Here is a 59965-nt window from a genome sequence, read left to right as displayed (position 1 = left end):
TTAGGATTTGGCCGGCGTGAGGAAGTTTTTTGAAACAAATAGAATCACAAACCCCAGTCAAACTTATCAACTTTCGGCTCAAAATGTTATGACTCATGTATATTTAATAAAATGATACCGGGGAGCTCTTTATCTGTGGATGTCGAAAATCTGCTTAAAGGGGCTATACTCCGTATGATAAAATAGCTGGAAAAAAAGAGAAAATTTTCGAAAACTGACATAAACTTGGCATCGATGTGTACAATGCATTGAAACTTACTAACTGAAGAACCCGGTCTCCGACACAGTTTTTTTTTACATTTTGGTACTTTTTTTACAATTATGATAAAGCGTAACACAGTCCATTAGATAATTGTCCTGAGATTCGTTACAGAAGAAAACTTTTTTGGTGCGAATCTGGTGTACAGTCCCTTTAAGGGTTCATTGTACTTTGCGCTCATTATAAATAGATAAATGAAGGGTCTTTGCATTGATACAAACAGCTTAGTTCCTTCATTCACAGCAACATATAATTGATTAACGCAAGATTAGCAGCATCAGTAGAAGTTATATGATAGTTAGTAGAAGGAATAGTAGTAGCTGTTGTTGTAGAAGTGGCAACAACAACAACAATTCAGCAGGAGCGGCAGTAGTTTTAGGGGTATCATCATCATCATCATTATCATCATCATTATCATCATCATCATCATCATCATCATCATCATCATCATCATCATCATCGGTGGTGGTGGTTGTGGTGGTGCTGACGGTGGTGTTGTGGCGGTGGTGTTGACATTGGCAATAGCAGAAGCAGTAGTGGCAGTATCAACAACAATAGCTGCAGCATTACCACCTGTAATACTAAGACTTAAGAGCACACATATTAAATGACCAACATAGTCGACACCATGATGAAAAAGTATAATGAAATATCATTTATAACATTACGTGGTATATACATGCATTTACAGCTCAAAATGATATCAGATTTTGGTTTAGAATTGATGATTAAACATACCGCTTACGAAAAAAGGATTAAATTTGGTTAACCGACCAAACCACGAAAACTAAACAAAGCTATGAGGTGTACTTTTAAATATAAGCTAATGAGACAAAATAGATGAAAAAAAATTCACAAATATTAATATCGACGAGAATGTCCTTGAATATTCAAAGGTTTTTTTATTGTAAAACAAAAATCTTTCGAATATGGTTGGTAATTATTTCCACAAAGTGATCCCAAAGAGAAACATAATAATTTTGATATTAGAATAAGCTATATGGACAATATCATTATTATTAACACTATATTCTCGAAATATATTACATGTCACTGTTGGTTTTGCTCTTTCTGCCGTTTCTCCATTATAAACCAAAAGTAGAATAGGTTATTAAGATATCCACTATTTATACGTATATGTTACTATCGGGTGGAGGGCAGTGTGTGTGTCCGCCAAATATTGACCCGATTAACTTTTCATTTCAATATGGTAGAAAAACATACATACATTATAGCCAAAATGAGCAATTATGGACTAAACTGAACTCAAGTTTTACCACGTTTTATTGTGTGTGTTGTTTTTTTTTCGCTTAAGTGAACAGCACACACAATACACACGATCTCTTACAACTTATTGAGCCACATGGTTTACCTATAATTGCGTGCAGTCTATTTTTAGATTTTAAAACGCATATAATTATACATGTATAGGAATCCCAATACGTGGAAAATCTCCAATTTGAAGTCATTCGTATATTATTAAATTAAAACATTCTAAAGGAGTGATATCTGAAGTGGAATATGCTTCGACAAGGTAAGAATTATTTGATATTTTCTTCTATGTTCGTTCCCTGCGAGAAAAGTTCAAGATCTAAAATTCGGTTTTAAAACTACTTTAAGTGCCTTCCATAGTGCATCCTCGTTTGAAGGACCAAAACAAAAAAAAATCATATTTGATTAAGTTTTGAGTTTCAATATTTAGCAAGCATAATACATATATCCGTTGCAACATGTGTAGCTATAATAAGGCGTTGAGCAAATTTTACAAAAGAAGATTTTATCAGATTTCCAATAAAACAAACGTTTAAGATTTTCTGGAAATGTCTTTATATAAAATGAATATGATTTGTGTCAAATTAGTCAGCGTTACCCAAAAAACAAAGTTTTAGGGCTTTGTGATCATTGCAGCTATATTAAAAACATATATTTGCACTTTTGAAACCAGGAAATGAATTAAAGTTTGCATTATTTTATTGTATATCTTTCTTATATCAAAGATGTCATCAAACAAACGCAAGAGTGTCTGGGTTAGGAAGTCTGTGGCATTTTGACACAAACAACGAGGTTATATTGACGGCAGACATTTTCGAAAAAAGTGCAAATGCCTCTGATCCAAAACCTAAAATCTTATTTCTTAAAATCATGTCAACTCCTTACTACCCAAGAACATGTAACAACGGAAGTATGATTTACACCTGAAAAAGATCGTTCCTCAAAACTAAATAAAATATGAACTTTTAAAACTTTTTAACTTTTGGCCTTCCCCACCCACTTTTGCCCTTAAGACTAAAGAACACTCATGTTCCGGAATAAATCTGGATTCAAGAATTTGAGCTGTTATTGAACAATGGTTTAAGAAAAATAATCTTGAACAAGGATTATTTTGTGCTTGCAATGTTTTAAATAACTGGTTAAGCTGAAGAACCTTGGTTCAAGAACTTCTATAAAAAAAACAATGTACAAGAGTTAGTCTGCGGACTGAAGAATTGAGAATTTCAATTAAAGCAATTATTTAGAATGTGAACACTTTATTCAATCAATTAAAGACAAGGGAAAATATCATAGCAATTACAATCACTATAGAAGGCACACAATTCACAAATATTTTCCTTAATGAACTTGTACTAAGTCTTATAAATTCAATACCAAGAAAACAAAGTATAGGACGTTAACAAAAAATCTATTAATAATATCTATGCAATCTTTGTACTTCCACTAATTCTTATTAATTCAATACCAAGAAAATTAAGTATCGGAAGTTACACAATTCCCAAATAATTTTCTTCTTAAACTTTGATAGGAAGTCAATACAAAAAAGGAGTACAGGAAGTCTGTTCTTCAAACGTTAATTGTCATCCATCGTTAATTACCTCAATTAGAATCACACACTTATCGAGGGGTGAATGTGAAAAGGTTCTAAGTGACATTAAATAAAGAAGAAGATAAAACCTTTTCGCTTTCACCCCTCGATATGGATGTATTGTGGTTTTAAAGTAGCACTTTCACAAATTGTCAGTTTTGACTCTTTGAAAAGTATTGGTCTCAGAATGGGCTGATTTGGGAATCAATGCCTTCAAATCAGTCATAAAAGGTCTGATCTGTTTGGTATACTGCCGAAAATGTCATTTTTCTTAAAGCGTTAGTAACGCTTTTAGCATAAAACATCTATTTCCGAGTGTACATATGATTAACTGAGATCTGATATTTTGTAAGAATTTATATATAACTGATTTCCAGACATTTACGCAAAAATTGGCTCATTAAAAGACACAAAAAATATAAAAAAAAGTTTTCAAAACGATCAATCTTTGAGACTGCAGCTTTAAACATTATCGATTTGTTTAATTTATTATTTATTGTTAGTTCGCTTAGTGTACAGGATCAGGCTATAGCCAATGGGGTCGCCGGACGGATTTAGATTTAATCATTTAGAAGAGCTCTATGAACCAACAATCCAAAAAGAAGACTATAACCGCCAAATGTCCATTTATTAACGAAAACAACCGCGCAAATTTATTGGTTTTATTAATAGATTGAGTCAGAAACTCGCGCATGCGCATCGGCTAGAATAAAGGTAACTCTTACTGAACACAAAGAAATGAATTTTCTTCTAGACGATAAATTGGCGCCCGGCTATGAAAAATAAGCACTTTCTTTTACTTATTTTCTTCCTGTTTCATTTAAATGAGAATCATTATTTATTTAGAAAAGAGCTTTAATTTAACGTTTTGGTACTTATTTTATTGATTTACGATATATATCTTTGAGAACCCGGGGCTGATATATTTTGCAATGTTATCAGCAAAGCTATTGCGATTTTAATTCTTAAGTAATTTGCATAGTACACGGGTTTACTGTAATTTCTTTGGCATGCGCATTTCTTGTATTAGTTTTCATTCTTGTAGATTCGGCCAGTAGTAATGTTCAAATGGTGTAATGGTTTATCCAGACTATTATGTTTAACTCGGTTGACTTTAGTGATTAAAAAAAGAGTTTGTGGCCACGTAGCTATTAATTTAAACCATATATCCAGACTATTAGGTTTTACTCGGTTGACTTCAGTGATTAAAAAAAAAGAGATTGTGGCCACGTAGCTATTAATTTAAACCCCCATTTATAATGGCTTAAATCAATTTAACTGTACATACATCATATTCTTTTGTTTGTTTTGATCAAAACAGTCAAATGCGCAGTCACGTCCTTATGGTCATCACCTACTCGTGATCAGGCGTGACGAGCAGGGAATGTTTCTGAGACCTTGTACGGATATAGCTGGATTTCAAATGTTTTTTGTGTACACGTTTACACTAAACATTATATTTAGTAATAATTAAATAACGTTGTTTTCAAATAAAAGAAAAAAAATGTAATGACGTCACATTAGTTTCATCATCATCATTACCTGATTTGTGTGACGACAGTAAACACTGCCCGGAAATGGAATGTAACCACTGTGGAGTTTGTACCTAGGGATAATAAGCATTATTTTGAGATTGTGCGTGCTTAATGACGCTTATTTAAATATGTTTATCAGATAAGCTTATGGGATCCCCTTTTTCATATGATGACAGAATCACTAAATTTTGACCTTTGGAAGCAAAAATTTGTTAATGTGTATCTTACATTATATGAAACGCGTATTTTATAAAGTCTTCTACGTACTGTAAAAAAACGTCTATATTCCTAGACTAGGCATTATTCGAACTGTTTGGATATCATCTACTTAAAATTGAAAAATGTGCAAATAATTCAAGGAATGTATTTTTAATTTTGCAGATCAACCCAAACTCGATTTAACGTTATCGGTTTATTGAAGAAAAAGTTTAATGGATAATGTTTTCTGGAAAAACACATTCGCCAGAGCATCTGACAGCAGCATCGTCGTCCTATTCAAGCAGCAGTAGATCTACGTCACACAATGGTAGATTTGACCATACAGCAAAACCCACCAGTCTCGTGCCACAAGGAGGATTCGCATACCAGGCTCATGAGGCGGGCCAGTACAAATCATTGCCCGTAACCTCAGCTCAGATCAAGAACATCCAATATACAACATTCTCTGCCCCTCTTTCGGGGCCTAAGCAAACTGGCTTATCTGTTCAACTTAAACATATCAGAAGTATTGTGACAGGTATCAACACACTCGCGGTGCAGCCTACGGAAGACCCTCATAATCAGTCTTGGGAACAGCTAGGTACGTTATTGAACAGCGGTGGTATTCAATATGCGACTTTAGCCATTATCATGGTCATTGACTCCATTCACTCTATTGGTCAGTAATTAATAACAAGTAATCCGATTAGCTTAATCGTTCTTAGATCCAATTAAGACCAATATTGAATTCCAGCCCAGGCCGGAATTCGACACTAAACTGAATGGAATTTACCCATGCATTTAAATAAGTAAATCTCTTCCAATATTTCTTCTGTAAACATACATCGTTCGTGCCACAAGTATATACCATTGCTAGATATAATTTGATAATGATAAATGTAATACATGTGAAACTAGATATGCTTAGAATGTATTCTGGTTGGTTTCTACATGGCAATTGATTAAATTGACTCGTTTTATTCATTAACTTAAGCTTATGTGACTTTACATAATATTTCAGCATCTGTAGTAGCAAACGGCAGGCGTGCAGTTCCAAAAACGCACAGTCGAATTCATAAACCTTCATCAACTGCAACAAACAGTGCTACAGCACAAAGTTCTTCCTCGAACTCCCCCGTGAACTCAATAAATGGTCCAAAATATCCAAAATACACGACAAAATCTTCTCGACTGGACAGTTTTAAGGGATGTCAAAGCATCGCTGTTTCTACAATCGTCTTATCGGAAGCAGGATTATTTTACACGGGGGTAGAGGACTGTACGCGTTGTTTTCAATGTGGAATTGGTGAGTATATATATATAGTCCGGGTTCCAAGGCTTAAACTATGAAAAATAAGGAAATTAACTGCACCCCTATGCTATACAATTATTTGATATCATATTGAAGGTTAAAGTTTGTAGATTAGAAAAAGTGAGTTTGACCTCTTAGCGGCTCTTGCGTAAAGGAGATATCCAAGATAGCGCCCAAGAAGGCCGCCTTAAATGGCCATTTCAGTAAAAGTTCAATGCTCGGATTAGCTATCATTGATTCTAGGATCGAAAATTCAAAAGAGCTTCCAAATAAGATTATTGTGGTATATGATATACACTTCTTGTTAAGATTAACTCAAACGGAATTTAACAAAAAAAAAAAAACGGTTTTAGAGTTAAAATACGACCTATATGATATACATCATTCCAATCGGTGAAAATTCTTTTGTAGAAGATATTTGAAGATTATAAGAATAGGCTGGAAAGCACTATAAACCACAACATTCATAATGCATGTCTTTGGTAAAAGTCTTATTATAAAACGACAAATTATTTACTTTAAAATTAGCTGTGATGAATGAATATTGTGCCTACATGAGATAATGAACGAATGTTTATTTCACAGTGTTAATACATGTTTATCATTGGTTAGTTTATGAATCACGCTGTTTTAATGAAAACATACACAAGTAAATTGGATCTGCTCGAAATTACTCACGATTATTTTCAACTGAAACCACCGTTCACACACTGGTTAACATACGTCACAACGTTGCGATTTCATATGATCCTTATTCCTAGTGGCACTTCATCAATCGCAAAATGGAAAAGCCATAATGCACCAGTCAATTGTAACCACGCCCCCCCCCCCCACCCTAAGGTTCGGGGTTATAGCGGGGATAGCGGGGGAAATGGGCCATGTTTTTATCTTCCAGGTGGCCCCATAGTACCGGGTGAATGCGTTGGTTTTGTCTTCGTGCCAACTATAACGGGGAATGGGCCATTTCTAGGGTCACCGGGATGCGAGGGCATTTGGCGGGGATTTTACCATCAGTTCGTGCCCGCAGGGTGGGAGTTTTACCCGGGCTTGGCTGGACCGTAAGTCAAAGTCCCCGATATTTCCCGGCCCGAGGAGGGGGGGGGGGGCGTGGTTACAATTGACTGGTGCAAAAAGACATATAAAACACGTTTTTGGTCTGATGTGATTAAAGATTTTGTTACATTTACGTCGAAACTTTTGCATCTGTAGATTACATTATAAATATTTGCATTTTAAATATATCAGTATAATTATGTTTTGTTTTATTTACAGGATTACGACATTGGTCAAAGAACGACGATCCTTGGACCGAGCATGCGCGGTTTTCGCTTGATTGTGATCACGTGGTGTCTGTTAAAGGGAGGGAATTCATTAACCTGGTCAAACTTGCTCTTGAACTGACTACAGAGGTAACTATAGGTTAAAGATCACTAAATGAATAACATTTTTACTCTGTAACGAATTGACCAACGTGCACGCGAAATAACACAGGTCTCTAGGTTTTTACTAGAACTGTATATTGTAAGAAGGCTCCACATGTGTACTAAATGTTAAACATGACAGAGAATGTAACGCTTTTTATAAGACAATTAAAATGGTTGAGCGTAACCAATATATGTTTGATAAAGTGCTGCAGATATGAAGAGTTGGTATACCCATTTCGAGAAAAATGTTTGGAAATAAAAGTATACGGTATTACCGTGCTTTGGTTTATATACTGAATTGATGTCATAGAAGAAAAAAGAACATACATACAGTCAAAACTCGCTATAATGAACTATTTTTTCTCGATGTTCCGGTTATGTCGAACTTCTTTCAGATATTTTAGGTTGAGTTAGAGTTAGAGATATTTTATATTTTGGTTATATCGAATTCTCGTTATCTCGAATATTTCCCGAGGTCCCTGAGACTTCGGCATAGCGAGTTTTGACTGTATACACATGAGTATTTACTTCGATACGGAGAAATAAGTATTTTTTTCATCATTGCTTCTGGAGATTTTTCCATAAAGAATGTTTATGATTGCGAAACAATGTTCATGGTTGAAGACACTACAGTATGTATTCAATGATGATCAATCTTGATTTCTTTAGTTATTAATTAGAAATTAACCACCCGCTTTGGCATGATGTCTTTTCGAACCTAACATTACTGGAGCTGTTATAGAATAGAACAAAATTATTCCTTCCTATCATTTTAAAAATACAGTCCAACCTCGTTGGCTCGATCTCGCTTGGCTCGAAATCCTCGTTTGCTCGAACTAGATGTAAAGGAACGATTCTTAATACTGAGGGTAAACAATACCGCTTGGCTCGAATTTTCGAGGCTCGAGGTATTTTAGCCTGTCCCTCGGAGTTCGAGCCAACGGGGTTCGACTGTATGTGTATTTAGTCATTTTATCTATATTTTATGTTGTTAAATAAGCTGTTCATGCATTTTCTGCATCTTCTACACAGTTACATTGATACACCGCAACATGTCGAAATCGTATTACAGAAATATTTAAAGAAACATATACTTATAATTGAGTCATATATACGTAACCATATATATAGACAATGACATTTGTTATATGACGTATTTTATTCGCATTTGTTCTCAATGCTGTCTTTCTTTCAGAAAATAACAGGGGCAGGAAATACGTCCGACACATTTGCATCACCTACCAATAACGGTAATAACATTACATGGCTATATAAAGCATTTATTCCTAAGTATAAAGTAATACTTACGTAGATTGTGCCGTATATTACAATTACAATCGAAACCCTTTGGCTCGATATCCCAGGGACCGGCCAAAATACTTAGAGCCTCGCGTATATTGAGCCAAGCGAAAATGCTCACAATGAGTAGATAAAAAACCGGTCCGTTACATCCACCTCGAGCCAACGAGGTAATCGAGCCAAGCGATATCGAGTCAAGGGGGTTCTGACTATATATCCTCTTTTTTTATCTAGCTAGCCAAGAAGATTCAACAAACGAAATTGACAAATTGATGAAAACAGAAGCAGCTCAAAGTGTGTTGGAAAATGATTATAGTGAAGATTTGGTTAAAACGGCCATTGAAAATGTCCTGAGGTCCAAAGGTATTCACTTTTATTATTATTTGTGCATGCATTACTTACACATGCGATCAACGTTCTTTGTTTTAATGTCACTCTTAACTATTAAAGATACGTTGCAAAACTCAATAAGTGTACAATGAAACAAGTGTTGCATCACAACAGTGTGTAATTTGTCGAAGGCGTAGTTTTGTAGCAGTGTGTGATTCATTGAAAGCGTGGTCTTGCAACAGTAGCGAGATCTTGCAATAGTAGCGTAGTCTTGCAATAGTGTGTTATACAAAAAGGGTGACGTATTGTAACAGTAGCGAAATATTGCAACAGTAGCGTGGTCTTGCAATAGTGTGGTATACAAAGAGGGTAAAGTCTTGTAACATTACCCAAATCTTGCAACAGTAGCGTGGTCTTGCAACAGTATGTGATACTTAGAAGGCGAAGTCTTGCAACAGTAGCGAAATCTTGCAACAGTAACGTCGTCTTGCAAAAGTGTGTTATACAAAAAAGGGTGAGGTCTTGTAACAGTACCGAAATCTTGCAACAGTAGCGTGGTCTTGCAACAGTGTGTGATACTTAGAAGGCGAAGTCTTGCAACAGTAGCGAAATCTTGCAACATTAGCGAAATCTTGCAACAGCGTGTGATTCATCGAATGCGTAGTTTTCCAACAGTGTCATCCATTAGTAACGTGATCTTGCAACAGCGGGTGACCCATTGAAATAATTATCTAGCAACAGTATGTTATTCATTGAGAGCGTGGTCTTGTAACAGTGTGAACTACATAGAAGGCGAAATCTTGCAACAGTAACGAAATCTTGCAGCAGTAACGTCTTCTTGCAAAAGTGTGTTATACAAAAAAGGGTGAGGTCTTGTAACAGTACCGAAATCTTGCAACAGTAGCGTGGTCTTGCAACAGTGTGTGATATTTAGAAGGCGAAGTCTTGCAACAGTAGCGAAATCTTGCAACATTAGCGAAATCTTGCAACAGCGTGTGATTCATCGAATGCGTAGTTTTCCAACAGTGTGATCCATTAGTAACGTGATCTTGCAACAGCGGATGACCCATTGAAATAATTATCTAGCAACAGTATGTTATTCATTGAGAGCGTGGTCTTGTAACAGTGTGAACTACATAGAAGGCGAAATCTTGCAACAGTAGCGTGGTCTTACAGCATTGTGTGACCCATTCAAAGCGTTGTGTAGCAAAATTATATGATCCATTGAAAGCGTTGTCTAGCATAATTGTGTGATCCATTGAAACCGTTGTCTAACATAATTGTGTGATCCATTGAAAGCGTTGCCTAGCAAAATTGTGTGATCCATTGAAATCGTTGTCTAACATAATTGTGTGATCCATTGAAAGCGTTGTCTAACATAATTGTGTGATCCATTCAAAGCGTTGTGTAGCAAAATATATGATCCATTGAAAGCGTTGTCTAACATAATTGTGTGATCCATTGAAAGCGTTGTCTAGCATAATTGTGTGATCCATTGAAAGCGTTGTCTAACATAATTGTGTGATCCATTGAAAGCGTTGTCTAGCATAATTGTGTGATCCATTTAAAGCGTTGTCTAACATTTTTGTGTGATCCATTGAAAGCGTTATGTAGCATAATTGTGTGATCCATTGAAAGCGTTGTCTAACATAATTGTGTGATCCATTGAAAGCGTTGTCTAACATAATTGTGTGATAGATTCAAAGCGTTGCCTAGCAAAATTGTGTTATCCATTTAAAGCGTTGTCTAACATTATTGTGTGATCCATTCAAAGCGTTGCCTAGCAAAATTGTGTTATCCATTTAAAGCGTTGTCTAACATTATTGTGTGATCCATTCAAAGCGTTGCCTAGCAAAATTGTGTTATCCATTTAAAGCGTTGTCTTACATTATTGTGTGATCCATTGAAAGCGTTGTCTAGCATAATTGTGTGATCCATTCAAAGCGTTGTCTAGCATAATTGTGTGATCCATTCAAAGCGTTGTCTAGCATAATTGTGTGATCCATTCAAAGCGTTGTCTAGCATAATTGTGTGATCCATTCAAAGCGTTGTCTAGCAACATTGTGTGATCCATTTAAAGCGTTGTCTAGCAACATTGTGTGATCCATTGAAATCGTTGTCTAGCAACATTGTGTGATCCATTGAGAGCGTTGTCTAGCAACATTGTGTGATCCATTGAAAGCGTTGTCTAGCAACATTGTGTGATCCATTGAAAGCGTTGTCTAGCAACATTGTGTGATCCATTGAAAGCGTTGTCTAGCAACATTGTGGAATCCATTGAAAGCGTTGTCTAGCAACATTGTGGAATCCATTGAAAGCGTTGTCTAGCAACATTGTGGAATCCATTGAAAGCGTTGTCTAGCAACATTGTGGAATCCATTGAAAGCGTTGTCTAGCAACATTGTGGAATCCATTGAAAGCGTAGCAACATTGTGGAATCCATTGAAAGCGTTGTCTAGCAACATTGTGGAATCCATTGAAAGCGTTGTCTAGCAACATTGTGGAATCCATTGAGAGCGTTGTCTAGCAACATTGTGGAATCCATTGAGAGCGTTGTCTAGCAACATTGTGGAATCCATTGAGAGCGTTGTCTAGCAACATTGTGGAATCCATTGAGAGCGTTGTCTAGCAACATTGTGAGATCCATTGAGAGCGTTGTCTAGCAACATTGTGGAATCCATTGAGAGCGTTGTCTAGCAACATTGTGGAATCCATTGAGAGCGTTGTCTAGCAACATTGTGGAATCCATTGAGAGCGTTGTCTAGCAACATTGTGGAATCCATTGAGAGCGTTGTCTAGCAACATTGTGAGATCCATTGAGAGCGTTGTCTAGCAACATTGTGAGATCCATTGAGAGCGTTGTCTAGCAACATTGTGGAATCCATTGAAAGCTTTGTCTAGCAACATTGTGGAATCCATTGAAAGCGTTGTCTAGCAACATTGTGGAATCCATTGAAAGCGTTGTCTAGCAACATTGTGGAATCCATTGAAAGCGTTGTCTAGCAGCATTGTGTTATCCATTGAAAGCGTTGTCTAGCAACATTGTGTTATCCATTGAAAGCGTTGTCTAGCAACATTGTGTGATCCATTGAGAGCGTTGTCTAGCAACATTGTGTGATCCATTGAGAGCGTTGTCTAGCAACATTGTGGAATCCATTGAAAGCGTTGCCTAGCAACGTTGTGTGATCCATTGAAAACGTAGTCTCGCAGCAGTGTTTGATTCATTGAGAGCGTTGCCTAGCAACAGTGAGTCAATCATTTAACGCGTGGTCTTGCAACAGAGAGAGATTCATTGAAAGCGTGGTTTTGCAACAGTTTGTGTTTCATTTAGGCGTAGAGTTGCAACAGTGTGTGAATTAGTGAAAGCTTTATTTTTTCTTTAGGAGACATAGACTGCCCTTTGTTTCATTTAAAATGGTGTAGACAAAAATATCTTTGTTTTTATTTTAAGCAAATTATTGCCTTTCGACGTAGCATTTATTACGTAATTTATCACGTGGTATACACACACTGACTAAACCACTTCCACCCTGGTGGGGATCGAAAAGGCAACCTCTTTGGTAAGAGACGAACACTTTTACCATTAAACCACCCCACCCTGGTGGGGATCGAACTGACAACCTCTTTGGTGAAAGGCGAACATGTATAACACTAAATCAATCTCACCCTCTATGAATAAGTTGAAGCGATCGGTTGTTTTAGTATTGATTTCTATCATCAAAACTGACTGCAAATATGCTAGCTTTGCCTCTTTGGTAAATGCTGAGGTACATTCCTAAGCGTTTGCCAGTCAGTCAAGCGGACTTTTTTTTATTTGAGTTACATTCAACGCGTTAGGATGGGCATTCAACTTGAGTCTAACTTGTGCTATTTATTAATGGAACGCGTATAAGAAGCGTAATTATTGTATAAAGAGTTGGACATGAACTGCAATCCATTAATTGCTTATTTTCAGGAGCAAACGCCATTACGGGGATGGATCTGATGCAGGAAATATTGACAATTGAAGAAGAAAGAGACTGTTTTGACGAAAAATCCGTGGGTAAGTTCGTTGGTGTAAAATATGTATTAGTTCGAAACATATTTGACGGCACTATCTGTGAAATTATATAGTCATTATAAGTATTGGTATGTTAAAGATGATTGTTTTCTCTCGGCATTGGTCGGTCATACCTATTATAATTATGTTCCTAAATTTAGAACTGGTGTTCACGGTATCCGCGTTTTTTAAAGTGTGTTTCATATATTCTTGCTAGCGCCTCGCAAGTTGAGCGAGTGCCCTCTAGTAAGCATCCTGTTCGTCCGCCCGTCCGTCCATTTTTAAAAAATATTTTATTAATAACTTATCAGAAGTTCACGATATCATATTATTACTTTCATAACTTTCTCAAATTAACAAAATGCGCTTTTGTGACAAGTAATGTCACTGACGCTTAAATATTGTCAGAGTTATGGCCCTTTGCATGCTTAGAAATTATGATATTTCTGGTTTGCTTAATATTTTGAAACCTGTTCATGATGTAAGGTTCAAGCCTTCGTAACTTGCGCACAGTAAAAATAAGTTATTTTATGACAAATTATGTAATTTATGCTTAAATATTATTAGAGTTAAGGCCCTTTGTATGTTTAAAATAATGACAAGTTTTATGGTTTTGATTATTACTTAAAACCCGTTCATGATATAAGGTTCAAACCTTCCTCATTTGCGCACAGTGAAATACGTATTTTTATGACAAGTTATGTCACTAATGCTAAAATATTGACAGAGTTATAGCCCTTTGCAGGCTTAAAAATTATGTTTATGGTTTTGTTATTTACTTAAAACCCGTTCATGATAAAAGATTCAAACCTTCTTTACTTGCTTACAACAATGCTGCAATTTTTTTATGGAAAGTTATGTTAAAAATGCTTAAATGTTGTCAGAGTTATGGCCCTTTGCACGCTTAGAAATTATTTCTATGGTTTTGTTATTTACCTGAAACCAGTTCATGATATAAGGTTCAAACTTTCTTTACTTGTTCACAGTTATAGTACGTTCTTTTATAACAAGTTATGTAACTTATGCTTAAATATTGCCACATTATATAAATTTATGGCCCTTTGTATACTTTGCGAATTATAATGGGCATTCAGAGTTGTCAATTTCTGCCTATGCAATTAAGTGTACGGATGTTCACATCAGCGTTTACTCATGTGTATTCTTCTTCAGCAGATAGACAAAATATGGTGGCAGAACTTTCCCGCGAAAACCAACACCTGCGGGCCAAAACTCTATGTTCCTATTGTAAGCGGCTTGAAGTCTCCCTCGTGTTTCTGCCATGTGGCCACCTCGTGTCCTGTAACACATGTGGGAACAGGCAGAGGTCATGTGTTACGTGTGGTTCAAATGTTAAGGGGACAGTTAGGACGTACAATGCTTGAACTATTCAGAATTCACATTTCATATATGTGCGCTATGGAAAATTGACGCTTTAAAGTGTTAATGTGGTCAGACGCCTTCCGTATTGTTGATGTACAAAGCTTATATATAGAGTAAAAGCGTTTCATTGTCATTATTTCATGAATTGAAAACAAGGATTGATTTATTTTGCTCCGTGTGTAAAACATCTAAGTCGAGGTTCCACTGGATGTTACGTTTTTATTATAGACATAATATAGTATTTGTGTTGCATTTTGTGTCACTTATCTGACTTTTTGTGTTGAATCATCGCCAAATATGCCATTATGAAAATGTATTATATATTGTAAATTCTGCCAACAATTCCGTTTAATGTTACTTTTGTAAAAAGCTAGTGTTTCTATTCTACAAACTTGTCAACGCCGCAATGCTAAACAATAAAGATGTGTTTAATGTTACAGTATTTATTTTTCGTTTATCATCTACAACCAAAACTATGAAGCATGGCCGTTAAAAATATGGCTCAGTATGTGTGCGTTATACTTAATGCGGTATATGAATATGGTACTCCGTGAATGAGTGACCATGACTTGCGGTAAAAGAGTAACCATGGCCTGCGTTAAATGAATGACATGGGTATGCGGTAAACGAGTAACCATGGCCTGCGTTAAATGAATGACATGGGTATGCGGTAAACGAGTAACCATGGCCTGCGTTAAATGAATGACATGGGTATGCGGTAAACGAGTAACCATGGCCTGCGTTAAATGAATGACATGGGTATGCGGTAAACGAGTAACCATGGCCTGCGTTAAATGAATGACATGGGTATGCGGTAAATGAGTGACCATGGCATGAGGTATATGCATGACCTGGGCATGCGTTAAATGAGAGATCATGACACGCGGTAATTGGGTGACCAGGGCACGCGGTAAATAAGTGTCAAGAGCAAGTGGTAAATGAGTGACCATGGCCTTAGGTAAATGAGTGCGTAGGGCATGCGGTGAATAGGTGACCAGGGCCTGAGGCGAATAAATGACCAGGGCATGCGGTGAATAGGAGACCAAGGCCTGCGGTAAATTAATGCCCAGGGCACATGGTAAATAGGTGACCAGGGCCTGCGGTAAATCAGTGACCAGGGCATGCGGTTAATTAGTGACCAGGGCCTGCGGTTAATCAGTGACCAGGGCAGGTGGTAAATAAGTGACAAGGGCACGCAAAAAAATGAGTGACCAGGGCACGTGATAATTGAGTGACCTGGGCACCCGGTATATAAGTGACCAGAGCATGCGGTAAATGAGTGACCAGGGCCTGTGGTAAATGAGTGAACAGGGCTTGCGGTGAAGGAATGACCAGGGCATGCCGTTACTGATTGACCATGGCGAGTGATAAATGAGTGACTAGAGCATGCGGTAAATATGTGACCAGGGCATGCGGTAAGGGAATGACCAGGGCACGCGGTTTATGAGTTACCAGGGCTCGCGGTTAATAGGTGACCAGAGCTTGCGGTAAATAGGTGGCCATGAGGTTTGGTTAATGAGTGAACTAGGCACGCGGTAGATGGGTGAACAGGGCACGCGGTAAATAAGTGATCAGGGCAGGTGGTAAATTAGTGAGCAAGAGGTTTGGTAATAAGTGAAAAGGGCACGCGAAAAAAAAGTGACCTGGACACGAAATAAATGAGTGTCTAGGGCATGCGGAAAATGAGTGACAGGGACACGTGGTAAATTAGTGTCCATGACGTGTGGAAGATTAGTGACCATGGCACGCGGTAAATGGTTGAACATGATGTTAGGTAAATGAGTGACCATGGCGTGTGGTAAATGAGAGACCAGGTCACGTGGTAAATTAGTGTTCATGACGTGTGGTAGATTAGTGTGCATGGCACGCGGTAAATGGTTGAACATGACGTTAGGTAAATGAGTGACCGTGACGTGTGGTAAATGAGTGACCACAGTACGCGGAAAATAAGTGGTCAGGGCTTGCGGTAAATGAGTGACCAGGTCACGTGGTAAATTAGTGTCCATGGCACGCGGTAAATGGTTGAACATGATGTTAGGTAAATGAGTGACAAAGACGTGTGTTAAATGAGAGACCAGGTCCTTTGGTAAGTATGTGACCAGGGCATGCGGTAACGAAGTGACCAGGGCCTGCGGTAAATAAGAGACCAGGGCATGCGGTAAATGAATGACAAGGGCACGCGGTAAATGAGTGACCAGGGCACGCGGTAAATGAGGGACCAGGGCACGCGGTAAATGAGTGACAGGGGCACGCGGTAAATGAGTTACCAGGGCATGCGTGAAATGATTGACCAGGGCACGCGGTAAATGAGTGGCCAGGGCATGCGGTATAAGAGTGACCAGGACATGCGGTAAATGAGTGACCATGCCCTGCTGTAAATGAGTGACCAGGGCATGTGGTAACTGATTGACCATGACATGCGATAAATGAGTGACCACAGTGACCAAAGCTAGCGGAAAATGAGTGACCAGAGCACGCGGTTAATGAGTGACCAGGGCCTGCGATAAATGAGTAGCCAGGGCATGCGGTAAATAGGTGACCGATTTGTAAATGAGTGACCAGGAAACGCTGTATATAATTAACCAGGGTATATGGAAAATGAGTGACCAGGGCATGTGATAAATGAGTGACCTTGGTATGCGGTTAATGATTGACCATGGCATGTGGTAAATGAGTAACCATGGCATGTGGTAAATGATTGACCATGGCATGTGTTAAATGAGTGACCATGGCATGTGGTAAATGAGTGCCTATGAATTGTGGTAAATAAGTGATCAGGGCCTGCGGTAATTAGGTGACCAAGGCATGCGTAAATTAGGTGACCAAGGTATGCGGTAATAAGTGACCAGGGCATGCGGTAAATAGTTGACCAGAGCAAGCGGAAATAAGTGACCAGGGCATGCAGTAAATGAGTGACCAGGGGATGTGGTAAATTATTGACCATGACGTGTGGTAAATGAGTGACTAGGACATGTGGTAAACAAGTGATCATGACGTGTGGTTAATGAGTGACCAGATCACGCGGAAAATAAGTGGCCAGGGCATGCGGTAAACGAGTGACCAGGTCACGTGGTAAATTAGTGTCCATGACGTGTGGTGGATTAGTGACCATGGCACGCGGTAAATGGTTGAACATGATGTTAGGTAAATGACTGGCTAGGGCGTGCTGTAAATGAGTGACAAAGACGTGTGGTAAATGAGTGACCAGGGCCTGCGACATCGATTTTGGACAACCACTATCGATTGTCGCCGACATAGCATTGTCAGCGACGATTTATCGATTGTACTCGATAATCGTTTCATCACTAGTGACTAGTCCCTTTAAAGGCCTAGTTTAAGGAATGTTTGCCATGACAATCCCTTGCAGGGCATCTCCTGCTAATTGCACTGATGTTACAGTAGGTGGCAATTTCCTGTTTATTTGTTTATTGGCTCAGGGCCATTTGGGGTCCATTTCTATAATAAAACCTCCAAAACTGCACAGCAGGATATTCAGATCAGAGATCTGATAGGACAATTAGCCATTTAGATTAAGATCAATACACAGAGATTGTGTGCAATACACGGTTTTTGGGGGTGGGGGTCACTTATAGTAGGATTAAACCAGGCCTTTAACAAGAGTATGCGCTTGTCTTCTCTCCATATAGAATTAGGTAAATTAACCACGTGATAAATTGTGTCATAAATGCTTCGTCGGAAGGCAATATTTTAAGTGTTTGATGAAACTAATCACCTTACTAAACTTCGGTTATAAAACGAAGGCGTGACTCTTTAAGCGGCATAGACTGCCCTTTGTTTTATTTAAAATGGTGTAGTAAAAGAAAAGTTATCTTTGATTTAAGTCTTTATTTTAATCCAAATGTTACCTTCTGACGTGCATATATGACGTAATTTAACACGTGGTATACACACACTGAAGATGGAATAACAGAATTACAACATGATGAATACTCTATTGAAATAAATATCAATACATGTAAATCAACATAGGTGTGAGGACAAATCAAGTATGATTTCCATTTTCTCTTCTCAACATCATACGCGTTGTCTTCAGCGATTCTGCTCCTTTAAACGACAGATAGATAATCCCGCAGTCCGGCCCCACCCCCGATATGGTTCCAGGCTTCAGGTATCGGCCGTTCAGGTTGATGTGGGTACAAAAGGCAAACCACCAGCCTCCCCAATCCAGGTCACCGCAGACGCTCTCGCGGGCGGCGAACGAGGAACCATTGTTGCTTTGCTCAAAGTATCGGTCGTTTTTGAATATTTCAGACTGGTTTACTGAAAAGTGAAATAAAGCATGAATCAGCATTTATCCTTGAGTGTATAGTATTAAATGCATCGCCATCTAAACCTATAGTCATAATGAATAACAGTGAAGGTTGCTTAAGCAAGTAAGAGGGTTTTACGTCCTTACACATAGTTGGTGACGTTAATATGCGTATCTTGGAATTACATTTGTACAAGAATACGGATTCCATGTAAATTTAATGCACCAGTCAATTGTAACCACGGCCCTCCCAGGTCCGGGGGTATACCGGGGATAGCCGGGGAAATGGGCCGTGTTTTTACCTTCCAGGTGGCCCCGCAGTGCCGGGTGACTGCGGTGGTTTTGTCTTCACGCCTAATATAGCGGGAAATTGGCATTATCTAGGGTTCCTTAGGTGCGGGGGCATTTGGCGGGGATTTACCAGCAGACCGTCCCCGCAGGGCGGAGATTTTGCCCGGGCTTGGCTGGACCGAAAGTCAAAGTCCCCGCTATTCCCCGGACCTAGGGGCCGTGGTTACAAATGACTGGTGCATAACAGAGTAATTGTTTTTAGTGTATCATTTCCTTTAAGCATTATCATTTTTCATGAAAATGCATTGAAACAATACATATTAAACCATCCTCGGCACTCCAGCGTATCATAATCTATATGATAACCTGTACAAATTGGCTAGGGAATCTTCATAAATCTTTAACAATATCCTGCCTTAAACGATTTGTAAGCCGTGATCTCATTGGAGGTGTTTCATGCGGCCAATCAAGCGGCTGGATTTCACCTTATTAATTATTCATGCGTACGAGATTTTTACAGCTGATTTGCCCAGGGTATCATATAGATTAAGATTCACTGGGGTGCCGAGGATGATATTAAACGTGTATAATTGCAAGGATAGAGGAGATAGCTCATAGCTGGTATAATTACATCTTATATCAAGTATAAGGTTTCGACTCAAGTGGGTGGAGGTCTCGAGTCCCTTTAATTTTTAATACCTTTCAGTTATCAGCGACATTAATTTGAAACACCCAGTGATTTTTTTGGAATTATTTTTACCGCCTGTACCTTGCAAATTGGGAAAAATGTTGCCTTTGGGAAAAATACAAAATCAGACTAAAATAGCTAATATAATGCAAATATACATGTTTTAAGAGTAAATATTGTCAAGAATTTTGTTTATATTTCAAGGAATTCATTTCTTTTTTATTCATTAACGTAATGTACATTTATCAAATTGGCAAAATATTATTAAATTTTGGGAAAAATGGACAGTTTTTCGCAGAGGGAAACAGCCTTTAGAAGGCAGTAAATTGCACCAAAAAATCACTGACACCTTACCGTCGTTATACCTTTGTTTGATACCTGGGGTCATATTCAATTAGCAACTTAAATTAAACTTAAATTTAATATTAGAAACTAAGTGTTTTGATTGGCCTGTATATTTAGCTGGCCAATAGACTGAATGGAATCACTGAGACATGTCTAAGGATAAGATCAATATTGAATACTGGCCCTGGGGTCATATTCAATAAGCAATATAAATTGAACTTAAATTTAAGATTAGAAACTAAGTGTTTTGATTGGTCCGTATATTTAGCTGACCAATAGAACGAATGGAATCACTGAGGCATGTCTAAGGATAAGGATATGATCAATATTGAATACTGGCCCTGGTTTCTTACCATAACATGTTCCCTTAATTCCTCTTTTTATTTTCATTCAAAACAAATTATGTTATACTAGCTTCTCATGTGTCATTTTTACTCTTGCTATTACTAGGATAATTTGTTTGCACTTTAATTCGTATCATACTCAATTTAGCTATGACAACTACTACCTTTGAATATTCACCTCATGGAGAGGAATTTACATAAGTTTAAACTAAATAGAAGGTCTACGGAGATATAAGTGTCACACAAATACATACATAAATGTGTAACGCTAGGTTTTGAAAATGGTTTCTTATCTAAATGATAAAATGCTACTTAAGAATATTTGCAGAAATGCTTCAGATACAGACGTGCACTCCCGGTCCCGTTGCCTCCGACAAACAGCTGATATCCAGGTGGGCCTGCTAACCGGAAGCCCTTCCACTCCTCATATCCGGTGGTCCCATCTGCAGCTGACACGTCAAACCGAAGAGTCATTTCGCCTTGGTCAGCCAATTCTTTGATGAACTTTAGGCCTGTTTGCAAATAAATGTTCTCTAATTGCTTAATTATTCAAGAACGAGTTTTTTAGCATTCATTTTTATTTGGACCCAGTGGCGGTTCTACCGGGGGATATAGGGCCCGTGCCCCTCCCCTCAGCGGGCCGGCAAGTAATATTTTTGGAGGCACATCTTTATTGATTTAACTGTATAAATAAGTTGTTTTGTCACAATTTAAATTTTATATAAGCATTTGAGCAAATAAACAACCTAATTATCGAGTATTATATAGTATACGAAACGAAAAAGTCTTTTGAAAAATGACATCGGGGCCCGAACATTCGATAAAAAAAATCGGCGCCGCATTTTACACAGACAGCTGAACAAAAGTAGACAAATATGGCTGCAGTTATACGCGTAAGTTTACTGTTTTCAGAATATATCATATACCTGAAATATAAATTGTTTTAAACTGTTAACATGTGCACATTATATGTTCGTCATTGCTTTTAATAATGTCATTGTGTGCCGACAAGATATGTGTGTGCATGACGTGCATTTAACAAAAGTTTAAATTCAAAACGTTGCCGCTTTGAAACTTTCCATTTCGGCCTTTATTATCGTCTAGTTCTCTGAATTATGCTAGAGCCTTTGTAAATTAATACATAATAATTTATTTGAAACCCTTTTTGGAATTTGTTGTCAAGTTTTTTTTACTTCAGTTAACTTAAATTTATAACAATGACATCCGAAGTACCTACAGTATCATTGAGTGCAATCAATATACGGTAGCACTAATTATAAAGCATAATGTGTGTCTCAGGTGGACGAGTGGTTGACGACTTAGCCTGTTAATCGTCGACCCTGGTTCGATTCTCCTAAACGGCTAGATATCTTTGTTGTTTTTTGAAAGGTTTATCTCAGTAAATGATATCTTTTTAATTCAATTTATCTGCCAAACATTAATGACAGTGAAGACAAATTTTAATTCCATGTCATTATATGATTAAAATAATGCATCCAAAAAAAGTTTGACATGTTTATAATTTGTTGTGCCCCTCCCCCCATTTAGAAAGTCCTGGAACCGCCCCTGGGACCGATTGTTCATTGTTGTTTTTTGAAAGGTTTATCTAAGTAAATGATATCTTTTTAATTCAATTTATCTGCCAAACATTATTTACAGTGAAGACATTTGTTAATTCCATGTCATTATATGATAAAAATAATGCATTCAAAAAAAGTTTGACATGTTTATAATTAGTTGTGCCCCCCCCCCCCCTTAGAAAGTCCTGAAACCGCCCCTGGGACCGATTGTTCAGAACATCGCAAAGATAACCACATTGTTAACATTATTGTTGTAAACGTTCAAGTCTTCACAAGTCTGAAAGTTTGACCTTCTTTGTCTCAGCAACAGCTGATTTTGGCATCAGTGCCTTCAATTCAGTCATAAAAGATAACTCACAATAGAATAGATATCGTTTGTTTGGTAAACTGCCTAATTTTTCATTTTACTTATAGCGTTAGTAACGCTTTTAGTCATAAAACATCACTTTTTAAACGTTAATTTATATGAAAAATGCGATCTGCTTTTTTGTCAGCAATCTTATACCACTGGTTTCCAGACATTCATGCAAAAAATGCTCATTCCAAGGCAAAAAATAAAAAAAGGTGTCAAACATTCAATCTGTGAGAGCAAAGCTTTTAAGTTAACAAATATAAAGTTACCATCGTTGCTAATACTTCTAGAAAGTTTTGAACAATGGGTCTATTAAATGGTTTACTTTAGCCACAGGTAGCTGCAATATATAATTCGATATTGATATTATCAAAATTTGATATCCGAATATATTCATTGCACTTAAAAGCAAACAACATGCGTAAATATCTATTACGAAATTGCATAATTGTTCGATGGGTACATTTTACAAAAATAACGGCGACGTACGTACCGAGCCAAAATTCGGAGTTTATGTTACCAAACATGTTTGTGTAAGCGTCAAGATCATTGAAGAAATCAACTGAGCCATTAAAACGGTTCTGGAACACCTGTAAATCCCATTTAAGCTATACACATGTTTTCAAACGATATAACCATCTATTTTATCAAATATATTCAATTCCATTTTACGTATTATCAGTCGAACCCCGTTGGCTCGAACTCCCTGGGACCGGAGAAAGTACCTCGAGCCTCAGGAAATTCTAGCCAAGCGGGGATGCTTACCTTGTCAATGAGTAAATGAGCAGAGAGAAATCGGTCCTTTACATCCAGTTAAAGGCAACGAGGAAATCGAGTCAAGCGAGCTCGAGCCAAAGGGGTTTGACTGTATACATATGTTTTTAAATAAAAACTTATAAAAACGTGTTCCAATATTTTTTAATGTCGCATGTAGTTTATGAAGAAAAGCTTTTAAGATATTGACAAAATATGCATGTGTACGCACATAAAATAATCGCGTTGACATTAACATAAATAACTCTCTCAACGCCACATGCGTTTTTAAATAAACAGAATTAATCATAGTAGTAATACAATGCAAACATCAGGAACAATGCCAGAAGCCAAAAACGTACTGTGACTTCGTAGAAACTGACATATAGATCAAAATGCAAAGCCAAATCAATTAAAAAGGTCATAGGGCTATGGGAGATACTTATAATCAATGAATCTGGAGATCGCTTGTATCAGCGCAAACACAGAAGTTTGACAGTGAGTTACCGCGGTTCTACTTAACTTATGATCATACTTGTTCCAGATCTCATTATGCACCAGTCAATTGTAACCACGCCCTCCAGGTCCTGGGAATAGCGGGGACTTTGACTTTCGGTCCAGTCAAGCCCGAGTAAAATCCCCAACCTGCGGGGACGAACTGCTGGTAAAATTTCCGCCAAATGCCTCCACTCACTAATACACGGCCCATTTCCCCGACTATCCCCAGTATACCCCACGGCCCTTGGGGGCGTGGTTACAATTGACTGGTGCATCATTAAACCTCATCAAGACCATTATCAACCTGAAGCCGATTGCCATACCGACGAGTTGCCCTGAACGTAAAACTAACGTTATTAAAAAAAATATCACATAACATGTATGTAGAAACACAGTTACATACCGTCCACCCGCCCCCAGCAGTGTCCATGTCACAATACACCTCGATTGACACCTTACTCCACCATAACGTTACGTTGTACACTCCACTGGTGGCGTCGGGGTTCTGTTGTTTGATATCGTAGCAGTCCGAGAAGCACACTGGATGATACGAAAGCCACTACTTCCATTTAAGTCATTACATAAAGGCCTAGTTTAAGGAATGTTTGGCATGATAATCCCCTGCTGTGCATCTCCTGCTAATTGCACTGGTGTCACGGTTGGGGCCAATTTCCTGTTTATTCGTTTATTGGCTCAGGGCCGTTTAGGGTCCATTTCTATAATAATCTTCTAAAACTGCACAGCTGGATACTCAGATCGGAGATCTGATAAGAGGGATCGATGCAAGTAGAATAAGATCAATTAACAGAGGTTTTTTGTTGTTGTTGTTTGTTTTTTTTGGGGGGGGGTAGGGGGGGGGGGTCACTTATAGAAAGCTCAAGTAATTTCAGTCATTTTTGGTTTACGTATATTTCACTGGCCATAAGGTATAACGGCTTGATATTGTCTGAAGAAATTGTTTGCTTTGACTTTATTTATAGAAAGGAATCTTATTAATTTGTCAATATATATTCCAAAACTTTTTGTATGATATCTTATAAATAACCATTTTACCAGTGCATATTAGAGGAAAATCCAAACGAGACAGCAATGTTAAGGATTGATGATTTCTCTTAAAGGCCTAGTTTAAGGAATTTTTGGGATGATAATCCCCTGCTGTGCATCTCCTGTTTAATGCACTGGTGTCACAGTATGGGCTATTTCCTGTGTATTTGTTTATTGGCTCAGGGCCATTTAGGGTTGATACTTTTCGAGTTTTATTTCAAAACGGTTTCCCTTGACCGTTCAAAATCGGTACTCCAGTATTTATGAATAAACAACCTGTTTCATTAATGATGATCGGATGTTTCCTGTTTAAAAGGTAATTGTTTGATTCCAAATGTTTTTTATGTGTTATCTCTCTCTCTGTCTGTCTCTCTGTCTCTCTCTCTCTCTCTCTCTCTCTCTCTCTCTCTCTCTCTCTCTCTCTCTCTCTCTCTCTCTCTCTCTCTCTCTCTCTCTCTCTCTCTCCCCCCCTCTCTATCTTCCCCTCTCTCCCTCTCCCTCCCTCTCCCTCTCTCCCTCTCTTTCCCTCTCCCTCTCCCTCCCCCTCTCCCTCTCCCTCTGTCTCCCTCTCCCTCTCCCTCCGCCTCCCCCTCCCCCTCCCCTCCCCCTCCCCCTCTCCCTCTCTCCCTCGTCCTCTCTCTCCCTCTCCCTCTCCCTCTCCCTCTCTTTCCCTCTCCCTCTCCCTCTCCATCTCTCTCTCTCTCTCACACAAATCTGTTTATAAACACGCATTTGATAACATTAAATAATGTTGGAGCTATTAAAACTTAAAAGTAAATGATAAGTTTGAATATGCATCTATAACAATGGTATTTATTAACAGTCCGCAGAAAATTAAAAACAAATAAGATAAACCTTACTTGCTCCATTGACTGATAACAGCACAGTCAGTAACCCTTAAATATAAAACATGGTCAAAGCGTTACACAGTACGAAGTTAAGTTTTAACTGATTAATATTTTAACGAATGTGAAACAAGTTAATTCAACACTATATCACGTATAATCGATCTCATTGGTGCGATAGTATGAGAGACTGTGGTCTTTTGCAAACCAATATCACGTGCGTTCAGGGCGGGAATCGACCCATGTTGCCTATGCGAGCAGCAAGTGCGCAAACCACTGCGCTAACCGGAAAACAAAAAATACGCAATAGGAGACATGACAGTCGATAAAACCAAAAAAATCTGAAAGTATTCGGCATGTCCATTTTAGTTTATTATAATGATCGATAACAAATCAATGTCTCGCATGATCCTCTAAAATGATTCCATCGCAAAGATTAATTTTATTTATTTCAACCTAATAGCTAAATAATACTTACTTATAATCATTGTCTCACGGTCCACAAGGAAAGTATTACACTCTTGTTTAAATGTCGTACATATACTGACCTATATTCCGTTGCTTATCAACAGTGCATTTTGGGATCATTAGCAACCAAAATTAGAAATAAAATGAGTGGACGTAAATAAAACGAAAACAGTCACATGCTTATCTCGTATATATTAGTGGGCGACACATCCAGTGAATATCGTATGAAACAGTGGGTGACACATCAAATGAATATCGTGTATACCATTGGGAAACAAGCCCAGTGAATCTCGTGTATATAACAGTGGGTGACACATCAAATGAATATCGTGTATACCATTGGGAAACAAGCCCAGTGAATCTCGTGTATATATCAGTGGGTGACACATCAAATGAATATCGTGTATATCATTGGGAAACAAGCCCAGTGAATCTCGTGTATATATCAGTGGGTGACACACCAAATGGATATTGTGTATATCATTGGGAAACAAGCCCAATGAATCTCGTGTATATAACAGTGGGTGACACATCAAATGAATATCGTGTATACCATTGGGAAACAAGCCCAGTGAATCTCGTGTATATATCAGTGGGTGACACATCAAATGAATATCGTGTATACCATTGGGAAACAAGCCCAGTGAATCTCGTGTATATAACAGTGGGTGACACATCAAATGAATATCGTGTATACCATTGGGAAACAAGCCCAGTGAATCTCGTGTATATATCAGTGGGTGACACATCAAATGAATATCGTGTATATCATTGGGAAACAAGCCCAATGAATCTCGTGTATATATCAGTGGGTGACACACCAAATGGATATTGTGTATATCATTGGGAAACAAGCCCAATGAATCTCGTGTATATATCAGTGGGTGACACATCAAATGAATATCGTGTATATCATTGGGAAACAAGCCCAGTGAATCTCGTGTATATATCAGTGGGTGACACACCAAATGAATATCGTGTATATCATTGGGAAACAAGCCCAATGAATCTCGTGTATATATCAGTGGGTGACACATCAAATGGGTATTGTGTATATCATTGGGAAACAAGCCCAGTGAATCTCGTGTATATATCAGTGGGTGACACATCAAATGGGTATTGTGTATATCATTGGGAAACAAGCCCAGTGAATCTCGTGTATATAACAGTGGGTGACACACCAAATGGATATTGTGTATATCATTGGGAAACAAGCCCAGTGAATCTCGTGTATATATCAGTGGGTGACACATCAAATGAATATCGTGTATATCATTGGGAAACAAGCCCAATGAATCTCGTGTATATATCAGTGGGTGACACATCAAATGGGTATCGTGTATATCATTGGGAAACAAGCCCAATGAATCTCGTGTATATATCAGTGGGTGACACACCAAATGGATATTGTGTATATCATTGGGAAACAAGCCCAGTGAATCTCGTGTATATATCAGTCGGTGACACATCAAATGGATATTGTGTATATCATTGGGAAACAAGCCCAGTGAATCTCGTGTATATATCAGTGGGTGACACACCAAATGAATATCGTGTATATCATTGGGAAACAAGCCCAGTGAATCTCGTGTATATATCAGTGGGTGACACATCAAATGAATATCGTGTATATCATTGGGAAACAAGCCCAGTGAATCTCGTGTATATATCAGTGGGTGACATATCAAATGAATATCGTGTATATCATTGGGAAACAAGCCCAATGAATCTCGTGTATATAACAGTGGGTGACACATCAAATGAATATCGTGTATATCATTGGGAAACAAGCCCAGTGAATCTCGTGTATATTTCAGTGGGTGACACATCAAATGAATATTGTGTATATCATTGGGAAACAAGCCCAGTGAATCTCGTGTATATATCAGTGGGTGACACATCAAATGAATATCGTGTATATCATTGGGAAACAAGCCCAGTGAATCTCGTGTATATAACAGTGGGTGACACATCAAATGAATATCGTGTATATCATTGGGAAACAAGCCCAAGAATCTCGTGTATATATCAGTGGGTGACACACCAAATGGATATCGTGAATATCATTGGGAAACAAGCCCAGTGAATCTCGTGTATATATCAGTGGGTGACACATCAAATGAATATCGTGTATATCATTGGGAAACAAGCCCAGTGAATCTCGTGTATATATCAGTGGGTGACACATCAAATGAATATCGTGTATATCATTGGGAAACAAGCCCAGTGAATCTCGTGTATATCAGTGGGCGAAACACGCAGTGAATCTCGTGTATATCAGTGGGCGAAACACGCAGTGAATCTCGTGTATATCAGTGGGTGACATACCGAATTAATCTCGTGTGTATTAGTGTGGGCGACACATCCAGTTCACCTCGTGTATATCGGAAGTCGACACACCCAGTTAATATCGTGTATATCGGTAGTCGACACACCCAGTTAATATCGTGTATATCGGTAGTCGACAAATCCAGTTAATCTCGTGTATATCGGTAGTCGACACACCCAGTTAACCTCGTGTATATCGGTAGTCGACACACCCAGTTAACCTCGTATAAATCGGTAGTCGACACACCAAGTTAACCTCGTGTATATCGGTAGTCGACATACCCAGTTAACCTCGTATATATCGGTAGTCGACACACCCAGTTAACCTCGTATATATCGGTAGTCGACACACCCAGTTAACCTCGTGTATATCGGTAGTCGACACACCCAGTTAACCTCGTGTATATCGGTAGTCGACACACCCAGTTAACCTCGTATAAATCGGTAGTCGACACACCCAGTTAACCTCGTATATATCGGTAGTCGACATACCCAGTTAACCTCGTATATATCGGTAGTCGACATACCCAGTTAACCTCGTATATATCGGTAGTCGACACACCCAGTTAATCTCGTGTATATCGGTAGTCGACACACCCAGTTAATCTCGTGTATATCGGTAGTCGACACACCCAGTTAATCTCGTGTATATCGGTAGTCGACACACCCAGTTAATCTCGTGTATATCGGTAGTCGACACACCCAGTTAATCTCGTGTATATCGGTAGTCGACACACCCAGTTAATCTCGTGTATATCGGTAGTTGACACACCCAGTTAACCTCGTATATATCGGTAGTCGACATACCCAGTTAACCTCGTATATATCGGTAGTCGACACACCCAGTTAACCTCGTATATATCGGTAGTCGACACACCCAGTTAACCTCGTATATATCGGTAGTCGACACACCCAGTTAACCTCGTATATATCGGTAGTCGACACACCCAGTTAACCTCGTATATATCGGTAGTCGACATACCCAGTTAACCTCGTATATATCGGTAGTCGACACACCCAGTTAACCTCGTGTATATCGGTAGTCGACACACCCAGTTAACCTCGTGTATATCGGTAGTCGACACACCCAGTTAACCTCGTATAAATCGGTAGTCGACACACCCAGTTAACCTCGTATATATCGGTAGTCGACACACCCAGTTAACCTCGTATATATCGGTAGTCGACACACCCAGTTAACCTCGTATATATCGGTAGTCGACACACCCAGTTAACCTCGTGTATATCGGTAGTCGACACACCCAGTTAATCTCGTGTATATCGGTAGTCGACACACCCAGTTAATCTCGTGTATATCGGTAGTCGACACACCCAGTTAACCTCGTGTATGTTAGTGGGAAACACACTCAGTTAAAATGTATCGATTTATGTAGCATGCCTACGAGAGACAATAACTATGAGTATGCATCAGCAGACTTAATAACAATATGTGAGCTTTAAAAGCAATTTGAAAATAATCTCATAACTATTTATATAAATAACAATACTATTACATTATATTTTCAACCCTTTAGCTAATCAGCGCCTTCAATCAAGTTTCGTGTATTGATCATTGAATGCGAATCAGCGATCACAAAATTTGGTTTCCAAAATTAATATTCGCTTCCAGAGATATCAGGAAACATGTACAAGCACTTATATTACCAATTTTCCAAAAGCGATATTTATCGTATTTTATATAAATACTGAGTTAAAATTTACATAGTTTAATTTCATTATTGTCAGAGAAAAGATGTAATCAAATTACATAGTATTTTTCATTTATCTGTCTATTAAACGGACATATATATGTCCGTAACTGTATATAAACGTTCATATTCATCATTATAATGGCCTTTTCATTGATCCCATTTTGCAACCAATGTCTGGGCGTTCTACATTAAAGTGGCACTTGTATGTAAAATCAATACATACATATGTATATCAAACATAAACTTTGAGTCATAAACCTTCAACTACGGGGGATGATCCAGAAATACGTGGCTTCTTTTATATATTTTTTTTTTCGTCCAAATCGTACTTACTAAATAATGCAATTATGGAAAACTACTGATTACAAGATTGTAACCGTGTATTTGATAGCTGAAAACGCAAAAATATTAAATGATTGGTGGGTCATCAAAGATTTACAGTGATAAATTATCGTCTCATACGGTAGAAATAGCGTTTCTTCTGCACCTTTCTTTCACATTAAACACGGGCTCCTCCATTGTTATATATTTAATCATCCTTTTCGGTAAATTTAAATAATTGTATTAATTGTGGTACATCCTAATTGGGAGTAAGAGCAAATGTACATAGTTATTTGCGTATAAAATACTATCCAATTTGACCTGCTTGTTAAATGTTAATAGATTTTCCGGGTCACCGCCTGCCCAGTGTTGCACCAGCCTATGTTTTACATGGAAACGATTTTAGATAACGATGTATGTACATATGTCAAATCATAACAGTGACCATGAGGGTCAAACCGCCACAGACCCCACGCCTTTCGGTATTTTATTCTCCGACATCCCGCCTACCGGTAGGTTACTCTTTAGTTATTATAAATATACTGTGTTATAACATAACCTTTCTATATGAATAAGTAATTACATTATCTTATTTTTTTAGTTTTGTTTTCATTTATTAAAGAAAATTTGGTTGCATGTTGATGTTTTACATTTTACAATACAAGTTAATTAATTCATCGGATTAATGGGTTTATAGAACAGTAGCATGGAATTGTAAATCGTTATAGTTTCTAAATATGTTTATGTTCAATTGAAGAAAATGGTTTACTGTCTAATATCATTTATTAGATGATTTTACTGGTTATCTGCATTTAAACTATACCGGTTACTTTGTTACAATAGCTTAGATATGTCGATTTTCATCAAATTTATTAAAATATTAGAATTTTTCTTATAAGTTTTATGAACACACACCAAGCAGGAATTGGCGGAGCAGATGTTCATTTGAACATAATTTTGTCATTTAAATTTTAAAAGCAGTACTAAAGCATTTCAGCAAAGTCGCATTTTCTAAGAAAACTCAACAACAGAGCTCTTACTTTAACTAGTTTTGATGTTTTCTGATTGAGACAAGCATTTATTTCACACGATTTCTTTGATGTTTGACCCAATAAAACGTGAACGAGTTGCTTTAAAATGAATCGTACATATTAAAAGTACGGTAGTTTTATCCTAGCAGGCATAATTATGATCTTATCAAAAAGCGTATGTATGACCATGGTAAGATACCGTTATGTATTCCCTTATCTCCGTTGTTGATGAACAAAAGCAAAGTAAGTGGTAAACTTGTCCGTTTCTCGTCTAGGAGGTCATGGAGTCAGAACTTATCAGGAGGGGGCGCCTTCTTGGCCTCTCAAAAGTCAATCGAATAATTAAAATCTTCATTTGCGAATAGTTGGAGAAATGCTTCCACATAAAAATATATATAGGGTAACACTAATACTAGTTTAAAGCTGCACTCTCACAGATTGAACGTTTTGACAACTTTTTTTTTGTCTTGGAACGAGCAGTTTTTTTGCGTTAATATCTGAAAACCAGTGATAAAAGACTGATGACAAAAGATCAGATCGCAGTTTTTTCATAGTTCCCCTCCAAAATTGATGTTTTGTGCATTTATTGTTTTTACTTTTAAAAACCCATTCCAATTTTAGTAGTCCCATGTTAGTTACAGTTTAAGCCATAAAACATTAAATTTGGAATGAAAATATGCGATCTGATCTTTTATCATCAGTCTTTCATCACTGGTTTGCAGACATTTACGCAAATATTTGCTAATTCCAAGACAAAAAAAATAAAATAAAAAAATACCCATTGCGATTGTGCCATTAACTTTTGAAGTATAAACATAACCTGAAAGAGAAAAAGTTGAGCAACGACCATTACTGTCCAAAACATTCAATCAAATTGATACAGAAATTATATTTTTTATACTTTTTATAACTTTGAATATGATTGATTACAGCTTTCTTTGCTTTAATTTTTGCAGCAAAATGGGATCTCTGGTGCCTGTCTCATTGCTCGTCCTTTGTCTCTGTGCAAAGTCCCTTCAGAACAACAGTAAGTCGTACATGTATTGTTATTTATCGTCCTACACTTGATAGAAATCGACCATAAACAGTGTTTCTGATAAATAAGGTTACTTGGTCACGTGACATAAATATATCCGAAAAAGACCCCCCACCCGAAAAAAAAAAAAAAAAAAAAAACAGTATCAATGAAAGGATGATGTATACTTGCTTTTCAGAAATGCGTCGTAAAGGTCACACCAACGGATTTGTTGATCCTGGAATGGACTTTGGCGGTGCTGGATTTGCAGGAGGTTCTACCAATTCGATGGCAGGGAATATGGTAGTCGATTCGGGCTTTAGAGGTAGATAAAATGCTCATTAATTTGATCAGTTTAATGGCTGTATCAAAATAGGAGGGATGTGTTCTTGATATGCACATGGTTTGAAAACAAATGGGACTAATAAAATTGGAATGGGTTTTTAAAAGTAAAAACAATGGTTTACTTAATTTGATACCTTACCAAACGTTTTAATTTACTGCTTTAAAGCTTAATTTATTTTATATTTTTAAAGGGGGAATTGGAGATATGGACCCAAGATTTGGCCAATCGGGACTTAATGACGGAGTAAATGCTGGGTTCAACACCGGTGGAAACGATGGGTTCAATACCGTTGGAAACGCTGGATTCAACACAGGACAAAACGCTGGATTCAACACTGCAATTGGCGGATACCAGGTCGATCCGGGATTCGGCGAAAATATTGGTACCGTTGATCCGGGTTTCAACACTGCAATCGGAGGCGTTGATCAAGGTTTTGGGTTGGACTCTGTTGGTAGCGTTGATCCAGGTTTCGGTGTGGATCCCGGAAGCAAGTTTATTGGCAGAGGGCAAGGTAAGTGCTTGTTTTGTTTATAATATATGGAAATTTACTTGAGACAAAGAAGTTCTTATTCTAGAATGGACCCACAACGATAATGATTATAATATAATGGAAGCTACAAACGTAGTCTTGTTCGACTAGTTACATTTTTTGTTTTGCTTCTTTCGAAAAATTAGTGCTTGACATTGCTAATACAAATAAAATTTGAAGTGCGAAAACACATGTATACTGTAGTAACGTAGTGCCGAATATATAATGATACATCACTTTATAATTATATAGATATATGTCTTAAAATGTTAAGTAAACTCAAATTCAATAATATGAAACTACAGATAGATATCGGGAAGGAAAAAAACTAATCGCTCTTCACACTCACGTCATTATTAATTTATTATAGACATCGTTAATGAGACCAGTACAATGTTTTGCTTTCATGATTTTTTTCAAGGTTTTGGGCTAAATTTGAAACATTTTTATTTCAGATTTCGGCAAATCTGGAACAGGTGGAATGAACAGGCTTGTCGGTGATACTCCTGGCTTTTTAGATTCTGGTCCAGAATTCCTAGGTTCACGTGATAACGGCAACAGTTTTGTTGACTTTGGCGCAAGCGGAGGGGACTTTGTTGGCGGCCAAATGAAAAGACGATTTGTTGAACCAGTTATGGGGGCTACCGCTGGAGATACGTTTTTTCCTCAGCAAGGCGACATAGCTGCTCAATCAGTTCCAACAAGCAGGGCAGTAAATATAGGACAATCCTTAGGTGGTTTCAATGGTAAAAAACTGCAAGGATTTTCTACAAACGATCCTTACACAGAGGCGGGCGTAAGCGGACCTGTGGCCGACCCGAGTACGGAACGATTCATGGGCTCGTATCCCGAGTTCAACAAGCATCAATCGAATGATCCCAACACAGAGGCGGGCATTGGCGGACCTATTGCTGTCCCGAGCACGGAACGATACATGGGCTCGTATCCCGGCTTCACCAAGCATCATTCGAAGCTGACCACTATAGTTCGACCTGTTGTGAGGCCCATAATTCGGCCGATTGTCAGGCCTGTAATTCGTAGGGTGAGTATTTTTGTATACTACTTTATTTTCATTTTATTAAACGAGTTGTGTTTGCATAGCTTTGGTAGTTAAGACCAGCATGTTTTAGCATGTTTTAATTGGAGCAACGGAGCTATGTAAGTATCTTTACTCTTTCTTACATTTCGGGGCTTGAACGTTCCTTTTACGACGCAACTGGACTTTTCTCGTTAGATTACAGGGAATGGTGTTCATACTGAATGTAGGATTGGTTAGTGCTACGCTGATTCATTTACATGTACTGTGCAGAGAATGAACACTCGGCACCTCATCGCGTTCCCTAGTTTGACAGGCACTAGATCAGAACAAAACGGATCCGTTACAATACATAACATAAAACAATTCAATGGTTTGTTTTCTTTCTTTTTTTAGGTTGTTCGTCCAATCATCAACCGCCAAGTAGTACGCCGCGTGGTTCGACCAATCGTTCGCCCCGTCATCAACAGAATAGTCCGCCCCATTATACGTCGCCCAATCATAAACCGTATCGTTCGACCAATCATAAGGCGTATTGTTCGGCCAGTGGAACGTGCAGCTGATCCAAACTTTGGAACAGGTGGAGTTGGTGGTATAAACAGGAATTCGCAGATAGGAGGAGGGAAAGCCTACCCGACGGTGGATCCGGATTTTAGTGTAGGAGGAGTAGGTGGTATGGATAGGTATCCGAGTGCACAAAGGGGAAAAATGTACAAGGGCCGCCCGATCAAGTATTACTAATATAAACTTTTAACATGCGGTGACAGTTTAACATTGGAACGAGTGTTAAGATATATTTTAATACTAACAATGTTGCTTACGTCATCGCTGTTAACTTTCAAATCGTTAATGCTCTGGGAGTTTAAAGGATACACCCTTGATCTGACGTAATTCTTACAAGATCTTGAACAGCCCTTTCAGATAATATTTGAATATATGAGGACATCATCAAATATTTCAAGTTTAAAAATCAAACAACGATGTGTTTAATCGCTTTGCTAACTTTAACAATCTGAAAAATTCTGAACAATCGGCCCAATTTTGTTTTCATCTTCAGTTGAATACGACATTGGATTTCCGCAGTGGTTAACTGTTGCATATGTTGACAATGAACGTACTGAATATATATAACACCAGCGCGTTTATTATATGTTTGTTTACTTTGTAAGTAACATGGCATTGGTGAATAAAACGTGAAGTACACTTGTAACGATTCTTTTAATTTATTCCTATATTTAATATATTTTACTATGTATATCACACAGACAGAGGTATTAAAACATTAAAGGTGCACTCTTACCCCCAAATAAGATTTACCACAATTTATAATATTGTTTTAATATTCCTAAAAGGATGAACAAATGTTGAAAACAATGGTTCTTATGAAGGATGCCGAGTTTCATTTGAAAGAAATGACATAAAACACGGAATTTTTAACTTATGAGACTATAGTAGACAATAATAAATCGTTTAGCATTCACCAATCATTAAAAGAAATTGCGCTTTCTGTTATAAAATACATGGTTATAATCTTGTTATCAGTAATTCATATTTTTCATTAATGCATTATTTAATAAGCAGTTAAAGGTTTATCAGTCAAAACTGATGTTTGTTATACATGTGTATGTATTGATTTTGATTAAGAGTGTCACTTTGAGAATTATTTATTGTCCATATTTTGAATTTAATAGAATATACCAAAAGGCAGTGTAAGCGCTGTGATATGTTCCATATAATACATATATACAAAACATGAACGATAACAAATTTGCTTATAAACCGATTATCTTCATCGTCGTTTTCTTCTTCTTCTTCTTCTTCTTCTTCCTTCTTCTTCTTCTTCTTCTTCTTCTTCTTCTTCTTCTTCTTCTTCTTCTTCTTCTTCTTCTTCTTCTTCGTGAGCAATTGAATGTTTATCATGTAGACCGCGTACTGGAATAAAAAACGACTTTTTTTATGAGAACTACTTTTCAATCGAAATACAGCGATTTTATTGGAAAACAAAAAGAGCAATCTGATATAAAAAAATAATGTGAACATCGATATTGTGTTTTTTTAAATGTGTTATTCGATTATAAAAAAGTGAAATAAAAAGGAATTTTTGTTTATCATTTTCAAAGAAATCAGACATACTTCAATCAGTCTTAAGAGAAAAAGTTCAATTGAACGTAAACTACTTCTATCCTTCTATTTAAGTGTATATTTAAGTTAATAATCTGTTATATTATTAATAAAATTATATTAAGATGAATCCTCAGTAAAGAAAACAACCACTGTAGATAAATCATTCGTTTGATCGTTTGAATCGTAATGTTTTAAATGATATGTAATTACTGTTATATTGAAATACACATTATTTTGGGGAAAAAAAACTTCTATATCTAAAACGTATATTTAATATATTTATCATTTCTAATTACCTTTTGACATGCCTAAATACATTTTTCCTTGATTGTTTTACGGAGTTACATCGTATATATAACTGAATAAAAAGGTATGTGTATTTTTTTATCAAATGCTAATTGATACCAACATATGCAATTGTCGGAGTTCATCTTAAAACGCCATAGGTCATTTGTTTTAGCATGAACGACTACAATAAATGATAACTCTGTCTAACCATATCCAATTAGTAACTGTAATTCATAATAAGAAGAGCTGTCAACGTACCATGTACTCTGTCATGTTTCTGTATGGTTATTATTACAATGACATGAACAGATTGGCCTTAGTGAGGAACCAGTTATGTCATCGCAGTAAGAAATGCTTGTCATGATTATTCCCTGCTGTTTTGTTGTTGTTGTTGTTTTGTTGTTGTTGTTTGTTTTTTTTTTGTTTTTTTTTGTGTGTGTGTGTGTTTTTTTTTTGTTTTTTTTTTTTGGGGGGGGGGGGGTCACTTATAGAAGGCTTACACTAGGCCTTTGAAGGACAGTTTTAAGCCCTCTATTTGTGACCCCAGCCTTGATCCATTAATGAAATTCACATAAAGTTTGCATAAGGCCAACTTACTGCACTTTCTACATGTACAAGTAGCTACTTTTACAAATACACGAACATGTATATTTACGCAACCCCTCTAACATTTGTTATTTTATCAACGTACACACATCAACAAATGTTTGGTTATTAAGCACATAACTGTTATAACAATGTTGTCTAAAATCTCGTAAAGCATTCTTCTCGTGCAAAGTAACTTAATAATACTACAAACAGCGATACGGTAAAAAATGACATACGAGCCGATGGTTTCCACATATTGGGCTCGCTATTTGATTTTAAAATTTGAGTACATGAATTTGGCATCGCAAGCAGACTCGCTGATGAATACGGTAAAATTGTCAGACAAGTACTAAACGCAATTGTTCAAATGAAATCAAATCATTATAATCAATGTTGAGGGTGCGATTCGCACTAGATTTAGGGTTGATGTATGATGATGATGATGATGATGATGATGATGATGATGATGATGATATGATGGTGATTGATCATTCGTCTCATCAGTGTTTTACAATATTTGGAATGAATTTGGGGGTTTTACCACTTTATAAATAATTCTTTAAATATACTGCAAATGACGTAGCTAAATACGTCATACTCGAAGTCATTTCTCAATTCTCAATCTCAAGTCAGAATTCGAGAGCTTACATGTATCAAACTTGTTCAAGTTTTACACCCTGTGACATGTACATTTTAAAAGTATTGGTTTTAACAACTAGATATAAGGCAATTTCGATATTATTTTACAAGCTAGATAAGAAGTGATATAGGAGCTCAGTTTTTCTCAGTTCTCTATCAACAATTTAAAATCAGATAACAAATATTTTTCATGGAAATGTTTGCGAAATTAATGAATGATTCAAAGCTTTTTTAACAGATTCAAAGCAAAGTAATAAGGAATCATGAAATCAGATAAAACAGCTTATTGATTTATCTAGAAGTACTGCAGGTTAATGTCATGAATCGACACCACATACCAATAATGTATTCATAATGAAAAATATGTCTCTCCGGCCATTCTTCAAAACAATTTGTGGAACATAAAAAATCGTGGCTTAAAGATGTTTACCCTGTCACCTTTCTGCTATGCATCTAAGAAATGTGACACGTAGTATATTGTTTTATATAAAAAAGCACTTACATAATCTCTGACAGAAGCTGCTGTCATGTGGGTGGACATGGCTGTTAAATTTGCTATGAAGGATCCAACATAGTTGTTGGGTGCGGGCTGGAATTCTTGATAACCTGTTGTAAGGTTCCGTCTTTGCATGCCTTAAAGAATTTTGAAGTCTCAAAGCCATTAAAAAATGACAGACTTTAATATGACTTCCAAATTGATAACAGCAGAAACTTTATTGTGAAAATCAAAATGTTTAAAGATGCACTCTTACTCCCAAATAAAATATACCACAATTAGTACAAATGTTTTGATAAACCAAAAAGGATGAATATATGTCGAAAACAATGGTTTTATGAGGGATACCGAGTTAATTATAAAGAAAACTGCAGAAAACATGGTATATCTACCTTATGAGACTATAGCAGATCAAAGTTAATCTTTTGGCATTCAACAATCATTTAATATTTTTGCGTTTTCAGCTATTAAATAGAAATACACGGTTACAATCTTGTTATCAGTATTTAATATTTGAAAAAAAATGCATTATTTTTGTAATTAGTTAAAGGTTTATCACTGGAAATTTATGTTTCTCATATATATGTATGTATTGATTTTGAAAAAGAGTGTCGCTTAAGTATTACACTTCCCATGTTCAAGTGTGGGGGGGGAGGCGGGTAAGCAGAAATATGTATAGGGGGAGTATAGTTGATTCCAGATCGTCCGAGGTTTTGACAGACTTTGCGAAAGCTACACCAACCAAATACCTTTTGCTAGTGTCCCAGCTACCGTAGATTCGATGCCATAACTTCTCCACACGGGTTAACTTGGAAATATGCATTTTGCAAATATCCTTATGTATTTGTACGTGTATTATGGTATGTTAGAAATAAATCGTTTTCCAAAAACACATGAAATAAATTTAATCACAATTCTACGTTAAATGTTTACTTTAAAATATATCAAGCTTCATTGTACGTGATGATTTACATGTTGAACATGTACAAGCTGTCAAAACATTTAGTAAAGAAAACTATTTAGGCATTTCAAAAAAATAATTTAAATACAAATGTTTTACAATCACATAAATATACAAAATTATTCATCATTTACATTTATCATCCTTTTTACAAGAATATATGAATATCCTAGTTTCCAGATTTGTTGAAATAATGTTGTTGTTTTTGTGCAGATTTTTTTTTCTCCCACATCTGATAAGTAGATCCAATAACTTAACCATGCTAGAAATTCTTATCTTGCCCACGGGCGAAGATAAAATGACCGTAGGGAACTCATTTTTAATTTTCACCACATTGTAATTACCTACCTTGTTGAAGACTGTCGTCTGTAGCATCATGGCAATCTTGTCTTGTGGCAATATTTAGAACGCTTATTAAGTATTTCTCGCTTCAAATGTCACAATAAAACAGTTTCCACGCACCTTTCAAGAGATATTGCTTCACTCTCCTTAGAACTATTTTAAGACCTATTTGACTATAAACATAATCTAAAACAATGCGCGCATATCTATGACAACCACGAATAATCGCGTATCCATACGCAATTATTTTCACTAAGCACAAAAGAGTTCCAGCAAAAAGTACGTTTTTAACTAAGGTGGGAAAAAAACATCTACCATAGCCGCTCATGAAAAATAGGTTCATCCCGACCCTCGCGCAGGGTGTTTTGCGGAAACTTGGTAAACCTTGTTTCCGCAAAACACCCCACGCTCGGGTCGGAATGAACCTATCTTACACTCTCGGCCATGGAAAATACTTATAATCCGTCGTAGGATTTATTATCTATGTTTTACTGTTATGGATAAGTTAATAACTCCAATTAAAACATAAGCGCTTCAGGGAAGGATAATTAGATTTATTATTGGACCAAATTGGTATAGGACTGGACTTTCAAGTAATATCATGTCAATATCACTCCAGTAGTTGTCTAAAATTGTATAATGAAATAATGCTTCAATATAATGGCATATTGACAGTTCATTGAACTTGAGTGTATTTGATGATTTCAGCATGGTCGGCAAACTTTTGATTATCAATAAATAAAAATATTTTACAGGTTGAACACTGTTGATTCACTCATACCATTACCCATCGCTAATGACAGTGTGTGTATACCACGTGATAAATTGCGTCATAAATGCTACGTCGGTAGGCAATATTTTGCTTCGAATGAAGTCTTTAAACAAAGATAACCACTCTTTCTTCATCATTTTAAATGAAACATAGCGCAGTCTACGCCGCTTACGGAGTCCCACCTTCGGTCGTTCACCAGAGTTTGGTTGATGCTTTAGTTTCTTAAAACACTTCGACAAACCTATTCACAATATGGCCGTCTTACGTAGCACTGTCAAAACATCATTTTGCAAACAGGTTTGTCAAAGTGTTTGATGAAACTAATCAACTTATCAAACTTCGGTAATAAAAAGAAGGCGGGCTCTTTAAGCGGCATAGACTGCCCTTTGTTTTAATTAAAATGATGCAGTAAAAGAACAGTTATCTTTGATTTAAGTCTTTATTTGAAGCAAAATGTTGCCTTCCGCGTAGCATGTACATGATGTAATTCATCACGTGATATACACACACTGAATGAGATTGTAAGACGTGTAATGCATTTCGTTTGTTTTACCGGAGTTTAATAGTTCGAAATTATAGATATTCTGGTTTTCCCAAGCTAATCCTCCGGTACAAACAAAATTATACCGTTTTAATGTACACACATTACTTTGGGCTTGTGGTTATTGTGGCGTGTGTATGTGTTTCGTCTCTCGTTCAGTGTATTTCGGTTCCATTGTATTATTGGTAATTGTTACAATGGAGAGGTAGTAAATGTTTTACTTTTAAATTAAACATTAATACTGCACTGTGTCTGTACTATGCCTGGCGGGGCAGATTGGAATGTCTTCGTGCTACGGGAAATTATTTAAAGGGGTGCCCAGGGTAGGTAACGGAGCATGACGTTCATTGTAAACACTTTGTGTAGTGTAGGTCATAGGACGAGTGGGATATACTACTTTTGATCGCAGAATTAATCTGGTCCAGTACAAATATGGAAATGAAAGAAAACGATTAAATACTTACTTAATAAATATGTTCGAAGTTTTAAACATTACTTGAACCTCGTTTCTGACGATGGTTACATGTGCTAATTTAGTCTAGATTGATTTCATTTCCACTTTGTAACTAATGTGTCTTTTTTTATATTGCAACCTTAATATATAAGCTTGTTTCTCTTTAATGTTTCATATTTTATTTAATATTTTATGCCGCTGTATTGTATGTTGCAATAACGTTGCCTAAGGGGAGTTCCTTGTGTTTGATTGTCGCTTTTTTGTTTGCTTCCAGATAAGATAAGAAAGAAACTTTGCACAAATTTGCTGTATAACGTTTGTTTTATTCCATTTCAAAATATTCCTAGTTACAAGCACAGCCGGTCCTGTGTGACCTACTTATCAGCAATAATGTAATAAAAAGGTAAACGCTTAGTAGAACACACACAAGACAATTAATATTTAAACTTTTTGTTTCTTTCATCGGATCTCAAATCACACATACGATTGATCTAAAGCGGTAAAATGAATAAGTACCACTTTGAAGTATTTTGTTATTAAGCTTAACGACACTAGGCCACCGGTACGCTTTTATCCGTGATTTTCAATTCGTTCTGCAATATCAACTATTTATGCCTGAACACAATCAGATGCTACTTCAACGGTAAAGTGTCTTGTATTAACTCACTATGGACGAATTCGTATCAACGAGGGTATTGTTCGACCATTTTCAATTTAAATTCTTGGTCTGTGAGATATATTTTGAAAGAAATAGATCGGGTGGAAATATTACTCCAGGCTACTTTAGAATTCAAAGTTAAAATATTCATTATATTTTTCACACTCAGTCTGGTGAATTATTAAATTGAAATCTATGATATTGCGATACGTTGCTTCAGTTTCTAACGTCGATCGACAATACTTTTATTAGAGGAATTTTTTTTTGCACGATTAAGAAAGTACAAAGTTTAGATCTGTACTTTGAATTATGGTTACTTTAGAAATAACCAAAACATTCAAGATAATTATGTGTGTTTTTTCTGCATATTCCCCTGAGAACTTTATGAAAAGATTCCAATTGCAATTGAAAAAAAATCTTAATATCAAAATAAAGTTTTTCGCTCTGCATTATTGCTGTGGTAATTAATGTAAAAGAAAAAAACACACATATGATGCGATATTACATATTTAAATATACTGAGCCTAGCATTAGTGTATCTTCCTTTTCACTTTAACGTGAATTAGCTATGTGTTCTCTGATCTCAAAATAGAATCGACCAACTGTTGTATTCAGCAGCATTTTACAATAAGGTTTCTTGGTCGCAATAATGCGATTTTGGCACAATAGTAAAACAACAGCAGGACATCTTTGTGTTGGGCGTAAAAAAGAGGACGGACATCGTTGGCGCTGGTTTGTTAACTGTCCACAAAAAGATCTTGAACAAAAGTACCGTATTATTGGTAACCAAAATATTTCCAGGCCACAATAATCACAAAAAATACTCAAGTCAAATCTCAATCTCAACTCAATTTACCACATAAAAGCATACTATGGTTTAAAATCTTGCATGGTTTTATATTTTTTGAAAACGTATATTCTCATAGATTTTTTTGATAAAAATATTTTGTCAATAATTCATAGAAATTTAATTCCAGAGCAAAACATATACTTGAGCTATTGTTATAAAAAAACAAGATATTAAATACATTTTGTTTTTGCTGTATAATATTATTCCCTTGGATTCTTGACCAAATGCCTGAAACAACATATTCAATGACAGAATGCCTTTTCAAATGTGTAAAATCATGTTACTTTTAATACTTTCTGATACGTTGTGATAAAAAGAGTTGAGGCTGAGATTGAGATTTGATTAAAGTATTTTCATTGGGGCCAGAACTATACACGAACCTGAAACTAGTAAATACTTTAAAAAAAACTAATCCATATTAACAGTATGAGATTAACACTGGAATGTTGGTTAACAAGAAGTAAAACGATCAAGTCAACTTAACATTTACACAAAGTTGTTTTTTTTACTGGAACTCCTTGACCTCTGAGTAAACTACTTGTTAATTAGCAAATCGAAAAAAAGGCAATGAGAAGGCACCAAAATGTTTACTATTGGATAGAAACGCCTCAAACGGCGAGCACATACTAGTTCAGCTATAGAATATACCAAGTCCACAAGGAACCCACCAAACAAATAATGTAAACAAATAAACATACCAATACTTAAGCCGTACCAATACCGTAAAGTATGTATATTTCGAGACAAAATTATTTTTCACATAAATAAAAGAACTCGAACAGGCAATCTTGGTCCTGTCACCCAGAGTTGAAAGTCCACAGTGTGAGGCAATTTTCATTCGTGCCTCCATCTGGCTGTCCCTTCTCGGGAAAGTGCTCATAATCCCATACTTCTCCCGATGCCCACGTCCAGTTCCCTTCAACTGTTCGGTCGTTAGCTCCGATCCAGATTTTTTCCACACCTGCTTCAATCAGAAATGCGCTGATGAAGTCTAATTCCTCTTGAGTGGTTATTGAAACCTGGTGTGAGTTGGCCAGTTCACAATCATTTGTTGCATGGTTTCAAGATTGCACGATACGGAACAGTTGATAGCAGGACGATTGGAACATTGTCCAACCCTCATCGCATCCCTGGAAATAGTTTTTAGTAAACTATTACTGAACTCAGTATGCAGTTTAACTATAGCGTTACACACTTACAGATACATTGAGCGACAGGGGCAGCTGTTACAAATGTTTATTTCTATTGTATGAATAAACCTCAGTAAACCTCAGTAAAACCTAAGAAAAGTTGAAACTCATGCATGTTAATCATTAAGTATGACGTCAGATTGAAATAGACTTAATCACGTGGAGAAATATACAAAATAAATTGCTTGTATCATTTGGTACTTGTTAGCTGAGTATCAATCGATGACCAATACTTCATACTATAATTACCTTTAAGTTATTAGTTTATTTGTTTTCTTTAGCTTTTTCCATTTATTGCCAAGTTGATGCTTGCTCTGTTGAAGCTGTACTCTCACAGGTTAACCTTTTAAACAGCTTTTTAATTTCTGTTTGGAAACAAATGATATAAGACTACTGACGAAATATCAGATCGAAGGTTTTCATAGTTTTGTTAAAAAAATGTTGTTTTATTCATTTTTCTTAAAACGTTAGTAACGCTTTTAGCCATAAAACATTAATTTTCGAACGGAAATCTGAAACACAGCCTGCTCTTTTGTCAGCAATCTAACCGATATGTACGCAAAAATCGGATTAATTCTTAGAAAAAAAAGTCAAAACGGTAATTCTGTGAGAGTGCAGCTTTAGGACTTGTGTTTTTAATTGGCATTATTGATAAATATTGGGACAAATTGGAGGCCATGGCATACATACAACGTCAGTCACCCTCCGCCCCCATGCATCTTCATTAAGGGACGCTCTTATTCAAAATCAATGCATACACATGTATAACAAAACTAGAAAGTGAGGGATAAACCTTTAACTACTAACTTAATAACGCATTTATGGAAAATATTAATTACTGATAGTAAAGGTAGAAATACCGTGTTTGCACATTTCTTTCAAATTTAACTCGGTATCCATTATAAGAACCATTGTTTTCATCATTTATTCATTCTTTTTGGTATATTAAAACATTTGTATTAATTATGGAATACCTTAATATCTTATTAGTAAGAGTAAGAGTGCATCTTTAAAGTAAAACATAACTATGATTTCATATTAAATCTATTTCCATCATCTGTCTTATCTAACACTTGTCTTACATTTGTAGACACTGGTGCTGGGTATTGTCTTTAAGTACAAACTGCATTAGTAAACATGTATACTGAACTGAATTTCCTGACAAATATTTAGAAATTGTTAATAAGCAGATCTGAATTTTCTCTTACTCTTTTCTTCCCCTTTAATTAAAATAACAGTGAATTCATTTTGATTTCAAATCTTTACTTTCAATTTCATTTTTCATCGCAATTTTGCTTTTTGTTAGATGTAAGATAAGCTACATCTTACAGCTCGACAGGGTCGGTGTGGTTAATTTATTGAATCTACACCAGTTAACTTGAAGGCTGTATTGAATACTCTTAAAAGTGAATGAATTTCTTTTAATTCGGAACATGTACAACTACATTTTGACACTGCAGTTAATAACGTTCATTTTAAATCATCGATACTTTGAAAGTTAGCTGAAACACGTCTGGTTGATTAATAATCATAATATTTCGAAATTTTCCAAAGTTATGCACTCAGAAACCAGCAATTTAAACAGTTTAACGCAACTGGCATTGAGCACTGTAGCAAATGCATATATCAAAGTGCATGCAATTATTTAGTGTCATTATATAATTATTTGAATACAGTTTTCATCATATAATAATCATCATCGTCACCAACATTACAACTTTTCACTGCACATATCTTAAGAAAAGTGAATGCGTTTAGTTTGTTATTGAAAAGCCCCACAAGTATTTAAGAACATACAATATGTACGTATGTATTCACACATGCATTTTCACACACTCGTTTAAATATTTTGCCAAATCGGCCATATATATTTGCAATGCAGCTATTAACATACCTGGCTTAAACTGATTTCAAAGATCTCCCATTGGTTGCCGGTCGGCCACTGCACCGCTCCCGCGCCGCTATTTTGCGACATGAGTTCACACACCTGTGTATCGCCTCGGTAGCGAGCCGCGTAACAAACTTCGCTGGACGTCAGCTGATAGCCAGAACACCGCGCCAGACATGCAACCGTCGCCGGTGCAGAGGTTAACTTCAAGAATTTGGAAAATAAAATGACACCCATCGCACTGGCAACACAATGCACCAATATACAGATATGTATATGTTAACTTCATTTCGAGAAGCAGGAAGATAAATATCACCCACCAGAAGTACTAAAGACGTCTCAATAATTCCTGGACAATTTGGATTGACTTCGTGCTCCTAACTGAGAGCGGCACCCGGTCTAAGCCAATATATACGGCAGATTGTTCAAGCCTTGACAACAGGAGACGTAGTTTGTTAGTGTATTGAAATTATTGGAGTTTTGTATGAGTGCGATGCAAGAGTACACAGCTAAAACATGCAGTACATTGTTGACTCATCATTTGTTATTGGGATTACACACAGTAGTTTTTAAAGCTCTTAGTATCTGTTGCATGTACCCTACTAGCACACATGAGTTGGCACGACTTGTTAGAGGGATGTGAAACTGCTTGATCAAATTATAAACAATAACTTATTGAATAAGATTATGTATGTATGTTAGTATTATGTATATTTCTCAAAAAACGTCAATTAACACATAGAGAAAGTAGTTTATCACAGTGCTTATCACAAATGGTATATAACGGTATTCATTACATCAAGAAAGTAGTGTATCACAGTGCTTATCACAAATGGTATATAACGGTATTCATTACATAAAGAAAGTAGTGTATCACAGTGCTTATCACAAATGGTATATAAAGGTATTCATTACATAAAGAAAGTAGTGTATCACAGTGCTTATCACAAATGGTATATAAAGGTATTCATTACATAAAGAAAGTAGTGTATCACAGTGCTTATCACAAATAGTATATAAAGGTATTCATTGCATAATGAAAGTTAATTAAACATATACACTTTTTTCAAAGCATTTTAAAATGATTTAAATTAAAAAAAAATATGGAGACCAACGACAGGCCAATAAATAAGATACCCAATACATCCGAATGGTCTCTACTATATGGGTGGCGTTATTTGAATGTGTATCTTGGAGTGAAACCACAAAAAAAACGTTATATTCAAACGTGAAAATGACTCATAAGCGTAGTAATATGGTCATTGCTTCCAATATGAACGTTTAATTTATAGATGTTTTAATGTGTGCTCGGGTAAAAGGCGCAATATAAGCAATGGCACAGCCGATGCGTCTACCTCAGAACGCGGTATGACGCAAAAAGGTTTTTGGGGTGCCCGAACATCTTGAAGTAAATTAATTACGCATGACACCTTCGCATTCAACCTTCTGGAATTTTCGAATAACGTTTCTATGCCAGACCTTCACCTTGACCAACGCCTGTTTAAGTTTCCTAAATTGTAAATCCAAGTAGAGAGAATTTTGGATAATCGTATCCCTTTCTCATGGTGGACCATAAAAACAGCATTGTTCACGGCATTCCATATCTACTAAAGAAGGATATCTAAGGCTGTCATACTAAATCGCGAAAATACTTATTTGTTGCCGAATCATTGAGCTCCCATTAAATGCAGTTTTCCAAATTTACTCCCTGCACAAGAAGATTCCATTGAAGTAGTGAATTGTAGTGCCTTGTTTAAAAACAAATATTTACATACGCACTTGATTTTCTCAACGACAAAATTTGAGCTCATTTGCAAGAGCCGGTCGACCTTTCGTGACCTTTGTAGGCGGGGTTTGACAAGAAAGCAACGCTCTGATTGGGCGCTGGTGAATCAACCTGCATAGATATCTTACTACGATCTACTCGATTGCTAAATACAGCACATGTACATAAACAACTAATAAAATGATATGTGTGTCCAATTTTTTAAATTTTGACAGGTCAAATAATTTCGAAATGTATTTTCTCATCGTTCGAATGATGTAATCGTATTTCTAATATTCTAGAAAAATAATTTCAAATTGCATAGCGTTTTATGAAATAACATTTAATCATCAAGAAATGACTGTCAAAATGTCATGTATTTGTCGAGTAAGAGCACTCGTCTAAAATATGTCAATTCGAGAGAAGACTAGGACATCATTTAACTTCAATTTGTTGGAAAACGTTAAAAGAAAACAAGAAATATATAAAATGAAGACGCTATTTTTACATTAAATTGGAAGTTATCCCTAAATCACCTTGACCAAATTTCTATACCCACTATCACATTGGTCATGCATATGTAAAACTGGAGTTAAAATAGCTCGATAAGTTTCGTGATTAAAACAAAAGTATTACAACCAAACTCATTATTACTACCACATATTATACAGTTACTACCAAATGATTAAAAAATTCTTCGATTATTTATATTTTTTGAAAATATTTCTGGACTTTTTTTCATGCGGATTATAAAAGGAAAACGTCATTCAAAAACAAGGGCGACAACTGCTCTTACAATTTATATTTACTCTACACGTTTTGTTCCCTTTCTTGTTATCAAAGGCTTGTTCTCGAACTCCTTTAGGTTGAAAAAAATGAAGGAAATAAAAAGGGAACATGTAAAAATAAGAATTGATTCTTATTTTTTGTGCGTTCGTACAACATTTCATGCAAATTTCAAGAAGCGCTAGCCCGTTTCATGGGTTTGCAAATTCGCGGCGGAGCCTTCATAATGCTTGAACGCACAAACAATTAAAATTTATCCTTAAATGACCCACGTAATCCCCGGCGTGTTAAACACATTTCATTATTGAATTATTCAGTCCGCTACGAAGGATTCAGAATATTTGATATATTTTCCATTTACTATAAAAGTTTTGTTCTTCTATCTTTACAATTATCTAAAAATGGTGTCAACACCTCGTTGTTAAGGTGTTTATATTCTCTTTTGGATAATGTGTGGGAATGTTTCTCAAACAACGGTTTACAAACACTATTGATATGATAAGTGGTTTCTAAATGAATAACTGTACGTACCTATTTGATTTTATATTATTTATTTCATTATTTAGGCGTTAAAATCAATTTATATAATTTTCCTCGTGACAATCCAGTAATCTGCAATACATGACCAGCTATTACCAACATAAATAAAACATCAACTACTCGTATTCAACTCAACTCAACTCAACTTTTCTCTTCAACTACTTGTTACTATTTAAAAAAACAACAACATATGCTTGTTTTACAGGTGAGAAAGTCTAAACCATAACAGTCACAAAATAAAATGGAAAACTGACGTTCGGCTGCAATGACTTTAACAGTACAGAACAGAACAGAACAGAATGTTTATTATCTTATGCATATACAGCATATCGATGATTCAATAGAAAGTTTAGGCATAACGTCAAGAAATGTACAAATAAATATACACGATAATGAATGCATGTACAAAGTTAACGAAAACATTCAAGACAGTGCATGATAGTAAACATACATAATATAAGCTGAGAGCGATATGTTAACAAATACAATTGACAGAAATTAAGACGTTTAATAAAACATTTACTCAAGAAATTAGATAAACTGTTTAGAATCGTCTTATTTTTAGTTGACAGTAACTCCACAAACTTAAACATGCTTGGTCGAATCCTATATTTTGGGGGAATAAACCTTAGTCTAAGCTCATTGTAAGCTTCACACTCGATAACGAAATGGTATTCATCCTCGATCACACCTTTGTCACACAATGTACACAGTCTATTTCTTCTTTCAATTCCTCTATGGCGCCCATGTTCAATTTCTAAACAGTGCGATGATAGTCTTAATTTTGTTAATGCATGTCTATGCTTCTTGTTTTCTATAACTGATAAATGTGGAGAGAACTCAAATACAAGTTTAACTTCCTTATATAATGCGAGAGTTGGTGAGTTATTTACAGCTAATCTCCAAGAAATAATGTATTGATCCAACAGTCATTGCTTTAACAAAACCATAAATACGTTTACATTCACAGATTGCGGATAATACCAAACATCATTAAAGCCGTTATAACACAGTAAATGTTTCACTTTAAAAAACCCAATTTTCAACGCCATGTTCACACTGCCTACGGGCTTCATTATACAAAGAGCTAAGAATGCAATTCCCGTTATAATTTGTAACAAGCTTAAACCAGTACTTAATAATTTTGCATTACCTAGTAATAATTACCGGGTAGCGTCCGGTCTCTCCATAGACCGCTGCGTTCACTCTTGACACCAAGAACTCGTTTGGGGAACTTCCTGTGCACCATTTCCGCCTTTTCGGCTGCTGAGAACCCCCATACTTCGCCACAGTAGCACAAAATTGATGCCACATATGAATCAAACAGATTTATCATAATGTTTAACGGCACTTCAATCCCCTTGGTTATGTCAAACAACGAGTGCAAAGATTTTTCCGCTTTAGACGCTAAGGCATCTATCCCTTTTTTAAAAGACCCGTTCGAACAGAACATGAACCCAAGATAAATAAATTCGTCCACCACGTCGACCGCTGTGCCATTATAGGTCCAAATGAAATTGTTCAAAGCTGCTCGCCCCCTCTTTTTGAAAACAACTTTTTTCGTTTTCTCTACATTGACATGTAGTTTACACCTGTCACAATAACGTGATAACGAGTTGTGGTGGTCTTGGAGCCCTTCCGGTGTTTCACTCAACAATAAACAGTCGTCGGCGTACAATATTAGGAAAATGTTTATTTCGTCTACTGATAATCCAGAAAACACGTTATCTTGAAGTGAGTGTTCCAAGTCATTCAAGAAAATAGAAAACATTATGCAGGAAGTTATCTCCCCTTGAAATAAGCCTATGTTATTTGCGAAAAGCTCGGAGACATTTTCACAGTATTTAACAAATAATTTAATGTCATTATACATATCCCGCAATATTGCAAACATCTTGCCGTCGACTCCTGCTTTAATTAACTTGTACCACAAAGATACTCTAGAGACAGAATCGTATGCTTTTCGAAAGTCCACAAACGCAGCATATAACGGTTTCTTGTCAGTAAGACATCTTTCTATTAAGGCATGTAAAACAAAAACAGCATCAGATGTTCCGTGCTTTTGCTTAAATCCAAACTGGGCATCTGAAAGTTTATCATTTGCATCTGCCCATTTTTTTTAAACGCTCGTTTATAACAGTAGTGAATAACTTCGCAAGACAACTTATCAGAGTTATCCCCCTGTAATTGTTGGGATCGTCAGCAGGTTGTTTCTTTAATAGTGGAATAATAACTCCGATTGACCAATTTTTTGGGTACACACCGGTGTCAAAAATCTGGTTAAAAGAGTTCTGCGAATGGATGCACCATAATGTCGATTGTCTCTAAAAAATACTCGTTTATCAAATTATCTATACCAGCTGCTTTGTTGCGTTTATAGTTTACTACACGCTTTCCAGACTTCTTCGAGTGTAATTCGATAGTCGAGTTCTACATATGATGGTTGGTCGATTCGTTCCCATACGTTAAATCCACCCACAAATTCAGCTACATCCGGTTCATCGTTCGACATTCCCTGCGAGAGTTGTTCAAAGTGTTTAAAGATGTCCTCACTTTTTAATGTATCCGTATCTGTTTTAGCATTGCGCGGGCCTTTAAATATTTTCCAGAACTCACGTGGTTTTTTGTAACGCATTTCATTCATCAACCTAGCTCTATTCCTGTTAAATAGCCGTTTAACCATTCTGACATGGAATTTGTTGTCACGTTTGTGTTGTAGGAATTGACGTTTACACTCGTCATTTCTGCGACATAGAAAAGTCTGTAAAGACTGCTTATACAACGATTGTTTTCTTCGGCATTCTGCGTCAAACCATGTTTTGTGTTGCTTTTCATAGTCAGTAAATCTGTGCGCAGTGTATGAAATGCTACGTCGAAAGTACCCGTTCGCTTTTGATGTGATTATTTCACTCAGACCGTTTACTTTTTCATCAATACTCTTGTTATCGTCATTTATTAAGGCATTTACTTTGTTTAACTCACTTGTATATCGCGACGGAAACTATCTCTGTACTCTTCATCCCACTTATAAATAACTTTCGTTTTCAACTGTCGATCATCATTATGCGATCTTTAATTATAAATGTCAGTGGCGCATGGTTTGAGAATTCATTAAATTCATTGACTTTAAAGTCTGATATGAATTCAAAGTTACTGTATTTTGTCAAAAGCAGGTCTATTTCGCTTTCACCGTTATGCGTTATGCACGTGATTTTCCCGTTATCACCCTGGGTCCCTGATCTTCCATTCATAATGCACACATTGACCGCTTTACATAACTGTACCAATTGTTCACCGTAACGGTTACTCCCTTGATCTGCTGACGCCCGCCGCGGTGGCTTTTCATTTAGCTGTTCACTGAATTCTAAGCCGTTAAATTCCTCATTTTCAATGAAATCAATCTTTCGCCCAACCCTACTGTTCATGTCACCAAACATCACCGTACGTCCCTGTCTACAGAACTGTGCAATATCTTGCTCTAGCGTCTCAAATATATCCCGATCATAGAATGCGTGTATAGGAGAACTTTCTGGTGCAATATATGTGAATCCCAAATACCAATCTTCATTGTTACCAAAAAATACTTTGTCCATTTTCAACCATACTATACAGTCAAATTCATTTCCGTTTATAAACAGCTTGTCCACTTTAAGCATAACCTTCTTCCCCTCGGCCTTTGCCTTTCGAAGAGCGGGCCCCAGCGCTTTCCGCTTATCAGCAATATCTTTCGGGAAGTGTTGGCTCACCCCAATAGGTTTGTTTGCAAGTTTCCTGGCCGCGAATCTAACCTTTTCCCTATCATAGTAGTTCTTGTACGTAATAATCACCGGCCGTGTATTGTCTTGTCTATACCTTCCCATTCTCTCTGCTTTCACTATTTCAATTGTTTCGGCTTCTGTGATTTCCATGCCATTTTTCATTATGTTCACGATCTTTGCTTTTGATGCATCAGGGTCCTCCTTAACAATAGCGAATGGATATTTTAACCTTTATCGTATACATTGGAAACACCACATGATAATTTCTATCAACCGATCACGCTTGAATCATTTGCTGATTTGCGTTACTAACGGTATTCAAAGTTTTTGTCTGCAAGGAAAATATCTGAGCGAATATCAACATTTGTTGAAAGGTTCCAGTTGTCATACCTTAGTTTTGAAACTCCCAATGATTTGCCACACTTTATTCCGTAATATTTTATTTTTCGTTTATTTTCATATTACAAACCATAAGCGAGTTCATTTAAAATAATAGTTTATATGCAGTAAGTAATGATAGTATCTAAGGATTCAATTGTTTATCTCGAACTAAAAATAATCTGTAGGCAAACACTTTATAATAAAATTTTAATGTATTATGCATTAATCGATTTATTTTGGTCTTTTTCAGTCGAAAACCGTTGACTCCATAACACAGCGACCGGCCGAAATACTCCGAGCCTCGTGAATATCGAGCCAAGCGGGAATGTTAATATAGACTAAACTAAATTCAGTCCATTACATCAAGTTCGAGCCAACAAGAAAATCGAGCCAAGCGTTATCGAGCCAACGGGTTTCGAAGTGTACTTTGTCTTGAAAAGAGTATCGTATTTATGTGTATGCAGCTAAGATTGTTCCTGTGTTGTATGTTGTATTATAAGAATTGTATGACAAATACCTTATAATAGATGTATTTTACATAGTTTCTATTTATTTATAAACATCTGCTGTTGTAACTCACGCAATTGAGACACTACAACATCAAAATAAAGCAAAGTACCAAAACTTTAGATTTATGTTTATATATTTTTTAACTTGGGCACCAAATTATCTGACAAAAACATTATGTATAATTATATGAATACATTTGATTTTGCCATTCAATTGACATTGTGTTTGTGCAAGGTTTCCTTCTTCTTAGCCAACAAGAGATCCTGCTCCTTGGCTTTCACTTCTGAAACACAAAGAAAAAAATGCTATGATATCCCAAATTTTTAGCAACAAGATGTCGAAGAAAGATGATACAATATTGCACAAAAGTGTACAATATGTCTTTTGAAATATTAATGCATTCAACTGTTTCCACCTATATTGGTTTCAATCATTTACAATGTTCTAAATGGATTCGTGCAACATCAAGTTCAAAGTTTTTTGGAATACAAATGCCTTAAAAAGAGTGCCTCCAGTTAAAACATACTATACATCCTATTTCCATCACGATCAAGGCGTCCCTGGGGCGATTTTTATAAATGAATACTTTAAACAACAAAATTACTTTGTTTAAAATCTTTGAAAGAACCTTGTTTCGTTTTATTAAACTGCATGTCAGCTTACTTTAATTCACAAATAGAGAAATATTGTTGATTGCATGCAACATCGTTCCACTTGAAATTATGGTTATGATCAAACATAGCACAGTCTTCCACGCCATTGGCGTTGTTTGGCTCACCAGGGAACCAGTCTAAGAATAAAAAAAATATAATATTATCAATAATACTAATTCAAAACAGTCCAAACGGTCATTTCATTTTATGGAAAACGTTATTTTAAACAATCATAACTATAGATTATAATTAATCTGAGGAAAATCTAAGTTTAAAACGCATTTCCAAATAATCATTTAGAACTAATACAACAATGTATTACAATTGTGTTTCACCTGTAAAAGTAAGCGGTTGATTGTCCGTCCACCTAAATTGTCCTTCAATGTCATCGTCCGATAGGCCCATCCACCAGTAGGCAACGGGTACTTGATAAAATGGAATAAAACATACCAATCGTCTACAGGTACATTAAAGCATATATATCACTACTATTCCACATATTCTTCAAACGATATATTATACCTGTAACCAATAGTCAACAGGTGCAACATACCACACAATACACCAAGAGGGCATCGACTTCAAAAGTCGGAACAAATCAATCTAAAGAAACTTCAAAGCATATAACACACTATAGGTGCACAGGACAGAAAATATCAATAGTCAACATATTCTTCATAGCACAGATCACAACAAGTATCCACAATTACTTCAAACACAACATCACACCAATAATAATCCAGTGGTACTTCACCAAAAACACACCGATAATAATCTACAGGTTCTTCAAACAACAGTACATACTAACAGTCAACTGTCCTGCAAAGAACACAGCACAACAATATTCCACAGGTACTTCAAACAACCGAATACAACAATAGTGCACTTGTACTTTAAAATGTAGAAAACACACTATTGGTCACATGTACTTCTAAAAACAGAGCACACAAATGGCTCACTGCTATGAAATAATACACAGTAACTTAAGTAAAAAGATCCATGATAAAAATATTCTGCCCACAGTTACTTTATTTAAAATGACAGGAGAGAAACAGTTTTGAACAGAAAATTAAACGGTTCCGAATCTATTCCATACGTATTGCATCTTCAACTTAACATATAGTTACAATTCCTGTCAAAAGGGAATGCAGCTCTCTCAAAGTCATTGTACATAATCAACTATTAAAACACAGGTTTGATCATTTTCAATTATGAATATTGCCTATACATACGCTGATGATTCAAGTGGTCCCTGAGAAAGTCCCTTTCCTGTACATTATTAACATGGACAAGGTTTGACTCAAGGTTTTGGCAAGAATGCTGAAACATAAAACAATCTAGTCACGTTGAAATACGAGGCCTGCCTCTGGCAAAGGTACTGAATTTGATATCAGCCTAGTCACGTGATACTTCAAGGCCTGCCTCTGATACAAGTGCTGAAACAGAGAGCAACATAGTTAAGTAGAATTACGAGGTCATATTCTGAACCTCAGCAGACTAAAACAATGAGATAAAGTTTAATGCCCTGAATTGTAAGATCTACGTCCAGATGTTGCACGATAACCCATACAAGTATACCATGCGGATATAACACTGGAAATTATTGAAACAAGCCAAGCAGCCAAAATCTTATTGTGATCGTTTGATGTCACATTTAGCTATTATGCCTTGTAAAATGAATGAATTATAAAAAAGTGAAATAAACGAATGCTAAAACTTGTGTAAATTGTGTCAAATTATTTATTTAAAATGATTGTGGAATAAATGAATAATTAAAACCCGCCTTAGGTGTAAATATATACTTCTTACTTGAAATATATTGTAGTATAGGTGAATTATATCAAATTTGCTAAACATTAAGAATAAACATCGTGCGCATTAACCGTGGCTCTAAAGGGTGACCTATAAATAGGAATAAAATGTCTTCATAATACCGGTTAATAATAATAAATAATAACGGTTGATTGTCTTTAATCGTGACAGATGGATAACAATTCTAATACAAATTGTGGTATTTGCCCAAACAAATGAAGTTACGTTAATGAATAATACTCATGATTTAATTGTTAGGGCTCGTACAGGCCCAATGAAAAATGCAATTATGTACCCCAGTTATGCACCAGTCAATTGTAACCACGCCCCCCCCCCCCCAAGGTCCGGGGGTATGCCGGGGATAGCCGGGGAAATGGGCCGTGTTTTTACCTTTCAGGTGGCCCCGCAGTGCCGGGTGAATGCGGTGGTTTTGTCTTCGCGCAAAATATAGCGGGGAATTCGCCTTACCTAGGCTCCCTGGGGTGCGGGGGCATTTGGCGGGGATTTGACCATCAGTTCGTCCCCGCAGGGCGAAGATTTTACTCGGGGTTGGCTGGACCGAAAGTCAAAGTCCCCGCTATTCCCCGGACCTGGGGGGCCGTGGTTACAATTGACTGGTGTATTACTGAGACGAGTAAGACGAGATATGTTGTACTAGTTTTAGAAAGGAGATAAGAGCGGTTAGAGGTTGTTTTTTTGTGATACTGAAAACTATAATTATGAATTAATCATTTCAGGTTAGGGTACTACAAAAACTTACTCATAACATACATCTAAATAATTTGTTTCAAGTGGTATTCTTTGTTAATAAAAAACATTTTAATAAGTTAATTATGTTTTCAATATAGTACCATATGGTGCCTCTCCGTTTAAATAGTAACCAATCAAGGCCTTTTATTTGCTTTGAATTTCACCACATCGTTTTATTTACAAACAAATGTTTGGTCCAATATTTTAAGTCAAACGTCATAGTATATATCTACGACTTAAATAGTATTTGCATACCTCTGCCTCAACGAAGGAAGTTTTAGTGTGGTGGAAGTAGTAGCATGAACCCTCATAGGATAGCCAGTTGTCTGGGCAGAAGGTGAATACTTTGTCTGTAAAAGATAAACTGCCTAAAATGAGTTATTTCATATCATACAATTTTCCTTTTATTTTTACTTCAACCCAAAACCTGAAACCTATCTAGCCATCATACAAAAACTAACAAATCATCACAAAAACAAAAAGAACTTGGTGATACTTTTGAATTTATAGCAATCTTGCAATAGTTGAAACAAGGTCATGATGAAGATTTTCTTCAGTTTTTATGCTGAAGAATAACCTTAATTTCTTACAGTAGCATATGTCCCAAATAATATCCTTTGTCAAACATGATGTGTTATATAATTTGAATTTTGTGTTAAGTCCTATCCATTATCTGACAAAAAAAGCATTTATTTGTTTTGCTTTATTTCTTAAATAAATTTTACGCCATCACCATATTTATATTTTGGTCATTGTATTGTCAAAGCATATTAAAATATATGTTTAATTCATCTCAAGTTATTTTGACATTTGCACAACTAATCTAGATGATTAAAAGCATTATGTTTTGTAATGTATAAGAAATTACCTGCATAAGTAAAACCTGTCGATATGATCGTGAATAGTACAACGATAGTCAAACTTGTCTTCGCCATTGTTTCTTATCCGGTATGAAGTGTGTATTTGGTGTCATCAAGGTGCCATATCTGACCCCGATAAGAAATGCTATCTTGCACTGTTTCAGTTTATAGAAAATGGTTTTGCTTAGTTACTCAATTATATATAAGAGGCAAGCCAGAGTCATAGTTTATGGTGGACCATACTAGTATTTATTTTATCATTTATTTTACCAATTTACCTTAGCTCGACTACAATGATGACCTAATTAATTTAAACGCACTCAAATCTACCAAAAATGTATAAAACATCATTTAACCGATATAGGAATTGTAGCAATTGAAACGATTAAACCTTGGTTTTATATTGTAAAATTATATTGTCATTACTGTTTCTTGTTCAAACACGGATTCATGTCATTAAATAAGTATTCGTGTTTTGTTTTCGGACAAAATTTAATAAGATTTAGTACCCCCCCAAAAAATACTACACTGAAAAGAAATACCAGTTCGAATGGACCTGTTTACAGCAAAATAACAAAACAACAACACTTGCATTGAGTTGTGTTATAGGGACAAGGGACCAGTATCCACAAACACTACGGTAATATGAAGAAACACAAAGTTGAGTCGCTGAAATCAAATAATAATTACAATCCAATCAGGTGGCCAAAAAAGCTATACTAAGTTATGCAACGGCGTTCTTTTTTAGTGTGAAACCAGGCACTTGTACTGGTGTCCATTTTTGAGAGGGCGTGTGTAAAGTTATTCTTGAAATGTTTTAAACCTTATTTCTTCTGATTGACCGGCGTACAGCTTAGAACCACACAATCGTATTCTGAGTTAAAAAAATACCGTTCTAATCGGTGGTAATCGGTAAGCTAGTTTGTATTTGTATATGTGGTGTTTATATTTTGTGTCTCTAGTTCATTGCAGTTTGGGCCCTTGCATTCTGCCCCTAAACATAGTTTATTTTTAATGTTCGACTACTGGGCTTGTCCCTGTAGTTTTGACTATATTACTGCATAATTATAGCTTAGTTAAAGCGTTTATAGTTCATAGCTAATTACTAAGCCAATCAGCTCTATGAGTTGCGTAGCTTTATTTCCTTTATTAGCCTAATTAATTTGTTTCAAAGGATCGACAGCGAATATGTTTTACAATAATTATAATAATAATAATACCTTTAATTAACAAATATTACTCTTACAGAAATAGTACTGTTTATGGACTTTAGCATATGGTGACATATAATATTTACTATTGTCACAGACATTGTAAATGGTACCTTTATAAAGACTAAATGTCATCATAGGCAATAAAATATTTAAAAAATGGAATAAGCCCATCAGTCATTATTTCAAATATAATCCCAATTAAGAGGCACTAGGTTAGGGCTCAAACGACACTGAACAAGAGATACAACAAAAAGATCACACACGAATCAAAACAGCGCCTTCAAGTAAATGATTGGATAACCACCTAACAACTCATGGGGGATGAGTATAAAAGTTGTGAAACGTATCAACAAAAAATCAGCATTCAACAATTTACAAATGTATACAAAGTTAATATACTTATAATTAAGCTGTTATCTAAGGTAAGAACTGATGAATTAAGTAAATCATTTAAAGGTTGAGTAACATAAAACAAACAAAAACGTGTAACATATTTAATTTAACAAATTATTAAACATAAGGCATGCGCAGACTGTATGGAATCAAATTCAAATATGTCTGTGATGATGATGACGATGACGAAGACGACGACGACGACGACGACGATGATGATGATGATGATGATGATGATGATGATGATGATGATGACGACGATGCTGATGCTGATGATGACGACGACGACGTTGATGATGATGATGACGATGACGACGTTG

The 59965-nt window shown here is 36.3% G+C and overlaps 3 protein-coding genes across 7 annotated transcripts in view; 1 reads left to right on the top strand and 2 right to left on the bottom strand.

Moving 5' to 3' along the window:
• The first annotated feature begins 1628 nt into the window (after positions 1–1628).
• On the top strand, positions 1629–15052 carry LOC128205350 (baculoviral IAP repeat-containing protein 3-like). 2 transcript variants are annotated; one of them, XM_052906921.1, is made up of 8 exons: positions 1629–1793; positions 5036–5453; positions 5874–6158; positions 7437–7573; positions 8784–8838; positions 9122–9250; positions 13173–13259; positions 14427–15052. In XM_052906921.1, exons 2-8 carry the CDS (start codon positions 5093–5095, stop codon positions 14636–14638), a joined length of 1266 nt encoding a protein of 421 aa, XP_052762881.1. In that variant the 5' UTR covers positions 1629–1793; positions 5036–5092; the 3' UTR covers positions 14639–15052. The 2 variants fall into 2 exon arrangements, with proteins under 2 accessions (XP_052762881.1, XP_052762882.1); XM_052906922.1 differs by having other exon boundaries at positions 1630–1793; positions 14430–15052.
• Positions 15053–18512: 3460 nt separating this feature from the next.
• Positions 18513–26193, bottom strand: LOC128204077 (microfibril-associated glycoprotein 4-like). Its single transcript, XM_052905419.1, has 6 exons — positions 26125–26193; positions 25662–25697; positions 24161–24297; positions 23000–23096; positions 20922–21086; positions 18513–18917 (listed from the first exon to the last, which is right to left on the bottom strand). Exons 1-6 carry the CDS (start codon positions 26132–26134, stop codon positions 18640–18642), a joined length of 723 nt encoding a protein of 240 aa, XP_052761379.1. The 5' UTR covers positions 26135–26193; the 3' UTR covers positions 18513–18639.
• Positions 26194–53488: 27295 nt separating this feature from the next.
• LOC128205513 (perlucin-like) overlaps positions 53489–59965 on the bottom strand; it is an 8179-nt gene continuing 1702 nt past the window's right edge. For 2 of the 4 annotated variants that reach the window (XM_052907223.1, XM_052907221.1), the window contains exons 2-7: positions 58047–58164; positions 57434–57528; positions 55849–55936; positions 54952–55041; positions 54627–54753; positions 53489–54246 (exon numbers count right to left, since the gene is read on the bottom strand). In XM_052907223.1, coding sequence (XP_052763183.1) covers positions 54210–54246; positions 54627–54753; positions 54952–55041; positions 55849–55936; positions 57434–57528; positions 58047–58113 — 504 coding nt within the window. In that variant the 5' untranslated portion in view covers positions 58114–58164 and the 3' untranslated portion in view covers positions 53489–54209. Of the gene's footprint in view, positions 54247–54626; positions 54754–54951; positions 55042–55848; positions 55937–57433; positions 57529–58046; positions 58279–59965 lie in introns of those variants that run through there. The other 2 variants (XM_052907224.1, XM_052907220.1) reach the window with 2 other exon arrangements.

The sequence above is a fragment of the Mya arenaria genome, chromosome 10, assembly GCF_026914265.1.
Source record: "Mya arenaria isolate MELC-2E11 chromosome 10, ASM2691426v1".
NCBI lineage: Eukaryota > Metazoa > Mollusca > Bivalvia > Myida > Myidae > Mya > Mya arenaria.
This window is presented reverse-complemented; position numbering and strand designations above follow the sequence as displayed.

What these genes read in the sequence shown, in the direction of transcription:
- LOC128205350 (XM_052906921.1), top strand. Translation starts at nt 5,093, where the DNA reads ATGTTTTCTGGAAAAACACATTCGCCAGAGCATCTGACAGCAGCATCG. An exon ending in TCAGTCTTGGGAACAGCTAG is followed by an intron (nt 5,454 to 5,873) that starts GTACGTTATTGA and finishes ATAATATTTCAG; the next exon opens with CATCTGTAGTAGCAAACGGC. An exon ending in CTCTTGAACTGACTACAGAG is followed by an intron (nt 7,574 to 8,783) that starts GTAACTATAGGT and finishes TCTTTCTTTCAG; the next exon opens with AAAATAACAGGGGCAGGAAA.
- LOC128204077 (XM_052905419.1), bottom strand. An exon ending in GTTATCAGTCAATGGAGCAA is followed by an intron (nt 24,298 to 25,661) that starts GTAAGGTTTATC and finishes CGTATCATCCAG; the next exon opens with TGTGCTTCTCGGACTGCTAC. An exon ending in CTGCTGGGGGCGGGTGGACG is followed by an intron (nt 23,097 to 24,160) that starts GTATGTAACTGT and finishes TGGGATTTACAG; the next exon opens with GTGTTCCAGAACCGTTTTAA.